General features: G+C 38.8%; 2 protein-coding genes and 1 long non-coding RNA gene across 4 annotated transcripts in view; 1 reads left to right on the forward strand and 2 right to left on the reverse strand.

Annotated features, from left to right (window-relative positions):
- Positions 1 to 28,642: 28,642 nt before the first annotated feature.
- On the reverse strand, positions 28,643 to 50,231 carry Cpsf73 (cleavage and polyadenylation specificity factor 73). The gene is made up of 14 exons (XM_068369836.1): positions 49,859 to 50,231; positions 46,879 to 46,942; positions 45,800 to 46,026; positions 45,326 to 45,503; positions 43,699 to 43,939; positions 40,794 to 40,969; positions 40,462 to 40,591; positions 39,996 to 40,171; positions 36,958 to 37,110; positions 36,371 to 36,479; positions 35,902 to 36,101; positions 34,680 to 34,817; positions 30,246 to 30,368; positions 28,643 to 28,794 (listed from the first exon to the last, which is right to left on the reverse strand). The coding sequence occupies exons 1-14, from the start codon at positions 49,921 to 49,923 to the stop codon at positions 28,696 to 28,698; spliced, it is 2,079 nt and encodes a 692-aa protein (XP_068225937.1). The 5' UTR covers positions 49,924 to 50,231; the 3' UTR covers positions 28,643 to 28,695.
- A 2,592-nt stretch (positions 50,232 to 52,823) lies between these two features.
- LOC137637679 (uncharacterized) lies at positions 52,824 to 57,394 on the forward strand. Its single transcript, XR_011043752.1, has 3 exons — positions 52,824 to 52,987; positions 56,942 to 57,095; positions 57,286 to 57,394. It is a non-coding gene; the product is annotated as an uncharacterized lncRNA (long non-coding RNA).
- A 4,032-nt stretch (positions 57,395 to 61,426) lies between these two features.
- The window catches only part of LOC137637677 (AP-4 complex subunit epsilon-1-like), a 10,709-nt gene continuing 46 nt past the window's right edge, over positions 61,427 to 72,089 (reverse strand). The window contains exons 1-11 of one of the 2 annotated variants that reach the window (XM_068369831.1): positions 71,662 to 71,786; positions 69,224 to 69,440; positions 68,845 to 69,040; positions 68,237 to 68,433; positions 66,558 to 66,728; positions 65,581 to 65,726; positions 65,197 to 65,391; positions 64,016 to 64,211; positions 62,685 to 62,889; positions 61,886 to 62,552; positions 61,427 to 61,757 (exon numbers count right to left, since the gene is read on the reverse strand). In XM_068369831.1, the coding sequence (XP_068225932.1) occupies positions 61,475 to 61,757; positions 61,886 to 62,552; positions 62,685 to 62,889; positions 64,016 to 64,211; positions 65,197 to 65,391; positions 65,581 to 65,726; positions 66,558 to 66,728; positions 68,237 to 68,433; positions 68,845 to 69,040; positions 69,224 to 69,400 (2,433 nt within the window). In that variant the 5' untranslated portion in view covers positions 69,401 to 69,440; positions 71,662 to 71,786 and the 3' untranslated portion in view covers positions 61,427 to 61,474. Of the gene's footprint in view, positions 61,758 to 61,885; positions 62,553 to 62,684; positions 62,890 to 64,015; positions 64,212 to 65,196; positions 65,392 to 65,580; positions 65,727 to 66,557; positions 66,729 to 68,236; positions 68,434 to 68,844; positions 69,041 to 69,223; positions 69,441 to 71,661; positions 71,787 to 72,089 lie in introns of those variants that run through there. The other variant, XM_068369832.1, reaches the window with a different exon arrangement.

Below are 72,089 nucleotides of genomic sequence, written 5' to 3' on the forward strand. Positions count from 1 at the left end.
TTGAGGTCTCAAAAGACCTAGGGAGGTCCTGTAGATCTTTGTTGGTGGAAAGATCCAAGCCTCTGTGGCGGAAAACCGCTGCCAACATACTTCTGTAACCCTTGATCGTAGGAGCTGAAAGGGATCTTACTTTCCTTAGATGTAACAGGAAGTCAGCAATCTGGGTTACAGTGGTACTGGTTGAGGAAACTGCATTGGTCTTGTACCAGCTACGGAAGACTTCCCTTGAGACTGATAGATTCTGAGAGTGGATGTTCTCCTTGCTCTGGCAAACGCTCTGGCTGCCTCCTTCGAAAAGCCCCTAGCTCTTGAGAGTCTTTCGAAAGTCTGAAGGCAGTCAGACGAAGAGCGTGGAGGTTTGGGTGTACCTTCTTTACGTGAGGTTGACGTAGAAGGTTCACTCCTAGAGGAAGAGTCCTGGGAATGTCGACCAGCCATTGCAGTACCTCTATGAACCATTCTCTCGCGGGCCAGAGCGGAGCCAATCCACGTCAGCCGTGTCCCTTTGTGAGAGGAGAACTTCTGAAGTACCCTGTTGACAATCTAAAACGGCGGGAATGCATACAGGTCGAGATGGGACCAATCCAGCAGAAAAGCATCCACGTGAACTGCTGCTGGGTCTGGAATCGGAGAACAATACAACAGGAGTCTCTAGGTTATCGAGGTAGCGAACAGATCTAAGGTTGGCTGACCCCACAGGGCCCAAAGTCTGCTGCAAACACTCTTGTGAAGGGTCCACTCTGTGGGGATGACCTGACCCTTCCGGCTGAGGCGATCTGCCATGACATTCATACCGCCCTGAATGAACCTCGTTACCAGCGTGAGCTTTCGATCTTTTGACCAGATGAGGAGGTCCCTTGCGATCTAGAACAACTTCCACGAAAGAGTCCCTCCCTGCTTGAAGATGTAAGCCAGGGCTGTGGTGTTGTCAGAGTCCACCTCCACCACCTTGTTAAGCTGGAGGGACTTGAAGTTTATCAAGGCCAGAAGAACCGCCAACAACTCCTTGCAATTGATGTGAAGTGTCCTTTGCTCCTGATTCCATGTTCCCGAGCATTCCTGTCCGTCCAAAGTCGCACCCCAGCCCGTGTCTGATGCGTCCGAGAGGAGACGGCGGTCGGGTTTCTGAACAGCCAAAAGTAGACTTCCTTGAGAAGAAAGCTGTTCTTACACCACGCGAGAGAAGACCTCCTCTCTTCGGAAACAAGAACTGAGACCGTCTCTAGCGTCATGTCCTTTATCCAGTGAGCAGCTAGATGATACTGAAGGGGGGGGGAGGTGGAGTCTCCCTAACACGATGAACAGGGCCAGCGATGAAAGTGTCCCTGTTAGACTCATCCACTACCTGACTGAGCATCGGTTCCTTCTCAGCATGCTCTGGATGCATTCTAGGGCTTGGAAGATCCTTGGGGCCGACGGAAAAGCCCGAAAAGCTCGACTCTGAAGATCCATACCCAGGTAGACAATGGTCTGGGATGGGACGAGCTGAGACTCCTCAAAATTGACCAGGAGGCCCAGTTCCTTGGTCAGATCCATAATCCATCTGAGAATCTCCAGACAGCGACGACTTGTGGGAGCTCTTAAAAGCCAGTCGTCTGACGGAGCCGGACACAAGATCATGGTACTGCTGCACAGTCTGTGAACTGTCAACCATGGGGAAGCGAGGAAGTACAGTGACAACCCGAAGCTGTCTAGACTGTCTGGGTCGTATAGACAACTCCTTATCGGGTTGCTGAGGTTGTCGCATTGCGTCACAACAAGTCACTTCTGCTGGTTGTTGAACGTCTTCCCATTGACACACTGACTCCGTAAACAAAAAATCCTCTAACAAGGACTAAGCTTGGACTGCATGTCTTGCAACACAGCTCAAGGTCTATGGGAGCAGGTGTGGTAACAGACGGGGTTAGCGACTGAAGTGGAACCATTACCTTCCCTGGAAGCATGTTATGCTTAAATAAAAGTCCATAGGAGGCTACGCAGCAAAAGGCTCCTCTCCAAATGACGGAGTCCTCAAGGGAATATCAGAAGGAGGGAGAAAAGCACTTTCTCATCTACAGGGACCATATCCGAGAAAAGCTAAGTTCTCTCAGTGAGGGTTTCACTGGTGCAAAAGCAGCAGACTAGAAGGCAACGTTATGAAACTGCTTGACAGTCTAGTGAGTTGGCAACAACCAAAGATGTGTGACTGAGAAGCATGCGGTAAGGTATGCAGAGCATGCTGTATGTAGAGCATGCTGTATGCAGAGCATGCTGTATGTAGAGCATGCTGTAAGAGAAGCAGAGCATGTTGCATGGCGTGTAACATTTCTCAGAAATTCCATGACCAGTGCTAGATTGAGTAATATCGCATTACTGTCCAGAAAGTGCACTTGCCGAGGGAATTGATTTAGACTGTTTTGTTGATGAATTTGATAGCAGGCATGATAATCGTAGAATTAAGCTGCACTAAATATACGATCTATAATCTACTTCACCTCAGGACAGGGAAACTCGCCCTGTTGGCAACACTGCATTACTTCATGCATGCTTGCATGGGGTTTTAATATCAACATAATATTTACATTACATTCATAACTCATGATTCATTTTTGTTATGAAGATATTTTGCTATATTTGCGATTTGTTAAAAATATATTGCAAGGAATACATATATATTTTTTTATATAAGTAATACGAATAACCTCCATTATCATAATGTTTGTGTAGGCATACATGTATATGATTACAAATGCAAGTTATGAAAGTAATGAGGTGTTATTATTGTCATTTGTTATTTCAAAATTGAATGGGAAAGGCTCAAGTTGAGGAGAAAGTGGCAGATGCATGCGTTGAGGTGGCTGACTCCTAGCATGAGTTACTTGTCTCAAGAGTTGCGCTTGCTGTAAGGGTAGCGGATGCGCAGTAGCAGGTTCCTGAGGAACGAGTTGAGGTTCCTGAGGTGTGAGCTGCGAGAGTTGAGGTAGCGGCTGCGCAGAACGCAGTTCTTGTCTCGCGAGTTGAGGTTCCTGAGGTGCTAGCCTAAGGAGTTGAGGCTCTCGCCTTGAGGAGGGTTGAGGTCGCTGCAGCGAGTGCTGAGGTGGCTGCCTCATGGATGGAAGAGGTTGTCGTACCTCAAGAGATTGATGCCTCGCTGGTGGAACCGCAGGCGGAAGCGGAGGAAGTAAGGTATAAGACTCCTGCTCCCATTGCTGAGGTTGCCTTAAGGAAGGCGGAGGTTGCTGCACACCGCTGGTAACTGGCAACTCAGTACGCGGTAAGGTATCCTGAGGAACCTCAACTTCGTACGCCTGGCAGACTGGACTGCGGTGAGGCGGAGCGATCGCAGGAGGAGGTGTAACCTTCTCAGCCTGACACTCACGCATTAAGACCGCAAGCTGTGACTGCATGGACTGCAGCAAAGTCATCTTGGGGTCGACAGACGCTAAGGTCTGCTGAGGCAAAGCCTTAACAGAAGATGAGGTCTGTTGCGGCATCACCTTACCTCTCTTAGGAGGTGTGCAGTCACCTGATGACTGCGGAGAGTCAGAGCTAATCCAATGACTGCAACCAGGTTGTAGAACTCTTGAGGTCTGGACTTTGCGTTTGAGAGGTCTTGAGACCTGAGTCCAGCGTTTTCTCCCTGACATTTCTTCTGCAGACGAGTAAAAGACGGGCTCAATCGTCTGCGGGTGGGAGTGACGGTCTCTGTAAGACACGCCCGCAACCACCGAGGATACTTCTGTGCGCCGATCAAGGCCTGCCGAACCCTTTTGCCCTTCGACATTGCTTCTCCCCTGGGCTTGGGAGCTTGCAAGAGGTCCCGGACTGGGAGGACGACTGGCACGCACAGAAGTACCCTCACGCACAACACTGACACACTTTGCGCTAATCACTTTTGATTTTCTGTTTGCACTTATTTCACTGAACTCGAAACTTTAAGTGGTTTGTACCTGAAACACGCAATTCTATCCTTCCTTAAAAGTTAGTAATTGCGAAAACAGAATTACAATGTAACAGAAAAATCTAATGAAAGATAAATAATTCAGTGGCTGGAAAGAGACTAAACACTAGATCAAATAAACTACGTTTAAAATCTCTCACCGCATAAAGCTTGAGAACAAGAATAAAACTCATGAAACGTTTACCTTCTTCCCCTAAAGAGACTAGGGAGAAGAGCAAAAACGATAACAACGTTACTCGCTTGAACGAAACGTTTATCCAGCTCTCTCTCCCTCCGTCTCTATCTCTCTCTCTCTCTCTCTCTTGACTTAGAACCTGAGAGAAGAGCCCAATCATATATATCGTTAAAACATATTATTGTTAAAGGGAAAAAACTGAAATATTTCCCAAATAAAAAGTTCCTTTATTAGAATTAAAACCATTAAGCTAAGAAGGAATGAACAAAACGTTAGAAACGGTTACTCTTACTGCAACGTGACACCGTGAAAATTCTCTCTCTATCGTAACGATAGAGCGCAAGTTGAACGTTCTGAACGTCAACAACTGCAGAGACAAAACAAAACGTTAGTTCAACTTTGAAAACAGTACGAGACTATCAAAGAAATTCTTTCAAAAACATTAAAATAGCATAATATGTTAACAGGTAAAACCGAAATGACGGGCTCAATGTTAATTAACTTCGGTACCAAGAAAAGACCGCCTACTATTAGGAAAGGTCGAATATAAACAAATATAAAAATTAATTTTAATAAGTTTATAATAAAAGGAAGTTAATCGAAGAGGCCTATAAAAGGCGGAGAGATAAAAAAAAAATCTATAACTTTTGTTAAGCAAAATTAAGAAAGAGAGTCTATACTCTCTTAGACACCAACACTTCCGTCTACGGGAAGGGTCGGCCATTTAAAGGTGAAAGAGAGTTCATACTCTCTTCGTCACCATAATTAATCAAATTAATTCCAAAAGCTAGCTAAGCTAATAATAAAACTTCCTGAATAGCGAAAGCTGAAATCTTAGAGCAATACTTCACCAAAAACCGTGAACAAGACTCCAAAATTATAAGCGTATCCATGAACGTCTTGCCGGAAGCACGACAGAGGAAAAATTGAAGTGGTGTCAACAAGAAGTACTGCAGTACCTGGCCACAGGTGGCGCTTGTGAGTACACCCCCCCTCTTGTATAGCGATCGCTGGCGTATCCCTTCCGTAGAATTCTGTCGGGCAACGGAGTTGACAGCTACATGATTATCGGGTAAGTTTAATATTGAAAACAGGGCCTTAGGATCCCTCCTAGGAGGGAAACAGGACCCAAGCGATGAAGGACGCAAGGCTTCGCCCCCTTCGCACGATAGGACCCTCAGGAAGAGGCGGGGATTCTCCCAATGGAGTGAAGGGGGAGAGGACCGGATCTTCCGACCCTCCTGGGATGGGTAGTGCTCATCCGCAGGGGAGGGGAGATTAAGTCCGAGGAGCGCTCATCGCCTGTGTAAGGACTCGCGAAGGGACAGGATAGTCCTTGGGGGAGATACCATGCCAGAGACTCGTCTCACCCCCTTCAGGGGGAGAGGAAGCTGCTACTGATTAGTGATCCCAGTCAGAAGGCACAGGCTCATCGCCTGCTTGAACGTTCTGACGACGGCATCCCACCAGGGATGCCGACCAACCCTCGGGCTGACAGGGAGTCCCTCTGGAGGGAAGAGGATTGTTCGATCCTCTGGGGGAGATGACACATGAGGGTTCGCCAATAGAGAACCTGCAAAGAAGGGAGAAGAGACCTTTGACCTATCAGGAAACCTCCCCCCTCCGGAGAGGGCGCTGCGCTGCTCTGCGCTGCGGGGGAGGGAAACGCGGAGGTGGCCTGACCGCCATAAGCCCTGATGTGAACAGGGCGCGGTCGCGTCGGATTGATTGATTGATTGAAAGTTTTCTGGCATCCTGACATCTAAGGTCATTGACGCCGATACCATTTACTGTATATGAAAATTAAAAGATAATTCGATTAAAACCATAAAAATTAAGAAGTCATTACAATAGTTAAATAGTTTTCAGAAGACCTGCTTCTGAAATCAATCTAAAAATTCCGCTCGCATAGTAAGACACATCATGTCCAAGAATCTTGGCAAGGATAAACCTGCCATCCTCACCTCGAGCCTCAAACAGATATCTATTTCTTAAGTTAGTAAAATTAGGGCATTCGGTCAACAAATGCCTCACTGTTAAAGGTACTAAACAGTCCTCGCAATACGGTTGGTGTTGGCCCTTCAGCAGAAACTTGTGTGTCAACCGTGTGTGACCAATACGGAGACGACAAAGAGTCGTCTCCCATTTTCGGGGTATCATGTTATACCGCCAAGGAGATATGATATTTTATTGCCATCTTCACTATCCCAGTGCTGTTGCCATTTATCACAAACCAATTTCTTGATGTAAGGTAGGATATCGTTACACGGAATGGGATACCTCCTTGGTAGCAACTCGGATGGCGCATTCTTCGCCAGTAAATCTGCCTTCTCATTCCCAGACACACCTACATGTGCTGGAACCCAACAAAATCGAACTGTTATAACTTTCTGTCCAATAATAAAAAGCCATTCTAAAATCTTTAAAACTAGAGGGTTACTAGAATTAAAAACTTCTAAAGCTTGAAGAACACTCCTTGCATCACTAAAAATTGTAAAATTACCCTCCTTTTCCAAAGCTATTTTCTCAAAAGCGGTTAATCTGCCATACAGTTCGGCAGTAAATATGGAAGCTGTTAGAGGAAGTGCACCTCTACAATTAAAATCATTACTATGTACTCCAAATCCAACGCCAGCATCAGATTTGGGGCCATCAGTATATATAAAAGTCGATCCTCTATGTTCTTCAACATGTTCCATAAAAAGAGACCTGGATTCTAAGTCAGTCATATTCTTCTAAACTCCAATAAAGTATCTACAAAAAGATATGTCAGGTAATTTCCATGGAGGCGTTGATGATACCTTGAATGGAAGCACCTTATTTCTAATTATATCCAGATTGTTTGATAATTGTTTAACCCGAAAACCAAAAGGTTGAGGAGATTTTGGGTGCAACTCCAAGTAGGTTGAGTGCCTTACAAGGCTTGCAGTCTGAAAGGATGAAGAATTAGGGAGTCTTTGCAATCTAAACCAATACCGAATAATAGAGGACATTCGGTAAAGGTCCAGAGGCAACTCCCCAGCATCAACAAGGAGACTTGTGATAGGGGAGGTTCTAAAGGCTCCTGTGGACAATCTAATGCTAGCATGATGTATTGAATCTAGTATTTTTAACCGGCTTGGGGTTGCTGAGGAGTATATTTCGCATCCATAACTAATTTTGGAAAATATCAAGGCCTTGTATAATTTTAAAATTGTATTGCGGTCTGCCCCCATGATGTATGGGACAATACTTTTAAAAGATTCATAGCTTCAACACATTTAGCTTTTAATGCTTTTAAGTGAGAAACCCATGTAAGCCTACAATCAAATATCAACCCTAAAAATTTAGCTTCACTTGCACATGGGATCCGTTGACCTTTGATGTATATATCCGGGTCTGGATGTACTCCCCGTATACGACAGAAATGGACAATTGTAGTTTTACTTGTTGAGAACTTAAATCCATTCATATCGGCCCAATGGATAATTTTATCAATAGAGAGTTGGATTTTTCTCTCAACCATTGCCATATGGAGAGATCATCCACAAATAATGTTGCGAGAACATCCCGGGGAATGACTGAGGATATCCCATTAATTGCTAGTGCAAAAAGGGTTACACTCAGCACGCTCCCCTGAGGAACTCCTTCTTCCTGGCATTTACTCTGTGATAGAGCTTCCCCAACTCTCACTTGGAAAACTCTATGTGAAAGAAATGACTGGATGAATAGTGGTAGCTTACCTCTCAATCCGCACTCATGGATTCTTTTAAGTATACCGTATCTCCATGTGGTATCATATGCCTTTTCAAGATCAAAAAAGACTGTCACATGGTGCTGTTTGGAAGCAAAGGCTTCACAAATGGAGGACTCAAGTTGTATCAGCACATCAGTCGTTGAGTGCATTTTCCTGAATCCACATTGAATGGGTGATAAAATATTCTTCTTTTCAAGGTACCAAATCAGTCTTGCATTGACCATCTTCTCCATGATTTTACATAAACAAGATGTCAATGCAATAGGTCGGTAGTTTGCTGCTAAAAGCTTGTCCTTACCGGGTTTTAAAAAGGCTAAAATAATGGCTAGTTCCCAAACACTTGGATAACTATGATCATGCCATATTCTATTAAAAATGCTTAAAATAAATAACTTTATATTAAAAGGTACATGTTTAATCATTGCATATGGAATTCCATCGGGTCCAGGGGCTGTATCGTTACAAGTAGCAAGAGCAGAATCAAATTCTCTTTCAGTAAAAGGAGAATTGTATGACTCTTGCTTTCTTGTTGCGAAGTTTAAAACTTTCTTTTCTTCAATGCTCCTATACTGGTGATCAGGAGCTGCTTCACACTTGCACAATACATTTGAGAAATGGTCAGCCAGGGCATTGCTAACTTCGGTTGCTCCAGTCATATACTGGCCATTTATCTTTAACACTGGTGGCGGGTTGGGGGTGAATTTGCCTGCTATCTTTTTTACTTTCCTCCACACAGATGATGTTGGTGTTCTACTGTTAATGGAGGAAACAAATGACATCCAAGACTGGCGCCTAGCTTCTTTCATGGCACGGCGGAACTGTGCTCTACATTTCTTGTATATGACTAAATTCTCCTCATTACGGCGCATGCGCAATCGAGTTAAAGACTTTCTTGTGGCTCTGTGCAGGGCAGTTAGTTCTGATGACCACCAGGGGACTGGTAGTCGTCTGAATATCCCAGTTGTTTGGTGAATGGATTTCACTCCTGCTGTGTGAAGAGTTCCATTAAGTAAGTCTATGGCATCATCAACACTTTCAAACTGTTCTGCATTTCCTTCAATTTCACTTAACTCCCGAAATCTATTCCAGTCCGCCTTATCAAGATTCCATCGAGGCGATCTTTGTAAAGGTGGACCATTGTTGGTGTTTATAATGATTGGTGCATGATCACTAGTATGCCAATCCTCTAATGTTCTCCAATTAAAATCGAGAAGACAGTTAGAGCTTGCAACTGATAGGTCAATGCAGGACAAGGTACCTGTCTGTACATGAAAATGTGTGGGCTCTCCTGTATTGAGGAGTCCGACATCTTCATTCTCCAAAATTGACGATATAATATTACCCCTTGCATTTGCTAAAACATGTTATTTTCATTAATAAAATAAATTTTTGAATATACTTACCCGGTGATCATATAGACTGCAACTCTGTTGCTCGACAGAAAAACTTACGGACAAAATACGCCAGCGATCGCTATGCAGGTGGGGGTGTACATCAACAGCGCCATCTGTCGAGCAGGTACTTAGTACTCCAAGTCAACAAAGAACCAATTTTCTCCTCTGTAAACTGGGTCTCTATTGGGGAGGAAGGGAGGGTCCTTTAATATATGATCACCGGGTAAGTATATTCAAAAATTTATTTTATTAATGAAAATAACATTTTTCAATATTAAACTTAGCCGGTGATCATATAGGCTGATTCACACCCAGGGGGGTGGGTAGAGACCAGCATTACATGTTGACATTATTATGAGCTAAGTATTTTGTATTTCATTTTAGCAGTTATTCAAAATAACAAACATAAAATAAATAAGTACCTGGTAAGGAAGTCGACTTGAACAATACTCTGCCTTTTTAAGTACGTCTTCCTTACGGAGCCTCGCGATCCTCTTAGGATGCTGAGCGACCCCTAGGATCTGAAGTATCAAGGGTTGCAACCCATACAACAGGACCTCATCAAAACCTCTAATCTAGGCGCTTCTCAAGAAAAGACTTTGACCACCCGCCAAATCAAGTAGGATGCGAAAGGCTTCTTAGCCTTCCGGACAACCCAAAAAACAATAATAAAACATTTCAAGAGAAAGATTAAAAAGGTTATGGAATTAGGGAATTGTAGTGGTTGAGCCCTCACCCACTACTGCACTCGTTGCTACGAATGGTCCCAGAGTGTAGCAGCTCTCGTAAAGAGACTGGACATTCTTAAGATAAAAAGACGCGAACACTGATTTGCTTTTCCAATAGGTTGCGTCGATTATACTTTGCCGAGATCTATTTTGTTTAAAGGCCACGGAAGTTGCGACAGCTCTAACTTCGTGTGTCCTTACCTTCAGCAAAGCTTGGTCTTCCTCATTCAGATGGAAATGAGCTTCTCGTATTAACAGTCTGAAAAAATAGGATAAAGCATTCTTTGACATAGGCAAAGATGGATTCTTAACTGAACACCATAAAGCTTCAGACGGGCCTCGTAAAGGTTTTTAAATAGAACTTAAGAGCTCTTACAGGACATAAGACTCTTTCTAGTTCATTTCCAACCATACGATAAGTTTGGAAAATCGAACGATATTGGTCAAGGCCGAGAAGGCAGCTCGTGTTTGGCTAGAGAACCAAGTTGTAGAACAAGTAGCCGTTTCGGATGAGAATCCGATGTTCTTGCTGAAGGCATGAATCTCACTGACTCTTTTAGCTGTGGCTGAGCATAACAGGAAAAGAGTCTTTAAGGTGAGATCTTTCAGGGAGGCTGATTGTAGCGGTTCGAACCTGTCTGACATAAGGAATCTTAGTACCACGTCTAAATTCCAACCAGGTGTAACCAAACGACGCTCCTTCGTGGTCTCAAAAGACTTAAGGAGGTCCTGTAGATCTTTATTGTTGGAAAGATCTAAGCCTCTGTGACGGAAGACTGATGCCAACATGCTTCTGTAACCCTTGATAGTGGGAGCTGAAAGAGATCGTTCTTTCCTCAGATATAAGAGAAAGACAGCTATTTGAGTTACAGAGGTACTGGTCGAGGATACGGATACTGACTAGCACCAGTTTCGGAAGATTTCCCACTTCGAATGGTAGACTCTAAGGGTGGATGTTCTCCTTGCTCTAGCAATCGCTCTGGCTGCCTCCTTCGAAAAGCCTCTAGCTCTCGAGAGTCTTTCGATAGTCTGAAGGCAGTCAGACGAAGAGCGTGGAGGCCTTGGTGTACCTTCTTTACGTGTGGCTGACGTAGAAGGTCCACCCTTAGGGGAAGTGTTCTGGGAACGTTTACTAGCCATCGAAGTACCTCGGTGAGCCATTCTCTCGCGGGCCAGAGGGAAGCAACTAGCGTCAACCTTGTCCCTTCGTGAGAGGCGAACTTCTGCAGTACCTTGTTGACAATCTTGAACGGAGGGAATGCATATAGATCTAGATGTGACCAATCTAGTAGAAAGGCATCTATATGAACTGCTGCTGGGTCCGGGATTGGTGAGCAAAATATTGGGAGCCTCTTGGTCATCGAGGTTGCGAAGAGATCTATGGTTGGCTGGCCCCAGGTGGCCCAAAGTCTCTTGCATACATCCTTGTGGAGGGTCCATTCTGTTGGAATTATTTGTCCCTTCCGACTGAGACAATCTGCCATGACATTCAAGTTGCCTTGGATGAACCTCGTTACTAGTGATATGTCTAGACCTTTTGACCAGGTGAGGAGGTCCCTTGCGATCTCGTACAATGTCAGAGAGTAGGTCCCTCCTTGCTTGGAGATGTACGCCAAAGCCGTGGTGTTGTCCGAGTTCACCTCCACCACTTTGCCTTGAAGGAGAGAACTGAAGCTTTTCCAGGTCAGACGTACTGCCAGTAGCTCCTTGCAGTTGAAATGCATTGTCCTTTGATTCGAGTTCCATAATCCCGAGCATCTCTACCGTCTAATGTCGCACCCCAGCCTACGTCCGATGCGTCCGAGAAGAGAACGTGGTTGGGAGTCTGAACAGTCAGGGGAAGACCCTCTCTAAGGTTGATATAGTCCTTTCACCAAGTCAGACAAGACTTTATCTTTCCGGAAACCGGGATCGAGACCGCTTCTAGCGTCTTGTCCTTTTCCCCGTGAAAAGCTAGATGGTATAGAAGAGGACGGAGGTGTAGTCTTCCTAGTGACACAAATTGATCCACGGATGACAGTGTCCCTACCAGACTCATCCACAGCCTGACTGGGCAGCGTTCCTTCTTCAGCATCTTCTGGATGGATAGCAGGGCTGGGGGCTGATCGTCTTGTTCAGCAACGTCCTCATCAGAGGGTTCCTCATCCGAAACTGATGAGGAAACGTCAACGGAGTGGGCAACGTCTGACTCGCTGAATCCGGTCGCACTGGTGGATGCGTGACGGAGCCGGACGCAATATCATGGCACTGCTGCACAGTCTGTGAACTGTCAACAACCATGGGTGCGCGAGGAAATACAGCGTCAACCCGAAACTGTCTAGACTGTCTGGGTTGTGCAGTCAACACCCTACCGGGTTACTGAGGTTGACGCACTGCGTCACAACAAGTCACCTCTGCTGGTTGTTGAACGTCCTGAACGTCAACAACCACCTCCGAGCGTCGCTTAACGTCAACGTGCGACTGGCAACCCACACTGGGTCGCATCGGTGGAGGAACCACCTCAACTGGCAGACGCGAGTAGGTTACCTCAGCGGCAACAGGGCGCACAACCGACCGGTTGGAAGGTTGTTGGCCAGGAGGAACCACCTCAACTGGCAGACGCGAGTAGGTTACCTCAGCGTCAACAGGGCGCACAACCAACCGGTTGGAAGGTTGTTGGCCAGAAGGTTCTTCTCCGCATTTAAGTCCTCTATCAAGGACGCAAGCTTGGACTGCATGTCTTGCAGCAAAGACCATTTAGGGTCTACGGGAGCAGGTGTGGCAACAGACGGGGTTAGCGACTGCGGCGGAACCATTTACCATCCCTGAAAGCCTTGTTATGTGTGACATAATAGTACAGCAAAACTTCAAAGGCTCGACAAAAGTGAGAAGTTGACCTGTAAACAACTTGGAGCGTCTCCTGGCTAGGCGCCAGGGCGAGTTTACCAGAATTGAGAAGTCTATCTGGGCAGAGGCATGAACTCCCAAGCCGAGAACTTCTCTCGTGTCCTATCAGACTCTAGCTCAATAAGCCAGTTTAAAAGAAGGGAAATCAAAGGCTGAATCCCTAAAACTCCTCCTGGTGCAAAAACCAGTCGCCTAGCCAACATAACGCTCTAGGAGAGCGAGAGGGCACTAGCTTAAAAACAACGGCTTCGAAGTAGCTAGGCCTAGTGTAAGGGCTGACGTTTAGGCGAACGAGGAGCAGCAGTTACAAGATCCGGACGAAGATCCTTAAAAAAAATCATCATGATTTAATTAAAGTCCATAGGAGGCTAAGCAGCTTAAGGCTCCTCTCCAAATGACAGAGTCCTCAAGGGAATATCAGTAGGAGGGAGAACAGCACTTCTCATCTACAGGAGCCTTGTCCGATAAAAGCTAGGTTATCTCATTGAGTCTCTCACTGGTGCATTAGCAGCAGACCAGAAGGAAACGTCATGTAACTGCTTGACAGTCTGTGAACTGTCAACAACTGAACTGTCAACCACAACAGGTGCGTGAGGACATACAGCACTGGTGGACATACAGTGTTCACTCGAGACCGCTTTGACTGTCTATACTGAGCAGTCAAAACAACTCTAGAATGCGGAGGTTGACGCACCGCGTCAAAACACGGCAACTTAACTCCACCCTCCTGTTGTTGTGGTAACACGCGAACGTCAACGGAGGGTTCCGTGCGTCGGTGAACGTCAACATGCGTCTGGCAGGGTCGACTGCGCATGGGTGGTGGAACTCTCACAGCTGGAGTGCGGGAGCAGGTAGCCTCAGCGTCTACTGGACGCACAACCGTGGTTGGTTGTAGGCTAACGGGTGCAGCGTCAACCTTCTCCGCACGATACTCCTGCATAAAAGAAGCTAACTGTGTCTGCATAGACTGTAGCAAAGACCACTTAGGGTCTACAGCAGCAGGTGCGGCAACAGACGGTGTTACTGCCTGTTGCGGTACCACTTTGCCTCTCTTAGGAGGTGTGCAGTCGTCGGAAGACTGCAGCGAGTCCGAACTGACCCAGTGGCTACAACTGGGCCGTTGGACTTGTGCGGAAGGGACCGACTTGCACTTAATAAGCTGCGAGACCTTGGTCCATGGTTTCTTACGAGAAACCTCTTCCGCAGACGAGAAATAAATGGGCTCTCTCGTCTTTGTGTGGGTGGGGCGATCTTGGGTAGATACGCCCGAAACCACGGAGGGAAAAACGTCTGTTCGTTGATCAAGGCCTGTGGAACCCATAAGTCGTTCGACATTACTTCTCCCCTGGGCTTGGGAACTTGCAAGAGGTCCCGGACTAGGTGAACGACAGGCACGAACAGACGAACCCTCGGACGCAACACTGTAACACTTGCGCATATCACTTTATCACTTCGATTTTCTGTTTTGCACTTATTTCACTGAAATCGAAACTTTTACTGATTTCTACCAGAAACACGCAATTCTACCCTTCATTAAAAGGTAGTAATTGCGAAATCAGTCGTATAATGCAGCACATTAATACTAGCAAAAAACAGAAAACATATATAAAGATAAAAAATTCAGTGGCTGGGAAAGAGACTAAACACTAGTTCAAATAAACTACGTTTACAATCTCTCACCGCACATAGCCTGGGGACAAGAATAAAACCCTAGAAACGTTTTACCTTCTCCCCCGTACAGCGACTAGGGAGGAGAGTAACACGAGAACAACGTTACCCGCTCGAACGGAACGTTTTCTCTCCTCTCTCTCCCTCTGTCTCTATCTCTCTCTCTCTTTCTCTCTTGATTTCGCACCTAAGAGAACAGCCCAATTATATATCGTCAAAAAAACTTTTCTCTCCTCTCTCAAAGTTATTTGACTAAAAGGAACAAACTGAAAGGTTTTCCAAATAAAAAGTTCCTTTAATTTAGAATTTAAAACATTTAAGTTAAGAAAGAATGAACGAAACGTCAGAAACGATTTACTCTTACTGCAAAGTGAAACCGTGATACTCTCTCTCTATCGTAAAGATAGAGCGCATGTTGAACGTCCTGAACGTCAATAACTGCGTAGTCTAAAAAACTAAACGTTAGTTCATCTTTGAAAACAGTACGAAGACTATCAAAGAAATTCTTTCATAAAACATTAAATTTAAAAAATTTTAAATTCTTTAAATACAATATAACGGGCTCAACGTTGATTAACTTCGGTTCCAAGTTAGGGCCGCCTACTATCAGGAAAGGTCGCATATAAACAAAACATAAAAATTTATTTTTATAGGTTTATAAATGGAAAGTTAATCGAAGAGGCCTAATAATGGCGGAGAGATATAAAATATATAGATCTATAACGTGTTAAGCAAAATTACTAAAAACCTAAACACACTTCCGTCTAAGGGAAGGGTCGGCCATTTAAAAGTGAAAGAGAGTCCATACTCTCTTTGTCACCATAATTAAATCTATCCAAAACGAGTTCAAGTTTTGAGATGAGATAAAACCCCTGCATAGCGAAAGCTCAAAACTAGAATAGTGTACTTCACCAAATAGTTGTGAAAACAAATCCAGTTAGTAACAGCGTATTAGTAGGTCTTGCCGGTAGCCCGACAGAGAGAAAATTGGTTCTTTGTTGACTTGGAGTACTAAGTACCTGCTCGACAGATGGCGCTGTTGATGTACACCCCCACCTGCATAGCGATCGCTGGCGTATTTTGTCCGTAGGTTTTTCTGTCGAGCAACAGAGTTGCAGCCTATATGATCACCGGCTAAGTTTAATATTGAAAAATCACCCCATAAAGGATGTCTACTATTAAGATCTCCTAGTAAGAGAAAGGGTTGTGGGAGTTGTTTAATCACCTCTACTATATTATCATATGAGATGTTATCATTTGGAGGCAAATAAAGAGAACAGATTGTGTATTTTCTCCCTATATCAATCTGTACAGCCACTGCCTGCAGAGGGGTAAAGATAGACAAAGATATTTGGGGAACATCTCGACGAACGTATATAAGACTTCCCCCATGGCTCCCTGCTCGTTGATCATATGGTGTCCTATAGCTAACATACTCTCTGGGACAAGGAGTATTAGCATCGAGCTTGCTTTCTTGTAGACATACTGTTATAGGGGAGTGCTCACGTATGAGGAGCTTAAGTTGTTCATATTTTGCCCTTAAACCCTGGCAATTCCATTGCAGAATGGAGGAAAAAACTATGGTTTATTTTTTGGAAGACACCTTAGATGAAGTCTTCCCATTGGCAATATTTGATCTAACAATATTTCCCGGAGGTAACTCTAGAGAGGATCTTGATATAGTGGGTTTTGTGTTTCTCTTTTTCTTTGTGTCCTTTTGATCTAATTGTTGAGGAGGATGGTGGACCTCAACTTGAATTTCTGATTGGTTCAATTTACCTTCTAGTTGTTCAGAAACATCAGCAGACAAGATATCATATTTATTGGAAGTCGTGACTTTAATGTTTCTTATGGTAGGAGGCGAGAGGGAGGGAGGTCTCTCTCTTTTTCAATTAAAAGGTTGTGATCTGTCAGGTTTTTGCACCTTCCCCACTACGGGTTCACCAGGTAAATTGGTTTCAAGTGCAACCTCCATCAGATCAGGCAAGGAAACGGCCTGTGAGAGGTTTGTACTATTGTTTAAAATCGGAGTAGTTGGCTTTTGAATAATTTTCAGATCTTTAAGTATCCGTTTTGATTTTTCTACAATTTCTGGATATAGATTTTCGATGGGACTTTCAACCTCTTTAACTACTTTCATTTGTTTCTTTATCTTAGAAGTAGAGATATAATTTTCGTCTGTGTAGTTTGGCAAGTTTTTCTTCAGAACCATTGAAAAAGGTTGCCCTGGTCTTATTTGCTTTTCAAGAGCTCTTTTACGAGCCTCTTTAAAAGTAACCCTTTCCATGGTCCTAATGGCCTGAATTTCTTTTTCAAAAATAAACTTTACACAGCTTTTAGATGTAGCTGGGTGTGCTTCCCCACAATGTATGCAATTAGGGCTTTCTATGCATACTCCATGACTACTTTTTCCACAGTTGGCACAAACAGCTGGCTTATTGTTTAGTTTTTATTTACATTTCTGGCTTAAATGGCCATACATTTGGCAATAACAACATCGCAATGGTGACGGGATATATGGTTTTACCTTCAAAGATAGCCAACCAGCCTTAATAACATTTGGTAATCTATATTGATCAAATGTTATAATCAGAGTAGCAAGAGGGATACGTTGTTCTCCAACTCTCTTTCTCATTCTGACTACTTTAACTACTCCTTGATTTTTCAGTTCATCCTCTATTTCTTTTTCCTCTATATCCAACAATTCTGGAGCATATATCACACCTCTACTCTGGTTGAAAGTAGGGTGCGAAACGCATTTTACGCTATGACCATTCAATGTTGTAAGTGTTTTTAACCTTTCACCTTGTAATGGGGACAGTGTCTCTATCAAGAGACTTCCATTTCCCTGGGGTAAAATTTTTGGCTGCCCTCCACATAAAGTAACTATTTCCCTATTAGCTTTAAAAACATTTATACGCTCATTTCTTCCGTTTTCAAATTCCAGGATAAAAATTTTTTCATAATTCACTACTTCATAGTGACCAGGTAATACTTCTACTTTTCTATATCTTTCTGTACTGTCATCATTTTTCACTCTCTCTCTCTTCTTCTCTAGCGTTTTATTATTCACATGACGCGAATAAGGTTCTAACGTTACAATGTTAGAACCCGAGTTGGAGCTGTCTGTACCGAGGTCCATGTTTGTATTTTCCAGGTCATCAACAGAGGGGTGCGTTTTTTTGTTGTGAGCAAGCCGGGTTATCCACCTCTTATCGGAGGATGTCAGTCCTCCTATCCCATGTGGCCCAACACGAGAAGAGGCTTCAGCGGGGACCAGTCCTCTATTAGAGAGGGGCTGCCTCTCTTAAGGTGGGCGTACACTGGTCAGTGGGGGTAATTAGCCCCTCCCACCGTCGACTCCAATGCCTGGAGTCACCCATTACCTGCAAATATGGGTGACTTAAAACCGGATAACTGGAGCCCGATTCTTAACAGACTTGGTCTGCACCCAATGGGGTCTGCCAGAGGGTGATGGCGTCTAAATTGGCACAGGTTGAGATGGAATGCAGTCCATCCCACACTCTGCCAAATCCAAAGCAGCATCCAAAGTAAAATCGAACATGCCAAAGTCGTCAACAATATCGAGCCCAAAAGGAAGAGATGGGAGAAAAAAGAAATAATCAAAAGTAAAAGAGAAAGTGCTGACTGATTTAGTTGGATAGACAGCTGGGCACCGAGGTCCAATGGGAAGTAGTTCCCACTGTTCATTAGAGCCCAGCTGCTAATCCCTAAGCCCCCCATCCTCATCAAGGCTTCAGCATCTGGGGGGCGGTTGCGTCGGAGAACGGTGCGCCGATCACGCTGACGATCGCGCGAAAAGCACAGATCTGGGTAGCGCTTGAATAAAGCATGCGTAGCAGTATAACCGCGCCCGCATGCCCGCGTGAGCGTGGGCGTATCAGTGTCCGCGTGAACGATCCCCGCTCGTATGCAGATCATTGGCGCTTGCACGTGAAAGATCGTGGGCGATAGTGAAGGAAACCATCCCACGCTCGAACGATCTCGGCGAATAAAGATCGCCGGTGCTAGCGCCGTAGGCGATTGCGTATGGGAAACCATCCCACGCGCGGAAGAATAATGCTGACGATCTTCGGCGCTTACGCGAGTACAAAGATCGTCGGCGTTAGCGCGAGAGAAGACCGTAGGACAGTGAGCGGGAAACCATGGTGCCCGCGTGCGTATAATCTCCAACTATAAAATACGATCGTCGGCGATTCGCGCGTGCACAGACGATCTTCGATGCTCACGCGTGCGCGAAGATTGTCGGCGCTCGCGCGCCAGAGAAGATAGTCGGCGATCACGAGCGGGAAAACCTCTGTGCCCGTGCAATGGATGCGTGAGCCTCAATGGTCGCGCGCGGGAAACCATCCCACGAACGGAACGATCTCCGGCGCTTACGTGAACTGTGAAGATCGTCGGCACTCGCGCGCCTAGCGCCGAATCCGAAGATCGGCGGCTAACGGCCGTCGACGATCGCGTGCGGAGAACCGCGCGAGGATGGCCTCGTTGCCGTGCGCAGGAAACCATCCTGCGCACAGAACGATCATCGGAGCTTATGTATACTAAGAAGAATGTCGGTGCTTGCGCACTTAGCGCTGGATCCGAAGATCGCCGGCTAACGGCCATCGATGATCGCGTGCGGAGAACCGCGCGAGGATGGCCTCGTTGTCACGCGCGGGAAACCATCCTGCGCACAGACCGATCCTCGGCGCGTACGCGCACTAAGAAGATCGTCAGCGCTTGCGCGCCTAGCGCTGGATCCGAAGATCGCCGGCTAACGATCTTCGACGATCGCGCGCGGAAAAACCGCGAGCGGAAGGGCCTTGGAGATTGAGCGCGGGAAACCATCCTGTGCGCGGGCGATCTACAGCATTTACGCGTTGGCGCGTAACAGAAGATCGTCGGTTAACGATGCTAGACGATCGTGAAATCGCGTGCGGGCGATCATCAACGCTTACGCGTTAGCGCGTATCAGAAGATCGTCGGCTAACGATCCTCGACGATCGCGGGAAATAATCCCGCACGCGGACGGTCTTCAGCGCTTATGCGCGAGTGAAGAACATAGGCCCCTGTGTAACAGAAGATCGTCGGAAATGGTTGAAAGATCGGCTAACTCGTAGATCAGGAACTGGGATGTGTCCCTAAAAGGGATGGCATCCCCTGAAGAGGACCAGGAGGTCTACTTCAGTGCCGACGATCAACTGAGGGACTGCTAAATACTCCGAGGAGTGGTCTCTGTGAGGTACCTTTCCCGCGAACAGGAGAGTTGTCCTTCGTAGAAAAGACTTAGAGACACCGTAGGCTGAAACGCTGGTGAGCGCCAGTGCGCTATCTCAGGAACCCCAACGATGTGCGCAAATGCGAAGGGAACGTTGGTAGCAGCCTAACTGAATACTGGAACAGGGTGTCTCTGAAGGGAGACTCAGGAACAGCAGTCGAGCACTAGCGCGTAAGGGAACGTTGGCGCGCAGGTAATACCTGGCACTTAAGGGACTTACTCAAGGTGTGAGAAAGTCTCTCCTGCCCCGAAGGGAGGAGCCCGTTAGATAACGGGAGCGTGGGCGCCCAAGGCGCGTCTGCAGTCAGGAACGGATACAGCAGGCAACAAGTACACTGAGGGACGAGAGACCAAGGGTCTAACGTCGCCTGAGTAGCGAGGCCCCGAGGGGATTAGTTGCAAGACCCCGAAGGGTCAACGCAACGAGAAACCAAGGTTTCTCCGTCACTAAACACCGAAGTGTAGAAGTGACTAAAGTTACGAGAGCCCGAAGGAACTGCGTAACTAAAGCTCCGAGACCCCGAAGGGTCAGGGAAAAAGAGAAACCGAAGTTTCCCTGTCACTAAACACCGAAGTGCTAGTGACTGAACAGCAAGCTGTTGACAACAGGAACAAACCTCCGAAGAGGAGTCTCTATGAGTGGCCTCTCTCGCGAACGAGAGAGGTGAGCACTTCATAGAAGAGACTGGTGATGGAGCCCGGAAAGGCCATGAGATCAGCAGACGAAAACAGGAACAATCCTCCGAGGAGGAGTCTCTGTGAGTGTCCTCTCACGCGAACGGGAGGGGACACTTCGTAGAAGAGACAAAAGGAGCAATCCTCCGAGGAGGAGCTCTTAGTGCGGCCTCCCTCGCGAACGAGAGAGGGCCAGACTGATCCTGCAGCTGCTCACCTCCTTGAGCATAGCTACAGAAGCGACTGCTCAGCCCCAAGAGCATAGTCGCTAGTACCATGGTCTAGTCTTGCAACCGCTCAGCCCCTTGAGCAAGTCACAAGGGCGGCCGCTCAGCCCCGAGAGCATAACCGCCAAAGGACCAAGGAAAAGTAAAAAAGGAAGTTAACTAACTACCCTGGAGGCGAACCTCCTTATCGTTCTAAGATGCAATGAAGAGCTGGCAGTAGTCACGGGGGAACTTCTAAGAGAAGGGAACGCCCCTGACGAACGCCTTGAGAGACGGCGACGAAGCCGACTCCCCAGGAAAAACAGGACAGCTCTGCTTCGAAGGCACACAACAGGCACGAAGAAACAGCATCGCAAACTGGAAAATAAAACAGAATAATTATTTAACAGAAATTCCCCCGGGTGAAACTCCGAAGAGAAACCCCGAGGGAAAGAACATAAGAACGAAAGAAGGTATGCGCCCCCCCTCCCCCACCCAGCATGCACAGGTGAGGGGGGGGGGGACAAAGGTTAACAAAACAGAATTATAACATTATAATTATGCAACTGACTTTAAATGTTCCAAGGATCACCGACCCCCGAAGGGACGTGAACCCTGAGCAGAAAAGTTAAAACACAATTATATTCATAGAAAATAATTTAGACAAATAAAACGAAATAACGACTCGGTCCAGAGAGGCTATCGTAGGCGTAGTACGGAGTAAGAGGTGAACGACCTCAAGAGAAGGGACGGTCTCCACGAAGGCAACCATGGTGGCCTAGGAGTGAAAGGCCGTGATCAAGAAAAGATCGTAGTGGCCTGCAAAGCCGGCGATCACTCTCGTAGACGTATACAACACACCGCACAACACCGAAAGCAAAGGAAACTTACTATTTTCTATACACAAAAATATTACATAAACATCAATAATGTTTAAAAAAATTAAGTATAAGAAAAGGTAAGTTAAAAGACAAAACAATAATGGCCGTCAAGTGAGGATAGGAGCGGAGACATCCGATCGCTATCCGAGCCAAAAGTAAAGTGGAGTATTCTCCGGTGTGTGTGAGGGGGAGGGGTAGCTAGCTACCCCTCCCTACACCCCGCTAACTAGCGGAGGGGTAGGAAACCCTCGTTAAAGCTTTTATGGCTCGTCGTTTCAGCTACGCCGAAGTAATTACCCCATGTAAATAGCGTGGTTTGTATTTCAGTTACGGAACAAACAAAAATTAATGGCAGTCCAAAATAGGCGAGGAGTTAGAGCGGTAACAACAGATCACCGTTCGAGCCAAAAGTAAAGTGAGCTAAATCACAGATGTGTGAGTGGGAGTGGTAGCAATCTACCCCCTATCCCCCCGCTAACTAGCAGGATGGGTAGATAGCCCAAAAATGAAATTTTAATGGCTCGTCCTTTAAGGTTCACCGAAAGTAATACCCCTAATAAATAGCGTAGGTTTGTATTCCGGTTGCGGAACAAACAAGGATTTTGACCGTAAAAACTCTGGGAATCATGGTGACTAGGTTATAAATACCTATTAACATTTTGGGACTGGTTTTTTCCTGAAAATGGCTATTAGTGGACGTTTTGGGGAAAAAATTTAGGCTACAGATAAAAGCATATCTGGGATAGTCCTGACAGAACTCTTAAGGGTTATCAGAAAAGACAGGCAAAACATAAAAAATCTGATCATCTAAGAACACCTGTACAATTATTGTGAAAGACTAATCTCAACTTGAACTTTTACGAGCATATTTAACAAGTCTAGCACACTGAAAACATAAGCATTTCATAATTTAATATTTGGCCTAGTTTAGCCTCTATGGAAACAACAGAAATTAATTACTTACCAGTACTGTACCCTGGCACCAGGAAACATTGAGACTTCCTGTTCAACCCATATATCAGGATGGCCTGACATATGATCGGACGTTGTATTCTTATTCACCATTCATAGAAGTATCTCTTAATGGTCAAGGTTGTTTAAAAGAGATATGCACCTGGGCTGTCGTATGCTTAGCCTAAGCTAAGTCTAGCACATACTACTGTATAATTAGGCGTAACATATCCTAAGCCCAAGCCCAGCTTATCCTAAAATCTAGGTCTAGCAAACCAAAAGTGCCACTTTCCAGATTTGTAAATGAATAGAATTCATTCCGTATAAATCAACCTTAATTAAGTAGGGGCAACGACAAATGAATTTAAAGGATTCACGTTTTCCATAGAACGGTAGGCCTGGTAATCAAATGACCTTCACATCTAATTATGCTAGGCTTAGGCTTAAGATATGGTTTGCATAGCTTATGGTAGATAAAAAATTGGTAACTGAACTACCTACATACTACCATTAGCATATCATAAGCATAGGCCTAAGCCTGGCATATCCACGCCATACACTCGCCCTACATACTACCCTAAGCATACCATAAGCATAGGCCTAGGCCTGGTATATCAACTACATACACTTGCCCTACATCTACCCTAAGCATATCATAAGCATAGGCCTAAGCCTGGCATATCCACACCATAAACTTACCCTCCATACTACCCTTAGCATAAGCATAGGCCTAGGCCTGGTACATCCTTACCTTAAACTTACCTGTATATTACCCTTGGTATTAGCATAGGCCTAGGCATGGTATATCCACGGCATACACTTGCCCTACATACTACCCTTAGCATACCATCAGCATAGGCCTAGGCATGGTATATCCACGGTATACACTTGCCGCACATACTGCCCTTAGTATAGGCCTAGGCCTAGCATATTCCCGCCCTACACTTAAAATATTCATCATAGGTCAGTAAAACTAGTACTTACGCACTTACCTTTCTTTACGCGGACTCGTGTAATGGACAATCAGTAGGAGAACTTTATGCTTCATCCAATATAGGCCGAAATGGTTTACGCCATGTTCAGGTTAAGCCGCTATCCCACTTCCCAAGTGGATTGGACTTTACGGTGGACATTACCTACTGCATGCGATGTCATTGATGCCATTCTGAATTCTTTAGCGTTTCCTTCCTATTAATGGTGATTTTAAACGTCTTAATCACATTCGGTTACGAATTAAAACACTTTATAATGAAAACTCGGGTTTGTGACGGTTCGCGCGACGCGGACACTGAGGCAGGGTTGCCAGATATGGGGATTTATCTCTAGATTTGGGGACTTATCCCTACCATTGGGAATTTATCCTTAGATTTGGGGATTTTGGATGACTGGTGACGATACTCTGTACACATATCTATGAAGAAGAAATAGAGATGAGTAAACCTTTAGATTGTTGCAATTAGTTTATTTACAATTACATGAAGCATAGTGAGTAATTTCCCTATTAGAAGAAAATATATTTTTGGAAATGGAGATTTTTGGGTGGTTTTGGGGATTTTTTATCACGAGTTTTAGGGATTTTTACACTAACCCACCTGGCAACACTGCACTGAAGCTAAACTAAAGTAATCAGTAACTATGTTCTGTTTAGTTCGTCTTTCCATCGGCCCCTCCTAAGCATTCTTTTATTATTCTAATTCTATTATTTTCTTTTCTCTTTTTTTCCACATCTGATTTATATATATTCATTTCTTCTCTCTGTTTTTTTTTAAAGAAGGTTCAGTTTAGTTGTTGGTAGTAGTTCACTTTACCATCAGCATCTCCTTAATATTCTTTTATTATTCTAATTCTATTATTTCCTTCTTTCTTTTTTTCCACATCTGATATATATATTCTTTTATTTTCTCTATTCCTTTTTTTTTTCTTAAACAGAATGTTCAGCTCAGTCAAGTTGTTGGGAGGAGCAGTTCACTTTTCCATCAGCATCTCCTTAATATTCTTTTTTTATTCTAATTCTTTTGTTATTTTCTTTCCTTTTTTCCAAATCTGATAGATATATTATTTTCTTTTCTCTATTCCTTTTATCTTAAACAGAACGTTCAGTTCAGTTGTTGGAAGGAGATTCACTTTTCCATCAGCACCTCTTTAATATTCTTTATTTTAATTCTTTTATTACCTTCTTTCTTTTTTTCCATATCTGATATATATATATATATATTCTTTTATTTTCTCTATTCCTTTTTTTCTTAAACAGAACGTTCAGTTCAGTTCAGTTGTTGGTAGGAGAGATTCACTTTTCCATCAGCTTCTTAATATTCTTTTTTATTCTAATTCTTTTATTATCTTCTTTCTTTTCTTCCAAATCTGATATACATAATCTTTACTTTTCTCTATTCCTTCTTTCTTAAACATAACAACAACACAAAGTACAAACCTCTTATTCTTCATCTATTTAAACTCGTAGAAACCCTTATGCTATGAGAAGAAAATGCCAATATATGGAGCATTCATATATATGAAGTAAAGGTGATTTGATTAAAGATTTTTATTTAATCATTGTGATGGAAATGATAGAGAAGCAACAAGAATTCCACTCAAGAAAACTGTAATTTAAGATAATATTAAGTCAAATAATCATAAACCAGGACTATATTCTAAATACCTAAATACCCCCCCCCCAAAAAAAAAAAATAAATAAATAAAATTACACGTGCACTACAGTCAGGGTTTAAACTTTTGTGGCAATTACCTTAGTTTGAAATAATTTGCTTCAAATTCAAGGAAATTGGAAAAGTTTTAAGGTAATCTAATGTAAAAATCAACAGCATCTAAGGTATTGGCCACATGCTTCAAGTTTTATACCCTGACTACAGTCAATAGCATTTATTAAAACTTAGCAAATAATTATCCTAATTGAAATTGAATTCGTACTCTGCAATGTTTAATGTTCCCCCATATATCTCAAAATCTCTGATTTCTTGGACTACATTCAACACCATTTCACATACTCGACTTTAAGGGTCTTTTTCCCTAGTCCTTTCACATAAGGATATTCTGTGCCCTGCAGGACTTCCAACTTTACAAGTTTTTATTGTAATAGTCCTATACATTCTTAGGTATTTAGAATATCACATGGCCTATTCAGTTTTAATTGTTAAATCCACATTCTGGATATTATGGAAGAAATTTCAACATCAATACATCCAAGATGGTATAGCATAGTCATACAAACAACTATATATATATATATATATATATATATATATATATATATATATATATATATATATATATATATATATATATATATATATATATATATATATACATACATACATATACCAAGGCACTTCCCCCAATTTTGGGGGGTAGCCGACATCAACAAATGAAACGAAAACAAAAAGGGGACCTCTACTCTCTACGTTCCTCCAGCCTAACAAGGGACTCAACCGAGTTCAGCTGGTACTGCTAGGGTGCCACAGCCCAACCTCCCACATTATCCACCACAGATGAAGCTTCATAATGCTGAATCCCCTACTGCTGCTACCTCCGCGGTCATCTATGGCATCGGAGGAAGCAGCAGGGCCTACCAAAACTGCGTCACAATCGCTCGCCATTCATTCCTATTTCTAGCACACTCTCTTGCCTCTCTCACATCTATCCTCCTATCACCCAGAGCTTCCTTCACTCCATCCATCCACCCAAACCTTGGCCTTCCTCTTGTACTTCTCCCATCAACTCTTGCATTCATCACCTTCTTTAGAAGACAGCCATTTTCTATTCTCTCAACATCGCCAAACCACCTCAACACATTCATATCCACTCTAGCTGCTAACTCATTTCTTACACCCGTTCTCACTCTCACCACTTCGTTCCTAACCCTATCTACTCGAGATACACCAGCCATACTCCTCAGACACTTCATCTCAAACACATTCAATTTCTGTCTCTCCGTCACTTTCATTCCCCACAACTCCGATCCATACATCACAGTTGGTACAATCACTTTCTCATATAGAACTCTTTACATTCATGCCCAACCCTCTATTTTTTACTACTACCTTAACTGCCCCCAACACTTTGCAACCTTCATTCACTCTCTGACGTACATCTGCTTCCACTCCATCATTTGCTGCAACAACAGACCCCAAGTACTTAAACTGATCCACCTCCTCAAGTAACTCCATTCAACATGACATTCAACCTTGCCCCACCTTCCCTTCTCGTACATCTCATAACCTTACTCTTACCCACATTAACAGGTGTATCAAAATGACTAGGCTATGCTATACTTTATGCCGATGTATCATAATTAGAAAAAGTATCTAAATTTATCTAATTTTGTAAAGTCGTATTTCCATCTCCTATGATGAACAAAAGCTTTACAATAAAATAAAAACACAAAAATTGCATATAAACAAAATCATGCTTATTGCTATATGCATACTTTACCTGCTGAATTATGGATATCACTCATGTACCAGGAAAAACTTGAAAATATCCATGCATAGTCGACTGGAAAAAGGTGGCAGTTCTTCCATGCTGTGTTAAATTTGATGAAAGCTCAAGGCAATAAAATGCAATGGTTTTTCACCCACAGCCATTTTCACTGGCTTTTTCCACATTGGTCTTTAGGGCCACGTCATCCCAACTACACATCTTGTTCAGCCCCCCACAAACTCAAGCTGTCCAAGAACTTGTAGCCATCTTTTAAATCCCACAGCACCAACATTTAAAACATGTCTTGTGAGAAGCTGGGTACTCATTCCCAATATACACTGATAATACCTTAGCCTGAAATAGTTCATTCTTTGCGTCTCTTTCATCATTCAACCTTGCCAAAATTGTAAAATGTAAAATAAAACAAAGAGTACTTTTCCATTTTTAGAAATTATTCAAACTACTTGCAGATGACACACAATTTTACTTCATAAATGATATAGACGACACTACTGAAACTCTAAAATAAATCCTTGATAGTGTTGGAGAATGGATGACAATTAAACAACTAAAATTAAATGAACAAAACTGAGTTTATGGTGGTGAGAAAGAGAAACAGTAAATACCCCCGAATAAACATCATAAAAGAACTGTGGAAGTCCTGTAGAGTAGGGTTCCCTTGCTGTACAGGACCAGATAAGCAGCCCTTAAAGTAAAGTAAGTAAAGTACATAAGTTTTCATGAACTTTTTAATTTCTCTACTCTTCTTTGAGATTTGGTATTTTGTATTTCATGAAATTACACTCATGTTTTGTTTATGTAGGGTTCAATGAAGAAATATAGCAGTGAAGTCTGTAACATGTGGTTGCCAATCTATGCAATCACCTGAAATTGCATCTTCTTTCGGTTATATGATCTCATCACTTCTATCTTCTCTTTAATTATTCTAATCCAAAAATTCCCTTGTAATAAATGAATGTGCATTTACTCCCAACAAGAATTTGCATCAATTTTTTTATATGGTCATTGCCCTATGCTGGTGCTTGAAAACATTATCTTGGGTACTGTTCTTGAAATTATTTTGAATATCGACTCTGGCAACCGAACAAGTACTCTTACTCTTAGGGAAGTTAAAAACTCCATTCAGTTTATTCATTCTTTCCTACTTTTCTTTTTTTCAATTAAGTTGAATATTCCAACTCTTACTGCATCTTCTTAATACTTTATCATGAATATTCCTAATTTTTCTGCATCTTGTTAACAACATGAATATTCTAACTTTTTCTGCATCTTAATAACTTGAATGTTCCAAAATTTTCTGCATATTCTTAATAACTTGAATATTCCAACTTTTCTAAATCGTCTTAATAACTTTAGTGCTATATTCCACCTTTGACTACATCTTCTTAACAACTTGAATATTCCAAATTTTCTTTACCTTCTCAACAACTTAAATATTCTAACTTTTTCTGCATCTTCTTAATTATTTGAATATTCCAACTTTTTCGGCATCTTGCCTTCCTTCTTTGGAATGGTGTGTTTACTAATAGTTAAGAAGTCACATCATTACCAGAGAGGTAGAGCATATTTGAGGCAGCTATGACTCTATCTCTTCATTATAAACAAAAATTTAATACTGTATTTCAAGCAATTATTACTCATTGAGGAACATGAAAAGTACAGAAACAACATTATCAAAGAATATATTTCCAAAAATTAGAATTTTCACGTACAAATTTATTTGGAGTTGACGGTCACAGGACACAAAGATTCGTATAATTTGGACACTGCCGTCTGAACCGCCCTCTGAAGCTTTTCATTTTCACACGTGACACTCTGAAATAAAGGAAGAGCTCAATCAAACTCCTGAGCTTTTGAAATCCTAAAAGATCAATATTCGGGCAAAGTTTGGGAGACACAGGTAGATGACTAGCAACTAAGGGTTTAAATATGCCTTTCATCTCTCTGCCTTTGCTTATGTTTATCAATATAGGGGTAAACAGGGGGGATTCCATATTACAAACATTGTATTCTATAAATATCACTACAATGGCACCAATCAAGGATTCAAACCAATGTTCTTTATTAATATTGATCAACGGAAGATAAGAGAATCTGGTTTTTCCATTTCAAAGACCTGCCATTGTTGTACAGTCCTACAGACTCCTAACTGTTATCTGTATCACCTAAAAAGTTCTTTGCTAAATCTGTTTTAAAGATGAATTTTTCCATAACTCTCTCTACCTTATATTGCTGCATCTTCTCGAGTAGTAATATGTTTAATAACTGTAACTTAAGCCATAGTCCAAAACTACAATATATAGTCAACTTAAGAACATTAATTTTGGTGTTCTAGAGAAAACGCCCTTTCTACCTTGAATACATTGAGGCATTCTGAAAAATGCACACTACAAACAAACCTTACAAGTCATGAACTAGAGTCACACTATATAGGACATTCTAAACTTCTTACCACAATATATTTTGCTCTCACTTTTATAAGAGATGATACCCTATTTTTTAAAAGCATTCAAGGACTCATTATCTGAAGTCCATCTACTTGTCCATAACCACACACTTCTGAGTGCAAGTCAGTACTCTTGCATACCCACACTGAATAGGGAAAGTATAAATATGAGCAGACCTAGTGAGGATCAACAAGGGGATTTTTGGTGTTTTGGTGTCCTGTTTGATAAAATTATTACTGTAACATTGTTGTTTTTAATACACCCTTCAAAGAAATATACTTATTATATATTTATATTCTATGCATAAGGGTTACCTTGGTATATATATTTGCATAGCCTAGCTATTGTTTAGACCAATATTTTAGGGTAACCTGGGCTACGCATGTTAGGTTACTCACTGATATACACACTAGGCCATATTGGCATCACTCTTGGGGTCATCAGTGCAAATACAGAATGAATGATTGTACATTATGTTTTGATTTAGGTGGCTTTTAGAAGATATTTTGGTTATATTGCCTTGGAACTGATTATTTTCTATCATGCAATGACTTCTGTGTGTATTACTGTATTTGTGTTCAATGGTTACATTCTTTGCTTATTTCATAAAAAGCTTCAGTTTTTAACAGCAATGATATACTTACTCAGAATTTGTTGATATATTTTCTTTCACGAATAAGGGTATAAACAAATCTATTTCAAGTGATACCTTATGGTCTGCTACCAAAACATGTGACACACGCATTATAAAATAAACCCAAACTATAATTGCATGAATGAAGAAGTCAATACTATACTACACAGTAAATAAATACATACCATATTTGTGAGATCAATATTAGCTTTGAGCTTGTTGACTGTTACGTATAATCTCTCTCCTTTGAAAATCCTGGGGATTGAATCTTCTCCAAATAATTCCTGAAGCAACTCAATTAAGCATTCCTGAAAATAAAAATTTTGATTGAGAAACAATATTACCTTCAGAATTCATACCAAAAGGTGAACTCATCTACTACTGCTTATGGGTTAGAACACCACGCTGCTATACCATAACCCTAATAAGCATCTATATAAAGAGTACAGCAACTAGTCAAAACATCCCATTGGTAACTTGAACAAAATGACCCACACTTAAAATGAATAAAACTACTAAAATACAAATAGAAGACATGTAAAATATACATGCATGCACGCTTACACACGAGAGAGAGAGAGAGAGAGAGAGAGAGAGAGAGAGAGAGAGAGAGAGAGAGAGAGAGAGAGAGAGAGTTAATATAGGAAATATTTATTTTAATGTTGTTATTGCTCTTAATATATTTTATTTTTCCTTGTTTCCTTTCCTCACTGGGATATTTTCCCTGTTGGGGCCCCTGGGCTTATATCCTCCTGCTTTCCCAACTAGGGTTGTAGCTTGAGAGAGAGAGAGAGAGAGAGAGAGAGAGAGAGAGAGAGAGAGAGAGAGAGAGAGAGAGAGAGAGAGAGAGAGAGAGAGGATATTAATATTAATACAGTACAATGCTTCATCATTTTCATACATTGATTATTACTGCTTCTTTAAGCATGAAATTTGGTTAAGTATCCGAAGAGTTCAGGGTTGCCCAATACCCATGGAATTTACGGGATAGCAGTTGGGAACCTAATGTCCACGAATAAGGAGGGAGCACTATATAATGTCTTAAGGAAAAAATATATTAGCAAAGCTTTGCCATACAAATTTTAGTCTCCTCTGGTAATCAAAATCTTAATTTATTCTATGTACAGTACAGTATACTTTTTAAACCTTGAGAGAAAATAACAATGAAATAACCTGAAAGATATATAGCTGTTTCTGCTAGAGGTAGTGATTGCGTAATTGTAAGTGTCTAATATTTCTATTGCAATATTTCATAGCGTGAGTATATTTTCTGGGTAGCTTACATTGTTGCTTCATTGGTATCGTATTTTAAAAGATATATCCAAAAAAACAATTATTTTTTATCCATCTTCTACAGACTTTTTTAACTATATACACGAAAAATTAATGACACGTGTAGTAAAAGAGATTTTCATCACATTTGTAATGGATGAGATCAAATAAATCTTATTGGGCTACATCTATTATCTATAGAAATATTGATATCAATGCAATAGAGCTCATCAACTTAGAAACAAAAGATTATGTTGAGAAAATCTTCTGGGAATCTTAGGTGTTTATACAGTGGTACCTCTACATACGAATTTAATCCGTTCCAGAACCAACTTCGGATGTAGAAAATGTTCGGATGTAGAAACGAATTTTCCCATAAGAATACATGGTAATTCATTTAATTCGTTCCTCAGCCTAAAAACCCCATAATCAATCCTTAATAAATGGCTACACAGAATTACACATAACAATAACATTACTGCATAATATGTAAGAAGCATGTAAAAAAGATAATTATAAAGAAATAATAAATAAAAAATGTGTTTTGTTGCCACTTTACCTTAGAGACAGGCCAACGCAGGTGTAGGATTTGCTACGCCGGAGACGGACGATCGGCGAGAAGGTAGACATGGTGTTAACATGTTCTTTAAATAAATACTCTCTCTCTCTCTCTCTCTCTCTCTCTCTCTCTCTCTCTCTCTCTCTCTCTCTCTCTCGTTCTTCTTCACTGTTAGTGTTAGAGACGTCTATTAATTTTTTCTGAGAGAGAGAGAGAGAGAGAGAGAGAGAGAGAGAGAGAGAGAGAGAGAGAGAGAGAGAGCGAGAGAGAGAGAGAGATTAAACAAAATGAGAGATTAAACAAAAATGTGTTGTGTACATATGATTTTTAACAGCGTTAACGAGTTGAAAGACAGTTAAATGTAACTAAAAAAACAATATCAGCGAATCTGAATTCCTTTATTAACTAAAACAAATATTGATACAAACACACTCGTGTGCGTATGCGCAAACACACACACACGCACGAGGAGACACGATCGGCGAGGAGGTAGAGATGGTGACCGATAACATACCGTAACTTACACTACGGAAATTTTAATCTAACTTAGCTTATTTATTTTTTTTTATTTTTATATTTCATATTTTTTACATTTTTTTTCTTTTGATTTTTTATTTTCATCACTTTCAGTGACGAGTTACGGTGTGTTATCGCAGTCACCATCTTTACCTCCTCCCCGACCGTCTCTCTTACTGCGTAGCAATTCCTGTTTAGTTAATAAAGGAATTCAGATTAGCTGTTATTACTTTCTTAGTTACATTTAATTGTTTTTCAACTCGTTGACGCTGTTAAAAATCATATGTACTCTAAACACATTTTTGTTTAATCTCTCTCTCTCTCTCTCTCTCTCTCTCTCTCTCTCTCTCTCTCTCTCTCTCTCTCTCTCTCTCGGAAAAAAAATAATAGACATATCTAACACTATAACAGTGAAGAAGAGAGAGAGAGAGAGATTTTATTTAAAGAAAATGTTAATGCTATGTTTAGAGAGAAACAGAAAAAGAGAGAAGTCTTATTTAAAAGAGCTTGTTACTGCTATCATGGTTTTCTTTGCTTCACTTTTTTCTTTCTTTCTGTTCATCACGCTGGCCCTTCTCACAAATGATCGTTGCCAACAATCTCTTTGTCCTATATCCCTATCAACAAAAGGCGTTCTCTCTCTTCCAGGGTATTGCTAAGATGTCTTGTAATAATGGTGATCCCCTTCGATGGTTATTTTCTTTAATGGCTGCCTTCAGCTTGATGATCCTCGAGATATTAGGCCTATTCCGGCCATATTGTTTAGCCATACAGTATCACTCACATGCACACTGCTCAAATGTTTTTCTATAATTTCTTGCTTCAATTCTAATGAAAGAATTGCCTTCTTCCTGTACTGAAACTTAGCTTCTTAGGCACCATGATTATAGGTAAAATCAAAAAGTAAATGTGAGAAAAGGAAGAAAATAAGCACTGTTAATAACAGACCAAACAGAGGACAACCACACGATACACACAAGAATAGAGAACTGAGCACTCGACGCTCAATGGCGTAATGTTTACTTCGTGTGTCAAAATAAAATTCGGGTGTAGAGTCAAAAATTTGCTCGAATTTTACTTCGGATGTTGGAAAATTCGGATGTAGATACGTTCGTGTGTAGAGGTTCCACTGTACTTCAATATCAAAGTGGTTACCTTTAAATCTACTAAATCTTAAGGAAATCTTTGGTGTTCGTACTTCAAAATCAGAGTTGTTACCTTAAAATCTACTTATATCTTAAAGAAATCAATGCTATTTATACTTCAATATCAGTGGTAACCTTAAAATCTTAAATCTTGAGGGATTCTTTGATGTTCATACTTTAAAAGTAAAGTGGTTACCTTATAATCTACATAAATCTTAAGGAATTCTTTGGTGTTCAAAATTCAAAACCAAAGTGGTTACCTTAAAATCTTAAATCTTAAGGAATTCTTTGATGTTCATACTTCAAAACCAAAGTGGGTACCTTAAAATATACTTAAGTCTTAAGGGATTCTTTGGTGTTCATACTTTAAAACCAAAGTGGTTACCTTAAAATATACTTAAGTCTTAAGGGATTCTTTGGTGTTCATACTTCAAAACCAAAGTGGTTACCTTAAAATCTTAAATCTTGAAGGATTCTTTGATGTTCATACTTCAAAACCAAAGTGCTTACCTTATAATCTACTTAAATCTTAAGGGATTCTTTGGTGTTCATACTTCAAAGGAAAAGTGGTAACCTCAAAATCTTAAATCTTAATGGAATCTTTGATGTTCATACTTTAAAAGTAAAGTGGTTATCTTATAATCTACTTAAATCTTAAGGGATTCTTTGGTGTTCAAAATTCAAAACCAAAGTGGCTACCTCAAAATCTTAAATCTTAAGGGATTCTTTGATGTTCATACTTTAAAAGTAAAGTGGTTATCTTATAATCTACTTAAATCTTAAGGGATTCTTTGGTGTTCATACTTCAAAACCAAAGTGGCTACCTTAAAATCTTAAATCTTAAGGGATTCTTTGATGTTAATACTTCAAAACCAAAGTGGTTACCTTAAAATCTACTTAAATCTTAAGGGATTCTTTGGTGTTCAAACTTCAAAACCAAAGTGGTTACCTTAAAATCTTAAATCTTAAGGGATTCTTTGATGTTCATACTTTAAAACTAAAGTGGTTACCTTAAAATCTACTTAAATCTTAAAGGAATCTTTGGTGTTCATACTTCAAAAGAATGGTTACTTTACAACTTATCTATAAAGTATAAATAGCTTTTTGCAATAAAGAAACCAAGTTACCTTAAAATGCATTCTGTCAAACCCTGTGGTGGGGAGGGTTGGAATGGTGATTTCGCTATTGTTCTCCAGGTCTTGCGCTTTAAGGATGACCTTCATTATAGCGTCGGCATACATGTCACTCGTCGGACTTGCAATCCACTGAAAAGATTAGTACACTTTCATTCATTTGCTTACAACAAATGTCTTAGGATCCTCATCAAAGCAGGTTACCTAAGAAATGTAGTTATTGTTCACCTGAACCTAAGAATTCTAAGATCTAGTGTAAAACATTAAAATTCAATTAAGACTGAATGCATATTCGCAAAGAATTAAGATATGAAATATACTATAGTAAAAGTACATTTCTTTCATTGATTACTTGTAAAACAAAATATGAAATATTAAAATCCTGAATGCATTTCAAATTAATTTTAGGAAGGGAATGAGTAGAAAAATATCACACTTTTCAAAAAGAACTTGTATTTTTCCTAACTATACAAATCAGATTCCTTTAATAGGAATAATATTTCAGCCTGGTAGGAACTTCGGTTATTAAACTCTATAAAAAGGTGCTGTTAGTTACTGGTGGGTGGCAGGGCAGTCCCGAACGCCAGTCAGTAAACTGAGCAGTCACTTTGCCCCTCACCTAGGGTTTGTGGGGTGGTTCAGGAGGAAAGTGAAACTTTAAGGACAAATACAAACCAAAGTCCTTTAATAGGAGACACACCTTTACGGGGGAGGATACATCAACACAGCAATGAAAACCCACACTGGAGGGAAAACCTCATCTCGGAGCAAGGAAAAAAGAGAGAGAGAGAGAGAGAGAGAGAGAGAGAGAGAGAGAGAGAGAGAGAGAGAGAGAGAGAGAGAGAGAGAGAGAGAGAGAGAGAGAGAGAATGTAACTTTATGCATACACACACACACACAAACGAAATATAGTCAGTATGGATGTGTGTATAAAATTAAATAGAAGTTCATATATAAAAAAGTTCATATATAAGGCAAGTAGCTTGCATAAAAAATATCTATATATTGAACAGCTGTTCACTAGGACCAACTGTATGTCAACTGTTTGCCTTCACATAGGAATGAATACAAGACAAATTTTCTATGTAAATCCCTGTAAAGATAGAATCTCCACCAATGTCAACTACAAACAACCCTCGAGTAATTCATAAATGCAATCTCAGTAATACACACTATAAAAAAAAAACCTTGAATTAAAATTAAGGGCTGCTTTTACCTCGATCACTACCACAGGTGGTTCCTGAATAATAGTCACAGCATCAAACACTCGTATGCTTTTGCTCTCTTCGGTATCTGTAAGAACCACCTCTACATTGCCGTACATGGAAGCTAGCAAATAATGGAGGAGTTGCCACGATCCTGAGTAGTGGATGCTTGTTCTCTGATTGATGAGAGACACAGAGAGGTCGCTGTACTCTGAAATGTTAATACAAAGTCAATGAGGAAAAATAAAACATTCCAAAGAAAAATAGAGTACTGTATCAAAAATATTTCCACATTTTCAAGGCTTTTCTTTTTAGAAAATAGCAGATAGGTATAAAACAACATAATGACCAAGAAATTCTCAGAACTATTCATTAAGCAACTAGTCTAGTATGCATGTAAAAATAGGTCATCAGTTATCATTATAATCATTATTATTATTATTATACAAAATCTATCTAGATGTATAATGTATAACTCACTGCCTAGTTCTTGAGGGGAAATAATATGACAGTTGAAGTTACGTTTCACAAGGACACCAGACACGACACCATTTTCCTTGGGCTTGTTGAGAGCCAAATCTCCCATAACCTGAAAATATCAACACTATAATAAATACAGTCATATAAACGTAATCAGAATCAATATCTTTCTTATAAACAAATTTTATAGATCCACAATTAGGGATAAATACCCTTTTTATTAAATAAGAAGTTAATCTAACAGGCTGTGTCCCATATCTGGTAATATGACCAAAGAAATAAGTATCATTTATCATCTAAGAGTGTATAAAAAAACAGAGTTCTAACACTGTTCCGCTTTAAGTTTACTTATATTCACTTTCCCCATACTCTAAAGTGTGCTGTTAAGGGTGAGTACAGATAGGGGAAGTAAGAATACGCGAGCGATTACAACAAAATCAACATATGATAACTTAACCTTCAGAATTACTATAATACAGTACACAGTACTGTACTTATATCTTTAGCTATCATAAACATATCAACAGAATAGAGACTAAACCAATGTGGTTATACCCTATAATGTCACTGCACTAAATCCACATTACCTTTGCCATTTTTTCACCCCGAAAGTGGAAGGTTACAGTCTCCAGGTTCTTGGGATTGTAGACGCTGACTGGGTCTTTCGTGATTCCCTCATATTCTCGCTCCACTGCGGATTTCAAGCGAGACATTTCTGTCATCTCTCCATGGACTAAAACCTTAAAAAAAGTAATCAAATGTTACGAGGTATAGCAGAAGGAGCAGCCATATAAAAACATATTCCTTACCACATATGGTTGAGAGATTATAAAAGCATGAAAAAAATTATTTCTTATTCTGGTCTTCAGCTACTGACTCTCTACTTCATTTGTTGGATAGAAACTTTTGGTCTCAAACTCCTTATTCATGATCTTAATATTAATCCCTGGCAATGTCATTCAGTTAGTTCTTTATGCATGTTGCATAAGATTTTTCATAATTCTGATCATCCATTGCAATCATATCTTCCGAGACTGCATCATCCTGTATGTAGTACTAAGTATGCGATTGATTCTAAGTCTTGCTTTCTCCATCATAAGGCGCAATACTACACAGTATTTTAGAAGTTTTATTCCAACTATGACCAGATTGAGGAACGATCTTCCTAATCTTGGAAAAGGTGAACTTCAGAAGTTAAAAATTTTTAAAATTCTTTTCTTTTGAACTGGTTATCAAGTCTTCATCCTATAGTTTATAAACAAAATGACTGATCTATCTTAACATTGTTATTGATCTTAAAATATTTTATATTTTCATTCATTAATTATATACTGTATAGTTTATTTGCTATTTCTTTTCCTCAATGGGCTGCTTTCCCTGTTGGAGCCCTTAGGTTTGTAGCATTTTACTTTTCCAACCAGGGTTGTAGCTTGGCTAGTAACAATAATAATAATTATTCTGCAATAAAAACTATAAGCAGTCAAATTTGTAAAAACAAAAGTGCCTTAGCATTTTGTACAATCAATATATTCCCAAACAAGGCACTTCTCAGTCATCATCTATTAATGCTAAAAAAAGGGACATTTTGGCCTTAAAATACCACTATGTCAAAAATTAAACCTCTAAACATTCCATGTTTTCCTGTTCCACCAAAATCTCAGATATCACGCAATATGTGGGTGATACACATATAACACTAATTCCTAAAGTTCCAGAATATTTTGAGACGCTACAGCACCTAGAACTATGTTGGCCACACGGTATAAGAATGAGAAATTTTGGCAAATATCAGGAATCCCCATAAGGAAAAAATCATGAAAGGCTACAATACCCATACAGAATAACACTTTGTATGGATTCTGCCGCAAATAAACAGCCAGAATATAGAAAGGAATAAAAATGTCAAAGAGGAGAATCGAAATGCTGGGCATTGGAGTACAGTTTGTAATATTGCTCAGGTACTATAGAATGGGAGAAGTACAAGAGGAAGGCCAAGGTTTGGGTGGATGGATGGTGTGAAGAAAGCTCTGGGTGATAGGCGGATAGATGTGAGAGAGGCAAGAGAGCGTGCTAGAAATAGGAATGAATGACGAGCGATTGTGACGCAGTTCCGGTAGGCCCTGCTGCTTCCTCCGGTGCCTTAGATGATCGCGGAGGTAGCAGCAGTAGGGGATTCAGCATTATGAAGCTTCATCTGTGGTGGATAATGTGGGAGGTTGGGCTGTGGCACCCTAGCAGTACCAGCTGAACCCGGCTGAGTCCCTGGTTAGGCCGGAGGAACGTAGAGAGTAGAGGTCCCCTTTTTTGTTTTGTTTCATTGTTGATGTCGGCTACCCCTCAAAATTGGGGAAATTGCCTTTGGTATATGTATGTATGTACTATAGAAAATTGCTCCCCCAATAAGCTATAAATTACTGGCCTGGCATAGAACATAACAGGTGAGAAGCACTATACAAGTTCAACCATATGAAGAAAAGATACAGAAAAGACACACTGGAAAGACATGTCAACTGCAAACACTATGAAACACATTTTCTGGGAAACCACATGGACCACACAGTTCCTTGTGATGACCTTCATCCCAACAGAGCTGCTACACTGTGCACAAGGTTTCTAAAACTAGCACCCTTCCAACTGGTGTTTTATTTTTTCACAATATGCCCAACTAGAAGTTTTATTCCAACTGTGACCAAGTTGTGGAATGATCTTCCTAATCGGGTAGTTGAATCAGTAGAGCTTCAAAAGTTCAAAGATGCAGCAAATGTTTTTATGTTGAACAGGCTAACATTAAGTCTTTTTATAGTTTATAAGATATATCTGTGTTGATGTTGTTACTGTTTGTAGAATGATTTATTGTTAATTGTTCTCATCATTTATTTATTTCCTTATTTCCTTTCCTCACTGGGCTATTTTTCCCTGTTGGAGCCCTTGGGCTTATAGCATCTTGCTTTTCCAACTAGGGTTGTAGCTTGGCTAGTAATAATAATAATAATAATAATAATAATAATAATAATAATAATAATAATAATAATAATAACTGTAATTAATAGTAATTTGAATTTTTTACTTTAAAATACCAGTAACCAAGAAAAAAAATAAACTACTGTATAATAGATAATGGATGCAGAATGCTCTTTTTCTTTTTATTCTTTTGTTCTAATCCCTTCCTTTAGCTATTTTCCTAAATTCTTGTAGGCTTGGGGATGACCAAATCTTCTACTGCTCTCATGTTATTTTTTAGATTGTTTCCATTTTTCAGCTTAACATTATAGTATAATCGACTAATTTATAACAATTTTCTTCATACAGAATCCTTCTGCCATATTTGCTCTCCATTTTGAGTTTTTAAAATTTTGAGAATTCTGAATATCTTCTATCTTTCATCAATTATCTTATTATCCTGGGTCTTTTACCTCTACCATTTTGATTACATTCTTCACAACTCCTACTTTTTGTATCTTCTACCAGTCTTTCCACCACTCTTCACTTTTTCTTGCATACACGTTTATCCTCCCCTCCTCTTCTATTACCCTTTGGATTGGATTTATGGACTTATGCTAAATAGACCCGTCCAAAATAATAGCATATGAAGCCAACTCAGCATAAACGAAATGAGTAAACTAACCACATTTGGAGGACGGATGGTTCGGATGAAATGCGACGTTTGCTCGTAGTCAGTGTGAGCTGAAAAAGATATGTACTCCACTGAACACTTCATGGGTAATCGCTGGCCGGACATCGTTGTAACTTCCTCTGGTTCTTTTAAAATTTCTTTTGCCAGTGTGCCTTCTACACAGTAACCTTGTAAGAGTAAAGATAATTCAATTCGCTTTCTAATGAAGTACAAAGAAATTAAAATCATTACAGAAAATCCAACTGTTTGCTACCCAAGAAAAATACAATATATTAAAACAGATTCTTGTAAATAATGAATGGTATACAGATTTCATCTATTAAATTACTATGAATATCCAACAAGATATTTTCAACCTAACTACAAAATTAAGCCTATTAGCAGCAAAACAAAGAAAAAAGTAGTATGTACAACTTTCCATTGAACCACAACCATTGGAAATAAAAAAAATACTAACCAGCAATAATAACACCATTCTTTGGATCTGGGCACCATATCTCAAAGAGTTCCCTCGACAGACCACTTTGCATCATACCCGGGGAGGCCATGATAACACAGGGACCAATATCTTCAAACTGGTCCATTCCCTATATAAAGAAAGTACCAGCAGATAAGTTATTTTTTCTTTAGTTTCATCTCTTGTCATTGCAAATAAAACAGTGTTCCCTATATAAAGAAAGTACCAGCAGATAAGTTATTTTTTCCTTTAGTTTCACCTCTTGTCATTGCAAATAAAACACAGTGTTATCTAAATATAAGTCGATGAAATATGTCGCTAAAAAACCTTACCTTTAGATTCGATATGTGTTTAAACTGGAACGGATTACTTATTGATATTTGGCGCTGAATTCTCTCATTCATAGCATGTGTGTATGTTTGGTAAACACTCATACATTTCTTAGCCAAAGCAGATGCATAGTATATTGGAATTTCGTGTAATTCAGGGTGTAATTGCCAGTATTCATCTGCAAGAAAGAAATAACAGAATAAACCTTATTTTCTGAAAAATGTTATTTTCATTAGTAAAATATATTTTTGAATATACTTACCCGATAATCATGTAGATGTCAACTCTGTTGCCCGACAGAAATCTACGGTCGGGATACGCCAGCGATCGCTATACAGGTGGGGGTGTACACAACAGCGCCATCTGTGGTCAGGTACTCCAGTACTTCTTGTCAACACCACCTCAATTTTTTCCTCGGTCCACTGGTTCTCTATGGGGAGGAAGGGTGGGTCAATTAAATCATGATTATCGGGTAAGTATATTCAAAAATTTATTTTACTAATGAAAATAACATTTTTCAATATTAATCTTACCCGATAATCATGTAGCTGATTCACACCCAGGGTGGTGGGTGGAGACCAGCATACATGTTAACAAAGAAGCTAAGTATCCCGTATTTTATTTTATTAGTTATTCAAAAATAACATAAAATAAATAAGTACCTGGTAAGGAAGACGACTTGAACCATTACTCTGCCTTTATTAAGTACGTCTTCCTTACTGAGCGTAGCGGTCCTCTTAGGATGCTGAACGACTCTTAGGTGCTGAAGTATAAAGGGCTGCAACCCATACTAAAGGACCTCATCACAACCTTTAACCTCGGCGCTTCTCAAGAAAGAATTGACCACCCGCCAAATCAACAAGGATGTGGAAGGCTTCTTAGCCGACCGTACAACCCATAAAAAGTATTCAAGAGAAAGGTTAAAAAGGTTATGGGATTATGGGAATGTAGTGGCTGAGCCCCCGCCTACTACTGCATTCGTTGCTACGAATGGTCCCAGGGTGTAGCAGTTCTCGTAAAGAGACTGGACATCTTTGAGATAGAATGATGCGAACACTGACTTGCTTCTCCAATAGGTTGCATCCATAACACTCTGCAGAGAACGGTTCTGTTTGAAGGCCACTGAAGTAGCCACAGCTCTCACTTCATGTGTCCTTACCTTCAGCAAAGCAAGGTCTTCTTCCTTCAGATGAGAATGTGCTTCCCTAATCAGGAGCCTGAATTAGTAAGAAACTGAGTTCTTAGACCTTGGAAGAGAAGGCTTCTTGATAGCACACCATAAGGCTTCTGATTGTCCTCGTAAAGGTTATGACCTTTTTAGATAGTACCTAAGAGCTCTAACTGGGCAAAGTACTCTCTCCAGTTCGTTCCCCACCAAGTTGGACAGGCTTGGGATCTCGAACGACTTAGGCCAAGGACGTGAAGGAAGCTCGTTTTAGCAAAAAACCGAGCTGCAAGGAACATGTAGCCGTTTCAGATGTGAAAACTATGTTCCTGCTGAAGGCGTGGATCTCACTTACTCTTTTAGCGGTTGTCAAGCACACGAGGAAAAGAGTTTTTAATGTGAGGTCCTTAAAAGAGGCTGATTGGAGAGGTTCAAATCTTGATGACATAAGGAACCTTAGGACCACGTCTAGATTCCAGCCTGGAGTGGACAACCGACGTTCCTTTGAGGTCTCAAAAGACCTAAGGAGGTCCTGTAGATCTTTGTTGGTGGAAAGATCCAAGCCTCTGTGGCGGAAAACCGCTGCCAACATACTTCTGTAACCCTTGATCGTAGGAGCTGAAAGGGATCTTACGTTCCTTAGATGTAACAGGAAGTCAGCAATCTGGGTTACAGTGGTACTGGTTGAGGAAACTGCATTGGCCTTGTACCAGCTTCGGAAGACTTCCCCTTTAGACTGATAGACTCTGAGAGTGGATGTCCTCCTTGCTCTGGCAATCGCTCTGGCTGCCTCCTTCGAAAAGCCCCTAGCCTACTATTAGGAAAGGTCGCATATAAACAAACATAAAAATTAATTTTAATAAGTTTATAATAAAAGGAAGTTAATCGAAGAGGCCTATAAAAGGCGGAGAGATATAAAATAAATCTATAACTTTGTTAAGCAAAATTAAGAAAGAGAGTCTATACTCTCTTCGACACCAACACTTCCGTCTAAGGGAAGGGTCGGCCATTTAAAAGTGAAAGAGAGTTCATACTCTCTTCGTCACCAAAATTAAATCAAATTAATTCCAAAAACTTGCTAAGCTAATGATAAAGCTTCCTGAATAGCGAAGGCTAAACTCTAGAGCAAATACATCACCAAATCGTGAACAATAACTCCAGAATCAACAGCGTATCCATGTAGGTCTAGCCGGAGGCACGACAGAGGAAAAATTGAGGTGGTGTTGACAAGAAGTACTGGAGTACCTGACCACAGATGGCGCTGTTGTGTACACCCCCACCTGTATAGCGATCGCTGGCGTATCCCGACCGTAGATTTCTGTCGGGCAACAGAGTTGACAGCTACATGATTATCGGGTAAGATTAATATTGAAAAATATAGGTTAATGAAATATGATTATTAATTATAATTATTAATTCCTACCTTTTCTAGTTGTTTCCAGGTATAAAAAATATCCATCTAAGATCCAAAACTAGTGCTTGATATTCAATGGCTATATCATAGACATTTGCTAAATGGATAAACCAGAAAAATAAAATTAAATAATGAAGTCTATCACCTTTTCTCACCAGCAGCACTAGTGTTCAATCAAAGGTCTTTCAGACAAATACTGGCCAGTTCTGTATGAGTCGAGCTTGACTCATTGGGCTGGTAAATCTCCTCCTTTCGATAATAATAATAAACAAATACAGTACACAAACAGGTGAATGGACATTGTATTTATGTAACAGTTAATACTTACCTAAAATTAAAAGGAGTTCCTGAGCACGACCCAAGGCAAATACTGGTATCAAGCACCGACCTCCTCTGCTGACGATTGTGTGCACTGTTGTTGTAAAACGAGATTCTCTGCTTTCTCTAGGTTCGTGGATGCTGACCCCGTATGTTGACTCAATCATCAAAACATCGGGTCGAATCTGAGGGATCTCTGCCATCATCAAATGACGATCTTCTTGCCTTGAAAAATCACCGGTGTACAATAGCTGTTGAAGAGAAATGAAGATGGATATGAAGTACAAAATCCTTTTAGCAGTTTTCAATTCCCTTTAACCCTTTTACCCCCAGGCTCTTTGGAATTTTCCAACCCTTAACCCCCAAGGGGTTATTTTTTCCCCAGCACATTTTGCAGTATATTTTTTTTTAAATTGCTCTAACAGCCTTAATTTTTGTCATAGAGAGGTCAGGTTGGTCTCATTCTCTTGGAGAATGCCTGAATTTTTTCAAAAAATTATCAAAAATATGAAAAAAAAAATTTTTATAGCATTTTTTTGCAAGGACGTACCGGTACGTCCATGGGGGTAAAGGGATGAGTTTTGTGAAACGTACCAGTACGTCCTTTGGGGGTAAAAGGGTTAATGTACAGTATAACCATTGGGATTCCATTGAATCAATATGTATGCAAGATGTTCTGATGGTTTGCTTTAGCATTAGATCTCCTCTTCATATATAAATCATAATTTCTAGGAAGCAACCTTGTATCTGCTAGTCATAGGCTGGTGTGGAGACAATGTGAGGAAATGGGAAATTCACTGAAGACACCTGTAATGACAAAATGTGCGATGTTTAACGTAACTCCAAGATTCTCTCGCTTTAGATTTCATTACAAGAGGACCTTTTAAAAAAAGGCAATGTGGGCACCTTGAAAAAGAAAAACACTAAACAAAGAAAGGTGAAATTTCTGGAAAGTTTTTTTTATTAAAAACACACAAAATCATAAGAAAATCAGTCCTGTATCTTGTTTTGATGAAAATTTTTCCACTCATTAAGTAATTAACAATGACGATAGAGCAGAAACATAATACTAAAGCATACCAAGAAACTTGCTGTTGTTTTCAAAAGCCACAGAAGTAAAAAAATTCTACAATCTTGAAAGTTTAGCCACTGTCCTCAGATAGAATTCTCTTGCTTAAGTGTACACTCGGGCCCATTATTCAATCTTGCTTCTCTTCCTCTTATTCTTTTTTTTATACTGTAGTTTATATATGAAAGATCTATCTTAAAGTTATTACTGTTCTTAAAATATTTCATCATAATTGTTCATCAATTTTCTTGAAATTTATTTCTTTCCCTATTTCCTTTCCTCACTTGGCTATTTTTCCCTGTTGGAGCCCTTGGGCTTATAGCATCCTGCTCTTCCAACTAGGGTTGTAGTTAAGCTAATAATAATAATAATAATAATAATAATAATAATAATAATAATAATAATAATAATAATACTGGCTGAACACCAAAATTGTAGCTAGTCACTACATTATCACTGTGCCAACCAACACGTGACTTTTAAAAGGGTCAGCATCTAGAGATAGTACAGTATAACAAAAGGTTAACTTATCATGTGCACCTTAAATTCAAAATAGCGTCATAAATACCTTCACACCCGCAATCTGAATCATGAACATTGCAGCACCGAGGACATGACCAGCATGGTAACACCAAAACTTGATGCCATTAACCTCTTTTTCTTCATGGAAGTTGATGACATTTATTTTATTCAACGAAGCATCGAGGTCACTCTCCGAGTACAGCATGTGTTCAGTTGCAATATTGCTGTGAAGAAAGATAGACTTTAATTACTACCAACCCAAGCTACATATAGTCAACAGCTTAACTTCTGAATTTCTGGCATTAACAACATCATTTTCATTGAAGTATAAAACTCTTATCTTGCTCTTGAAGTAGACCTGTAATCACTTCAAGGATTTTGAAAACGCTCAAAACATCGTAACTACTAATTAAATATTTTCCTACAATGCAGTTGATGGTATACAGTAATCCAGTATTGTACACATATAGAAATAAAATGAAGGGAGGATATCATAATTGACACAAGCCTTGCAACTAACCTAACTTTAATATAATCAGATAAAAGCCACTTGTAAATTGCTTTCGTCGGGTGAGTCATGTAACAGCGACCTCTAAAACGAGTTCTCATGAGGAACCAGGGCAGCCCACCAGCATGATCCAGATGAAAATGAGACACGAGAATCAAATCGATCTGTTCTGGATCTATGTGATCTACGAAAGGCAAAGCGCTCATCCCAGTCAGTGCAGGATGAATACCGAAGTCCAGCTGAAAGTAAATGAAATGTAGCAATTCATAGTAATATACCGTTATCATTATATGCAAGTCTCACTAAGACAAATGATTGGAACTACGTTCTTGATACAGGTAGTCGTCAACTTACGACCCAGATAGGGACTGAGAGGCATGTCGTAACTCAATCTGGACGTACATCAAACGTAAAAAGTGAAGTTTCTGTAGATGTATTATACTCTGTCATGGCACTATAATCATCTACATCATATTCTATCAATATTCACTTTCTGCATATAATTATTTTATTTTCTTGGTTTGTAGGATATAATATGCCTTAATAAAGCATTTTTGTATCTTACTTTTCAATTTTTGAAGCATTTTAACAATCAACATTTAGACTTTTTTTTTACCTTTGGTTGTAATCAGCTGGTCTCAAGGTCCTGATACTGTATCAAAAGAATGCACACATGCAAATAACAAGGCATATCATTTATACAATTTCTCAACATATTCGAAATATCTTCCAAGATGAATATTAAATCAGCATCAATATGTTACAGGATATCATAGTTTTCATACAGTTCGTTTACAGCCATTATTATTAGTTATCATATGAATACGTTATCTCTCTCTCTCTTTGTGCGTGAAAAAATGGTCATAAAGTCGAACAGTAGTAAGTCGACGACTACCTGTCCTGTAATCTGGAAGCAAACTAATAATATTTTTTGCAAGTTTATTGGTTCATATTAAAAGATAGCAGTATCAAAATATATCAAAACCATTTATAATTATAAGTTTAAAAAAAAACTGAATGATCATTACAGTAATATTAGAAACAGCAAATAAAGTACAGGTACTGTAATATCGTATGGAAAAAACACTTACAAGAACTTTCTTGCCCTTGAATTCTAAAAAGTGACATGATCGACCAACTTCCTGACCAGAACCTCTGTAGAAAAGAAAAAAAATAACAGCATTTTATTACCTAAAGTTACAGACAATGATTGAGATTTTAGAATGAAAGAAAATTTTGAAAAAGAAAATATTTCCTGGCATTGGCCTTTGAAGTGACACTTAATGTATGAAACCATTGTTAATTTCCTGCTCTTTCAAACTAGAGCTGCATTATGGTTTCTAGAAATGACAAATTTTTAAAGTAATTTGTACTTTTCCTAACTATACAAACCTGATCCCTTTACTTATATATGATAACAGCGCAAGAAGGAATAGGGCAGTTACAAACTTTAACGAGGTGTAAACAACCGGCAGGTAGTTTACCTTTCTGTAGTAAGTAGTAGGTTGGCCAGGGCACAAGCCACCCGTTGAGATACTACCGCTAGAGAGTTATGGGATCCTTTGACTGGCCAAACAGTGCTAAATTGGATCCCTTTCTCTCGTTATGGTTCACTTTCCCTTTTCCTACACACACATCAAATAGTCTGGCCTATTCTTTTACATATTCTCCTCTGTCCTCGTACACCTGACAACACTGTGATTACCAAATCATTCTTCTTCAATCAAGGGGTTAACTACTGTACTGTAATTGTTCAGTGGATACTTTCCTCTAGGTAAGGGTATCTAATTTCTCTTCCTCTTATTTTGTTAAAGTTTTTATAATTTACATAGGATATATCAATTTCATTGTTGTTACTGTTCTTAAAATATTTCATTTTTCCTTGTTTCCTTTCCTCACTGGGCTATTTTCCCTGTTGGAGCCCTGGGCTTATAGCATCCTGCTTTTCCAACTAGGGTTGTAGCTTAGCAAGTAATAATAATAATAGCAGGGAGGCAACTGGTCCCCACCTACCCTTCAACAAGTTCACCGCTCTTCACTATGACTGCAGCAAAGACTTACTTGGGGGTTAGTGTTAAGGGAAAGTTTGAGTAATTGACTCAGGTTTGTATAGTTAGGATATATTACAAATTTTAAAGTAATTTGTACTTTTCCTAACAATACAAACCTTGAGCTATTTATCATGAATACCTGTATACATTCAGTGAAGCTGGAAGACTAGCCATAAGACATAGCGGGGTTGGAGGAGGCACCCAGCTCACACACACCGGTGTTGTCTCGTCACTTTTGATTGCCGGCAGGACTTACAGGGGGGCAGGTGATGACAGCCTAATTTGTATAAAGAGCTTAAGATTTATATCGTCAGGAAAAATAAAAATTACTTTCAAATTTGTCATTTGTTCCGACACTTAACACAAACCCTTTTGCTCTTTCTTAGGGATGACTCACCCTTTAGGAGGGTGGAAGTCCAAACACACTGGCTGGTTTTTGACACAGGGTTTTCCCTTACGTGCTCAGCTTATAACAGGGAAAAACCCTGACACCTTGCTAAATTCCATGCAACAAGGAAGCTGATTGAGAAGAGTCTGAAGAAAGAGTACCAGGGGTCAAAGACACTAAAAAATTATTTCTTCAAGGAAGATCCCTCGTTGACCTCTTTCTCCTCCTGCCATGTATCTCCCACTGAGAGGATGGATACTCCCAACACTCCACACAAGGTGATGCCTGAGTACATGCCTGCTCTCTCCAAGCAGGTCATGTCTGGTGAGGGTCTACAGCTACCGCAATCATGAAAGTACCCCAGGTCTTTGGTGGCACTCCAGGGCATTTCTGTATTTTGGAAGGCATCAGTAACTGCAACATAAACATTCAAAGTAAAATACGCTGGAAAGAGACAATGCAAAATTATTAAAGATTTTAACACTCCAAGCCTGAGAAAACATCTCCTCTCACTGATGGCTGATATCTATGAGTTATTAGTGACTCAGCAGTGGGGCATTTGCCTCCCCACTACCAATAGGCAACTACCCTGTCAGTTATTAACACCTTGTTTTATGTTTTTATTTGCCGTATTCACAGCTTCGCTATTCCTAGGTAAACGGCAATGGTTTGTATTTTGTGTAGAAACAAAAGTGATTTATATCAACAATAATGGTGGAACCTGTAGAATAGTGGGTAGCAGTATTCCATACTCAATCCATAGAAACCTAGCCTAATTTGGGAAAAGCACCCCTTACTTAACAGAGGGCTATGCACAGAGCATCTAATACCAATCCCAATTTATTACCTGATATCTGTCAATTCATACACAACAAAACCAGAGGAATACAATCTCCTCTATAGCAATAGATAAACAAATATGTCTAGAATATGAATTACAGGCGATAATACCGTAGCTACAACATCTTTACCTTTTCCATGATACCGGTAACTAATTTCAGAACAATAATATGACCATCATCAATATGGATAAATCATATGTACCAACTGTCATAATCCTACTTCTACATCATAGACATTTATCAACAAAATATACCTTTTAAATTTTCTCCATCAAAACTATATTAATACCAAATTAATGGCATCTTGGGTGAGTTTAAATAAGGGGGTGCAATCCACAATGATGCACGAAACGGTGTAATAAGCTAGGTTATATAGTAACTAATACTGGTTCATGGCTTTGGTATTACTAATGGGGTGTATGATAAAGGCCAACTGTATGTATTATTACGTCTAACTTAGAATACGGTATTGTAAGGGGGTCGCAGGGGGGAGTTAGCCACAACATTAGGTAAGCTATAAAGGACTCGGGTTGTAGGTTAGGTTAGGGGGGGAAATTTTAAGTTAGTTTATGTCCATTTTTATATCACGAGGGAGGAACTAGCCACAACATTAGGTAAGCTATAAAGGACTCAGGTTGTAGGTTAGGTTAGGTTAGGGGGGGAAATTTCAGGTTAGTTTATGTCCATTTTTATATCAAGAGGGAGGAACTGGCCACTGATAAACAAAGGCTCAGAAACCGAGACATCAACTAAAAGCAAATCGATACAACTAGGTAACAGGGTAACTTACAAAGGAGTGATCTTCAATTCATCGCTTTCTTCATCAGGCACATTCAGAACTTGCAAGCCCGCCATTATCCTCTGGGCATTGGTAGCGGGACTTTTCAAATAATATAAAATTCCCAATTATGTAACATCGATCTTTTATGTCCTATGATAGTTTAAATACGGCCAGTGCCCGAGAAATCCTAAAAAATACGTAATTAAGTATCGTTAAACTCAAACACACAACATGACACCGAATGCTTGTTTACAATCTTCAATTCCACCTATGAAAATTAGTGTTAATCTTGTTCTTGTTCTTGTTGTTGGGCACCTCCTTGGGTTTCTTCTTTATTCTAATTCTTTTATTTTCTTCTCTCTTTTTTTCCACATTTGATAGATATATTTTTTTCTTTTCTCTATTCCTTCTTTCTTGAACAGCACGTTTCCTATGCCGCTCATTTCTAGAAAAATACATCTTGAGAAGTAGAATTTATGTAAAGTAATGCTTCTGGGTTTCCCACTAATCAGACTCTCTCTCTCTCTCTCTCTCTCTCTCTCTCTCTCTCTCTCTCTCTCTCTCTCTCTCTCTCTCTCTCTCTCTTATATATATATATATATATATATATATATATATATATATATATATATATATATGTATATATATATATATATATATATATATATATATATATATATATATATATATCTATAAATATATATATATATATATATATATATATATATATATATATATATATATGTATATATATATATATATATATATATATATATATATATATATATATATATATATATATATATATATATATCTATATATATATATATATATATATATATATATATATATATATCTATATACATATATATATATATATATGTGTGTGTGTGTGTGTGTGTGTGTATATGCATATATATATATATATATATATATATATATATATATATATATATATATATATATATATATATATATATATATATATTAAAACTGGTTGAACTAGCACAAAATGTCTGGTAGAATACTCTATAAATAAAGCTTGGAAAACATTATCACTATACTGTCACTAAAAGGGAGACACAAAAGACCTAAATATTATCACCCAATAAGTTTATTCTCAGTAATATATAAATACTTGTAATGATCATATAAAGCTGAATCGAAAGACCGCTAGATTTTATTTAACCAAAAGAGCAGAGATGCCTTATAGGCTGATATTCAACAATTGTCAATCATAAGATCAGACACGTCTTACAAGCGGATATTCAACAATTGGCTATATCCATGCAATTAATTTGCTAATATAAAAATCTACAGAGTATGACAAACCAATATGTATGGCATTTATAAACTATGAGAAAGGTTTTGATTCTGTTAAAACTTCAGCAGTAATGAAAGCCCTTCAAAGACAAGGAATAGTTGAAGTTTATGTTAGAACAATTGAAAATATCTATACGAGAAGTAGGCTACCTAAATTGTGATTGAAAAAGGAGGTAATCGGGGCTACTCAATCTCTACTAAATTATTCACAACATACCCAGTAGATATGTTTAAACATTTAGATTAAGAAAATGTAGGGATTAACATTAATGGAGTTAACCTTAACAACTTAAGATTTGATGATGACATAATTTTGTTTAGTGAATCATGGGGGAATTACAAAAGATGATAGAAGATTTGAATAGTAAAATCAGAAAAGTAGAGCTGAAAATGAATATGAGTAAAACTAAGATAAAGTTCAATGAAAATGCATAGAGAAAATCTTGTTTCCTTTCCTCACTGGGCTATTTTCCCTGTTGGAGCCCCTGGGCTTATAGCATTGTGCTTTTCCAACTGGGGTTGTAGCTTAATAATAGTAATAATAATAATAATAATAATAATAATAATAATGATAATAATAATAATAATAATAATAATAATAATAATAATAATAATAATAATAATAGGTTGAGTTGAATACTTATTATTATTATTATTATTATAATTTATTGGTAAGAGATCCTCCTTCAAACAGGTGCAGTTGAATACTATGGCTGCATCGACAGAATTCAATTTCTTGTCCAATTTCTCAATTCTACGGACAATTCTCTTTTCAGGGTTGCTACATTCAGCTAGCAAGGTGGCGAAGGTCATCAGGTGGGTGAAGGATACAATTCAGGTTAAGGCTGGATGTAATTAATACAAGTACAAGTAATACTCGAAAATTACAACAGGTAAAGTCAGGAGTGGATTCCGACGCATATAGGTCGCTAGAGATTGCAAAAAGAGGGAAAATATGAGAAAACGATGGGTTGACGGACAATGGAAATTTACTGGTTATACATTAGAATATAAAGATCATTAACAGACGTGAGTGGAAGAACAAATCTGAGGCCTTTAATCTGTAGTGTACTTGTTACTGTTGATGATGATGAGGATGATATATATATATATATATATATATATATATATATATATATATATATATATATATATATATATGCGTGTGTCTGTGTTCAAATATGCATAAAATGACGAGGTTGAGCTTCAAGAGCCCTCCATATTGGCTAAAAGTTAGGGATATCACGACACTGAAATACCTCAGTTGTAAATCATAAGCTCAAGTTATTATATTACGAATATTGAAAATCTAAATAAGATTATTTATTTTAAAAACATTTTTATTTTCCCTAAATATTAATATTTCGTTTTGATTCCCTATTGTTAATTATTTGTGGGTAAATATTTACCAATTGACATTTTATTTTAAACAGAGAATGGGGTCGAGGTTGCAGCCAGGGTTGCCAGGTTTTCTAAACGAGAAAAGACCAACTTATAATCAATCACAGCTTTAAAAGTCCAACCCATTATTAGAAAAAGGCCAAAAATATAGTAGTTAAAGCCCACATTTTTTCATGATATTACTAAAGGCCAACTAATTTTTAAAAAGCCGAAATTTGAGATTTTTTGGCCTGAAAAAAGGGCAAGCTGGCAACCCTGTCGAGGCTGCAGCCGACTGTCTGGGAAAGAGTGGGAACTGGGAAGTCGCGATTCTTAGGAACGAACGCAAAAAGTCGAAAGCAAAATGTCGCTTGTCGAGAAAGTCCTCTCCAAACTACCAGTTGGACCCAGACACATACAGATGGTAAAAGCTTGGTAAGTTACGTTAAAGTATTAAAACGTAGGTGCAAAAAATATAAGGAATTAGAGACCGAATATTGCCTGGTCGAGATTTCGTCATTGCATATTTGGCTAAGTTTGCAAGACCGGAGATCAGCTGATCGAGGTTTTTGTTTATAAGCTTCGCAATTTTTGGATAATCTGATCGAAAATAGATAATATATTTCTATAAATTGATTTTAATCATCAAAACTTATTACCTTCTAGAATTTCGGGATTGTAGTGGAATTAGGGTCCAATGAAACCGAATTTTCTGGAAGAAAAAGTAGTTTTTTTTACTAGGTTACATTGCCCTGTAATACACTACGATAATATCTATATTTTAATTACTTGTGAGACAAATTTCTATAGTAAATGGACGACTGCTGCTCATTTGGTATTTTTCTCTATGGTTAATGGGGTTAGGCTGTAGCCACTGTAGGATTGATTGATTGATTGATTTGAGTTTTTTTGGCGTCCACCACTGTAGGAAGTAATCACTGGTCATGAAAGTAAGAAAAATTCAAGTTTGCACGAATTATAATTTTTGCCGTACATTACAATATCAATGAACTTAATACTCGTCTCATTGGATGCTGAATGACATACTACGCAATATGCAAACTGCTCATGAAAGAAACGCTCTTGTATTTGCCTTTAGGGTAAAAGGGGTGTATGTATGATACCGACCACCTGTATGTATTATTATGGTTAACAGAATACGTCGGTGTAATGGGAGACGCAGGGGGCGTTAGCCCCCTACCCTGTTAGGTAAGTAGGTAAGGACACGGCTTGTAGGTTAGGTTAAGGGGAAAAGTTTAGGTTGATATCCATTTTTAATCAACGCATGAGGAACTTGGCCTTGATATATAAAGGCTCCTGGTAAAATTATATTTAACGGATGGAACCACATTCCCAGGTCATAGACCTAGATGTAAACAAAAGATTGAAATATATATTTCAGGGGAATAGGATGCCGATATTTTGTGTAATTTTGTTTATTTATTATGGGTCCCAGAGAATAGTGTATAGAGAGGAAAATTTTAAGTTTTACCATTTTATATCGATTCGCTAGTAAATTTTTCTCACCAAAATCCCCGGTTCCCACTGCATGGCCCCCATTTACCGTATTATTATTATTATTATTATTATTACTTACTAAGCTACAACCCTAGTTGGAAAAGCAGTATGCTATAAGCCCAGGGGCTCCAACAGGGAAAATAGCTCAGTGCGGAAAGGAAAAAAGGGAAATAAAATATTCTAAGAAGAGTAACAACAATAAATATCTCCTATATAAACTATAAAAACTTTAACAAAACAAGAGGAAGAGAAATAAGATAGGAGAGTGTGCTCGAGTGTACCCTCAAGCAAGAGAACTCTAACCCAAGACAGTGAAAGGCCATGGTACAGAGGCTATGGCACTACCCAAGACTAGAGAACAGTGGTTTGATTTTGGAGTGTCCTTCTCCTAGAAGAGCTGCTTACCATAGCTAAAGAGTCTCTTCTACCCTTACCAAGAGGAAAGTGGCACTGAACAATTACAGTGCAGTAACCCCTTGGGTGATGAAGAATTGTTTGGTAATCTGTGTTGTCAGGTGTATGATGATAGAGGAGAATATGTAAAGAATATGCCAGACTATTCAGTGTGTATGTAGGCAAAGGGAAAATGAACCGTAACCAGAGAGGAGGATCCAATGTAGTACTGTCTGGCCAGTCAAAAGACCCCATAACTCTCTAGCGGTAGTACTGTACAGTATCTCAACGGGTGGCTGGTGCCCTGGCCAACCTACTACCTATACCTAGGATATATTAGGGTATATCTTATTACCTAATTTGCGTTAGAAATGTAGGTCAGGTTTTCTACATAAAACTTGTATTTGTTTACAAGGCTACGCTCTCCATATACTGTACTGTACTGCCAAATTATGCAAAGCTTTTGTTTTCGTCTATTACTTTTTTTAGGATTTATAACGATTTGCCACATGGGGAAACAAGTTAAAATTATAAAAGACTAGACTGGTTTCCTCACTAAACGACCTGGAACTGACATGGTCAATATAGTCAACCGAACAGAAGCTTGTGATGCCTGCGTACAGTTGGTATACAGTCAAAATATATATTAAATAAAAAGGTAAATGTATAGGAGAGGGCCACATGAAGATATCAGTGATATTCAATGTATTTTTACTAGAATGTGTAGGAATGTATGTAAATAGTGGTATACGAGCGAGATAATTTAGATGAAATTCAATAAAAGTCGAAATATCGACTATCAAACTCACGCTACTCTTGTCTTCCTCCCAGAATTTTTCTAAGTCTGTTGTTATTGTTGACCGTGTCTTGTTTTCAGCTCAAATGAGCCCTGTAACTACTACAATCCGCAGACAAATTAGTCCACTATGACGTCTTAAACATTTGGCCCCGAAAATCACTGTGGCCTGAAGGGAGGGCTTAGGTAGGGGTACAGGGCCCCTAGGTTAGGTTAGGTGGTTGTATTAGGTTCGGTAGTGCCCCGAAAATCACTTTTCTCTTCCTCCCCCCACCCAAAAACCCCGCTTCCCACTGGGGTCCCCCATAATTGTAGTAGTAGGTTTATGCTTACATTTTGTGTAAGAGTAAGTCTTAGTTTCTTTTTTATTCATTTCCTCATGTTTCTATGCGATGTGCAACACCAATCTGGTCGTTTTTCGTCATTAATACTTGAAAAACGGGTGCGGCCTTCTGGAACTTCTCAGCGAACTTCATGATCTTTCCTACAATGTTGCCCATTCAAGGAGATGGGGGGAGGTGACACTCTGCTTCATCCCCAAGTTTATTGCAGACTCAAAATCCATTGGTCACATCCTAGGTTTGGGGCCTTCCAGATCTTTTTTCTGTAACCGATAACTAAGATCAGCTGTTGTTATGCCAAGTGAGGAGTTTGAGATATCTTAAACGCATTGCAGCAGCTTGCCCCCACGTGTCAGCGCTTTTTGCTAGCATAGGGAGGGTGAAGAGGGGGATCACAAAGAACACTATCTCAGCCTGGATTCGTAAGGTTATAGACCTTGCATTGAATCTTGATCCTCCTCCTACTCGTTGACCTAGAGCTCATGTCGTTAAGGGCAGCACGGCCCTGGTGTTCAAACGCAACTACTGTGTTGCAGGTACTACAAGTGGGTGTGTGGAAACATCAAAACAGTTTCACTGCCCACTACCTGCAAGATGTGACCCATATGAGAATGGATACTTTTTCCATTGGTCCTGTGGTGGCTGCACAACAGGTTGTGTAGAATCCCTCAGGCTCGTTGCTGGACAAGTAGTAGATGGTTGAGGGCATTGGTTACCTGGGATTAGTCTATGAATGTTAAGAATGTACAGTATATTGTACATATGAAAGCAAGTTTTTATTCTTTAAACAACTTATTCCTGGCAATGATTAGCGTGTAGCCTACTTAAACTAGCCTGAATTAAGATTGATGTGGGAATTTAGTTTGTGGCAGTCTCCAAAATTTTGTGAGTGCATGTATACAACACTGTATAGTACTGCATATTTAAAGTGCAGTAAACTTTCATCCACAAGATTGTTCAGATATTTTCCTGTCACACAATTTCTGTATATTACAGTATCTTGTCTTTTAACTAGTTTCTCTGGAGACCTTAGCCTTGTATCTTTTTACTTTTCTAATTAGAGGCGAAGCTTGGTAAGCATGCAGTAATAACAACAAGGATTGATAGATCTTGAGTCCTTATTAATTAATGGCTGTCATCATATAATAATTAATTTTGATTGAATTACCAACATCCAGGCACTGGCAATTAAGGTTTGAATAAAAAATTTGATGGTAGGAGACCCTTTGGAACCATGAAATATAAAACTTTTCTTAATTCCAACTAATATTACTGTTCTCATGTTACATGGAGACAATTTAATTTTACATGTTGAAATTTATGATATTTTTTTGTTTTTAGGGTACCCTCTGCGTGCGTGTTTGGAATTGGAGCTGCCACCGGGGGTTTGTACCTGGTTGATTGGAAATTAGTAAACCAGTTTATTCCTTTCTATGGAGGGAAGTTCAAAGAGGAAGAATAAAATGGCCAGCTTGTTCTTCTTGTATGTATTTAGGTAAGTTTGGTAAGAATAAATTTGAGGTTTGTAATAAATTGAAAATATTAGTTATAGCTGTATAGAATTAAGTTTACTGTACATGTCTTGTATACAGTAGTGTTTTTGGTTAAAATAAAAGTAAACATACTGAACTGTACAGCAGTGTACCATAAGCATATTGCTGATGTGTGAATTTTTTATTTTCCAGGTGAACTCAATCAGTTTTAGGATGGCTTTTAAGTTATTACGTCAATATAGAAAATGTTCTTGTGTATAAATTGTACAAACTTTACTATTCCATTAAAGTAAATTTGGAACTTTGTGTATTTTTATACATCCGGAAAAGCACAGTATTTTGTCGGCACGTAGCTCAAAAATTTATACTTGGTGTTAACAGAAATGGCTTTGAAAAATATGTAATCTTGTCATCTTTAGAAACAGTAGAAGGTTAACAAAATGTTTATACAGAAAATAAACTTACTCAGCATATAATAAAAGAACAAAAGCCTTTTCTAACTAAGTCAGTAAATACTTTATGTAATTCCTTTTTGGCCTTCTATATTTTTCCATAATTGCCTTAGTGCAAACATTGTATCTGTTGTGCTTCTGCCTGGCATAAATTCAAACTGCTCTTCTCCAATCTCGTTCTTTTCCCTTATCTTACGCTCTATAACTCTTTCCCAAAGCTTCATAATATGTGGGTGGAGTTTGATTGCCTTATGATTATTAAAATTTTGTACATAACCCTTTTCTTTGAATATGGGCATTAAAAAGCTATTCCTCCTCATTCTGGGCTTCTTTTCTTTCCGGTGTATCTATTTCATCAGATCCCACAGCATATCCACTCCAAATTCCTGCAAGCATTTCCAGACTTCCACTGGGATCTCGTCAGGTCTTGTAGCTTTAACATTTTTCATCTTATTGAGGGCAACCTTCATTTCTTCTCTATCTATATCTCTTACCATTCCTAAATTTTAATTTTCATCTGCAATTATAGATCTTGGATTTTCTTCATTTAGCAATCTTATAAAATACTGCTTCCACCTTCCCTTTATATCACTTGAGCTTACACATTGCACAGTATATCATCTAGTATTATTATTATTATTGATGTTTTGAAAGTAGACACTAACATGCATGTTGTGTTGTGGACGGGAAAAAGACGCTGTGTGAAAGTGGCCTAAGAAAGTTTGTATATGTTTAATAGTGGTAGAGGTTAATAGGTGTTAAAAGTAGACTATACTCTCCACCATATAGTGATAAGTATGCTTATAATTATTTTTTTCTAGTAATAGTCTTAATGTAGAATAGTCTTCCTAATCATTGTTGTATTGATGGAAATTGGAGTGTTCGAAACAGGGTAAAAAAAATATTGGTCGAGCAGATAGGAAAGCAATATTTTCCATTGGTGGGGTCTAATGCCCTCGGTATAATTAAAGAAGTCCCTTTCTAACATCCCTTAGACCTTTCAGCATTAACTTTAAATCCTTCAGGTTCTAGTAACGTTCTTTAAACTCCAATAGCCCGTACCTATACTCCCTTATTAGACTTAACTTCAGTTGCTGTGTTCTGAGCTGCTTGCTTCCATCTTGCTGTTTTGCTTAACTTTTACATCATAGTAACACAGGGGGTAATAAATGGCTTGTGGCCCAAATATATTATCTAGAAACTAGGGCACTGAAAAGGTAAAGGGAAGAAATTTTGTGAAGAGGCAACCTTTGAATATTGATGTTATTCTTATAGTAAAGGGGGGAAATCCTTTTAAGAATAGAGAATTAGAAAAAATAGACACCCAAAGATGGAGATGGTTTGTACATCATGATAAGGAACAAGAAAGGTAACTCTTTACCTGCCACTACCATTGCCTCAATTGAAGATATGTTGAAAGCTGGGTAGGATATTGCCTAGAATCTTATTAAATTAGTGTTGTAGAGAGATGGTAATGCAATTTATTTTTTTGTCAATGATCCTGTGCATAGCAGGAACTTTTAAAATATCCTTTTGTCGTTCCATTTACACTGGTGATAGGATATCAGTGTTGTGGTCACATACAATTTTTTGGTCCGAGTGGCTTTACGTACTTTATGTATTGCAACATCATTTATTAATTACATGAAACTGATAGACAAAAATGATCATGAATGGGAGGTAAATCAGTTGTTTGCGGATGATACTGTACTGGTTGCAGACGCAGAAGAGAAGCTTGGCCGATTAGTGACAGAATTTGGAAGGGTATGTAAGAAAAGGAAATTGACTTAATGTGAGTATGAGTAAGGTTATGAGATGTACGAGAAGGGAAGGTGGTGCGAGGTTGAATGGAGAGTTACTTGAAGTGGATCAGTTTAAGTACTTGGGGTCTGTTGTTGCAGCAAATGGTGGAGTGGAAGCTGATGTACGTCAAGAGAGTGAGTGAAGGATGCAAAGTGTTGGGGGCAGTGAAGGGAGTGGTAAAGAAAAGAGGGTTGGGCATGAATGTAAAGAGTTCTGTATGAGAAAGTGATTGTACCAACTGTGATGTATGGATCGGAGTTGTGGGGAATGAAAGCGATGGAGAGACAGAAATTGAATGTGTTTGAGATGAAGTGTCTCAAGAGTATGGCTGGTGTATCTCAAGTAGTTAGGGTTAGGAACAAAGTAGTGAGGGTGAGAAAGGGTGTAAGAAATGAGTTAGCAGCTAGAGTGGATATGAATGTGTTGAGGTGGCCATGTTGAGAGAGTGGAAAATGGCTGTCTGCTAAAGAAGGTGATGAATGCAAGAGTTGATGGCAGAAGTGCAAGAGGAAGGCCAAGGTTTGGGTGGATGCATGGTGTGAAGAAAGCTCTGGGTGATAGGAGGATAGATGTGAGAGAGGCAAGAGAGCGTGCTAGAAATAGGAATGAATGGCGAGCGATTGTGACGCAGTTCCAGTAGGCCCTGCTGTTTACTCTGGTCGCCTTGGATGACCGCAGAGGTAGCAGCAGCAGGGGATTCAGCCTATGAAGCTTCATCTGTGGTGGATAACGAGGGAGGGTGGGCTGTGGCACCCTAGTAGTACCAGCCAAACTCGGTCGAGTCCTTTGTCAGGCTGGGAGGAACGTAGAGAGGAAAGGTCCCGCTTTTTTCATTTGTGTGATGTGGGCTGCCCCCCAAATTTGGGGGTTGGTGCCATGGTATATGTATATACAAATATATATCCAATAACTTGCCCAGGAAAATCTTGAGCGGTAATTTGCCATTGTTATTTTTAGAATCTCAATAGACATCAGGTTTGAGATGGAATTTTACATTTTATCTACACACAACCTGGAGCTGCATTTTAACGTTTGGATCCTTCCAAATAATTGAAGCCTCTTTCATCATGCAACATCTTGAAAACGACCAGAAAAGGTATATGTAGCAAGAGTCAAACTTAGCACAGCTATCCAGAAAAATAAAAAAATCTTTCTAATTACCCAAAGTACAAACTGATTTGGCTAAATGCAAATGGGTAACTTTTTATGATGGTCACATCTCTTGAAGGTATGGTAAAATTTACGGAAACTGAAGCGTGGAAAGAAAGCTAAACTTAGATTCATAGCCTGCAGATGCTGGAAAGACACCTAAGCGATGAGATATTGGAAGTGCATATGCTTTATGTTCAGTCAATTCTTAAGCTGTCCAAAGTACAAAATCAACTGGACACCTAATATATCATTGCAATGGTTTGTACTTAATATTAATATCAGTGATAAGAAAAACATGTTGCACGAGCTGCCCATCTTTACATATAATTTTGTGGGCAATGAAATTACCCAAATTTACATGAGAACCAACCAACTTTATTCACTGCAAGTGAAAACTTGTGCACAACTGTGATTAAAATCTTTCAACATTAAGCTGGTTCTAAAAAGATGAATATAAAAATCTGTAAAATACACCACAATAATACAGTATATGTACTAATAATAGTGTTTCAGGTAAAAAATATTTGATACTGCAAAATATCAAAACTTCTAATGATGGTAAATATTGCTAGAAAACCTTTACAAGTTAATCACTTGACAATAAACAAGTAAAAATAATACAATCCAACTGATGTTTTGTAAACATATAAAACATGTTCACACAAATTCTAGCAAATCGTTATAAAGTGACGATATGTTGTATTCAAAATTTTAAGCAAAATTTTCATAGTATAGTACATATAAAACGTTTTCCATTTATGATACTCGACTCTTACCACATGAACTTCAAAACCAGGGTACAAAATTTAAGCGAGACGTGACATGGCACACTTCACGTTACTGACAGTATCATTCTCCAATCCTCTGCCCCCAAAAATATACAACATATATACTACACCCAGTTTTCTATTAGGGATTTTTTTCCCCCATATCTTTTCAAAGCATTTCAAATTAAGGTATCACAATATGTTAAATTATTTAGTTCTGGTCATTCCTAGACCAGATAACAGCGCTTGTGTTAAATGCATTCTTTGACTGGCTGATGCATCCTTGTCTTCTTCAGCTTCATCTGCCATTTCCACACTACCTTCTGTCACTTCATCTTCATCATCCTCTGGCCCAAGAAGATTTCCTTGCTGTGCTACCGACTGAGAAGAATTTGAATTGACTCGAGACCGAGAGGAAGTTTCACCTTCTGACTTGAGATGTGCTCGACCCTCAGAGCTCCAGATTTTCTTGCTGGGGGCAATTGTGCTTCTGGCGAAAGATTGAGAAAAGCACTTAAGAAATCATATGTGTATCAAAGTTCATCAACATTACGTTCAAGTAATGCACATTTAAAAATATTTATGAACAATGGAATACTGTAAATAGATATCTCTCACCTTATCAGCATGTTATTGCTCTGACTAGTACCGCTGGTGAGATGTGTGCTTGTGGAGGGTGCAGAAGAATGTGCATCTTCCGATCCGGTAGGAGTACTCCACTGGGTTTCGTTTAAATAGGTCACAGCTTTATCCTCAAAACACGTATTTGCCATGACAACACTGAACGGCTTGAAAGGACTAGCACCACTTTCGAGGGATTCAATAACATAACTGTCTAGAAAACTAAGAGTAAGGTCGATTGACATTTCACCATTCAATATTTTGTCTTGGTTTCTGATTACTTTTAAACTAAGTTCGGAATTTGAAAGCCACGTACAGACCTCTTGTGCATTTTCTCGCAGCTTCAGGTCAGAATTCAGCGTATATGGTTGTAACAGTTTTACTATATCAGAACATACTGTTACATCATACAACCCAATGTTTTTAAGGCACTGCAAAATGGCACTATTATTTTCCTCCAAGTAATTCATGAATTTAATTCTCTCTACAAAGGTATCTGTAAAGTACTTAGACACTTGTTTTGGATCCTTCCCGTAATGTAAGTTGAGCGTACAAGCAATTAAGTTTATATAAGCCTTTGGTAATGGATTCAAGCTGAATATTTTTAGCAGCAATTCTTGAGATGCAGTCATGGTTTCATTAATGCTGTTTTCTCTGGCAAAACCTGTAAGTAGTAAATGATAAAATAGAAAAAATAATGTCTTTTTCTATTGTGAATCTTATTTGACTAGTTCCTCCTCCATCTTCTATTTATACAGTACTGCATAACTACAAGTAAAATCCATTTTATACCAACCTTTTTGAAATACAGTGACCAGAGAGTCTAACAAGCGACTGTCGGGGAGATTTTTATTCATGATCAGGGGTGATAGCAGCTCTATACACCATACCACATCTTCACAGTATTGAGATATAATTGAAGAGAGCTCTCCGTTTATAACTTTTTGTTTACTAGTGTCTTGTACTCTGCTAGAAAACTCCAGTAAAGTGGTAGAGACAGCCTGAAATATACCACAATACTGTATAAGTTAGTGGATCATAAAGTGACTTGGAAACTAGATACTGTGAAAGTATTTTTGTTTGTGGGGTACCAATTTTCGTGGTCCTCGTGGGTGGGCGAATCCACGAATTTAAAAATCCAACGAAAATTTTTATACACTGTCAGAATTTAGTATTGAACTTGGACACATTCGATTTGTGTTGGTGACCTACATTTTCTAAACCATTGTGGATTACCAATTATTTTGATTTGTTATTGTGAGTATGTTTTATTTTGTTGTGCACTATGATAATTATTGCATTGCAAATGAACACTTTATCATAATTGGGGTTTAACTAATAACCAAAAAGGTAAAAGTTCCAAAACGGAAATCCACGGATTTAAGAAACCATGAACCAACATTTTTTTATAAAAACGAAAATTGGTACCCACGAATAAAAATACATTGACAGTAAATGGTTTATCTTCAGTTATTGGATGTGAAAATAAGATAAACCCTATTTTGGATGTAGAATGTATAATTTTTACTTCTAATATATACCTCATATGCACTTCCGACAGAAAGTGCTTGTAAAATGACTTGAAGTAACACAAAATACAAGCTAGCTGAAGTTCTTTTATCAAGATGCCATCAACAAGCTTGAGGGTACACTCGGGTACACTATTCTATCTAATTTCTCTTCCTCTTGTTTTGTTAAATTATTTTAAGTTTAAATATGAAATATTTATTTTAATGTTGATACTGTTCTTAAAATATTTTATTTTTCCTTGTTTCCTTTCCTCACTGGGCTATTTTCCCTGTAGGGGCCTGTGGGCTTATAGCATCCTGCGTTTCCAATTAGGGTTGTAGCTTAGCAATTAATAATAATAATACCAAATCTAAAGGATAACTTTGTAGTAGCCCATTAGAAATGGCCATCACACAATCTGTTACATGAGAGTTTGAGCCTCGTTCAAACTTCACTGAATGCAAACTCCTATTAAAGAACAAAGGTTCGTATTTTTGTAGGAACAAATGTATAAAGTATATTGAACAAATGTATACAGTATATCCAACAGGACTGAACATCTTGAATGTCATGCAATACAGTATACTGTATTTCAAAAATAGACAACTAAGTACTTACCTGGTAATTATGAGGATTTGCCATAGCGCATAACAAGGACAGGGTCTTTGATTGGAGACTGGTATTAGAATGGTATAAGCAGTCAAGTACAGCCTCCAGGTGAGTGGGAGTTAATGCCTCTTCAAGGACAGAAAAGACGCTTGCTAAAGCCTTTAAGCCAACATACTTCAAATCAATATTGGTGCTTTTCAAAAAGCTGAAAACAAAAGAAAAAACACTTAAAAATTAATAGAAAAATAAAAGATACTGGAATGACAAAAAGCTATGACAAAAATGTAAATCATACACAAGCAAGTGTTACAGTAATTACATATAATATGTTATAAAATAACTCGATATATCACTGAGATACAAGTATCACAGAGGAATTTACATGAACTCTTCTAGCCGCAATGGATGTACTGGTACGTTTCACAAAACTCATCCCTTAACCCCCATGAACGTACCAGTACGTTGTTGGAAAAAGCTGCTATTTGAATTTTTTTTGCATATTTTTGATAACTTTATGAGAAACTTCAGGCATTTTCCAAAATAATGAGACCAACCTGACCCCTCTATGACAAAAATTAAGGCTGTCAGCGCAATCTAAAGAAAAAAATATTGCAAAACGTGCTTGAAAAAGAAAAACGCCGGGGGTTAAGGGTTGGAAAGTTCCAAATAGCATTGGAGGTAAAAGGGTTAAATTACATAGACTGATCATTATTCATATATTTTCCAAATAAATGAAAAGGATCCTTTGCATGTACAGTTCCTTCAACTAAGTTTCAGTGGTATTGTCATTATCTTGCAGAGAAGTACATTTAAACTGCAAAAAAATTTAACAATAGCATAAAAAACTTTATTCTTTATGCAATAAACCTACATTAATACCCTTTAATCTTCATAAAATCTCAGACAATTAGATATTTGCACTATACTGTATCATATAAACAAGTTTCAACAACTATGTGAGTTATGAGACAGTTTTTTCTCAGTCATATATTTCATTGTGTCAAAATTATTTCTTTTTAAAGAAAAATATCACATTATTACATTTACATGTTGCATACTTGTCACGAAGAAATGTCTAAAAGCATAAACTGCACATGCTTTTTTCATGAAATTTCATAAAAACATTCCAATGAATAAGGTCTACTAATAGATACATTATAGGATTTAAGTAACCGGTCGTATGTACCTACCCCAACACAACCTTGAGTGCACTGGTAATCAAACCATCATGATGTGGAAGAGCAGTTATTGTAAATACACATTCTAGAAGAACTGAATAGAGGGCTATTTCTTTGCCACCCCATGGCTGACCAACAACTGATTCTACGGCTTCTATAACTGATGCAGGGACTTGCCAATCTTTGCTGGATATTTGTTGGATTACTCTGGAATGATAAAGACACCTATTGGTAATCTGAATCCTTTCTGCTTCCAAGAAAGCTCACCTAGACACTTTAAACTGGATTACATACCAATCACACCAATTGTGGATTCATAAGTTAACTAATTATAAGCAGGTCATTTCATTAAAAACATCACAGTTCTCTGCTTATTAAAATCATAACGTAACTTGCCTTAACATCTGAATTTGAACAAAAGGGGCAGGAAGGGAATTTACTTGATAATCTTTGGGAAGTGCACCATTTAATGCTTGAGTTAATAAATGTGAAGCACTTTGTGCCACCTGCTCTCGAAGATCTGCCTTTTGCAATCCACAAATCTAAAAAGAGATAACATAAAAAGTCAGCGTGGGTTAAGCTATTATGCTGGAATGCTTCAAATGATACCGTTCAAGAGTACTTTATTTTTTATTTAAGACTGACAAAGGATAAGCAATCTCGCCTGATCTGATATCCCTTCATCTACTTAATCCAAATAAGAGACAATATTGATGATGTTATTGCCATTTCCATGGTATGATATTACAGTGCAATAATTTCTATTTTTGTTCATTTAATACGTACATAAAATCTTTACAGTACAGTATATATACAGTAGATACATTACTGTATGCTGAGTGGAAGGGGTTTGAATGCCCATAGATAACAGGGACACACTGTATTCATAATAATAAAGGAACAGCTCAAAATATTGCACCACACTTTTGACCCATTCAATAACTGTAATACCAGCATGTAAAATTGAACACTTCAAAATTCTATAAAAAGTTTAATTCTTTTATTACAGATGAAAGTTTTCCTTTATTTTCTTTCCTCACGGGGCTACTTACCCTTCTGGATCCCTTAGACTTGTAGCATCCTGCTTTCCCTACTAGAGTTATAATAAAAAGATTTTGGGGCTAGATTCTTACCAAATTTACTAGAAATTATGGCAAAACAAAAATAAGTTTTGTCTATGATGGAAATCAAATATTACCTTTAACTTATGAAAAATATGAAGCTACAGGTATAGATAAAACTTTGCAAACAGCCAACAGTTTCTGACGTATATCCACAAAAGTACTTTATGAGTCCTAATCATATTTATTACCATGCTTCACTCCAACCCTCCATAATTAGGCTACAATGCTGAATGGAGAAATTTATCTTACTTTGTAAATTTTGCAAAGTGAATTGATTGAAGCAAGTGCAACACCAGGATCCTGGTCTGTAAGTAGGTGAAGTAAATGAGGTATCTGATCAGCAGCGTTGTCTTGTAACTGTTCTCCACATCTTGAAGCCACAACACCAACCATGGAAGCAGCTCGACGTCGAATATACACCTGAAGCATATTTTAGATAAATGACTAAATCATAGATGTTTTAAATATCGTCTAAAGTAATTGTTGTACACGGAAATAAGCACACTAAAATACTACAGGGATTCTCATTTCCTCGAATACACATTAAAAGGGAAGGGAAATAATTATACAATGAAATAAGCCATTCAAGGATCTCGGAAAAATCTAAATAATTTTGATCTAGGAAAAATATAAAAAACTTTGAATTCCTCTTTCCATATATGAATTGTTTATCTTCTAGGTAAAATGGCAGACCATCCAAAGCCAGTGTACTACAAAAACCAAATGGTTTCTCATAGCAGTGAATGGAATACAACATATGTAAGAACTAGGATTTATTCAATCAATTCTTTCTATCGATATCTATAGTGTCCATTCTTCAAGCTAATCTTTGAGTAACCATATAGGTCATATTGCTAAAGCTGCTTCTTAAACATTAAGTAATTTGGTTTGAGGTAAAGAATTTCTTCATACCCTTCCTGAGGCTTATACAGTATAGTATTAGCTTTAACCATCTGTGTTTGAAATATCACACTTATGTTAAAAGAGCTTACTATATCTAGTTGGCATTCACGAGATGAAATTTTTTTTTTTTATCCTAGTAAAATAAAATTTAATTTTATTTGCATTCCTAACAAAAATGATCAAATAGCAGTTTTTTTAAACAATGATCCTAACTTTACCTTTTCTCTCTATCCTCTTTATCTTAGAATTTTTTTTACAAGTCTTTTTTTGGTCACTACTCTATTCAGGCACCCACTCCCTACACTTAAATCATGGAGAAAATAATCAATTCTCCAAGTAGTGCTCAGTTAAGTCAGTTTTTTCCATTTACTACCAAAATTTTATCTTTTTCCTGTTGCATCCATTTTCCTTAATTCTTATGTTTAATATTTTGAAAACTGGTATATTTCTTCCCTTAGTGATAAAAATACATTTCTTCCTTTCTCTTAACAGTAATGAAATCTATAAGATGATGATGATGATTTTTTATGGATGGAGTTTTTGCCAACTGCTTGAGCAAGAGAGACCCTTCGCTGCAGTGCAACTCAGGTAAAACCCCAACAGTTTCACAATCAACTTATGATTAGTAAAGGTTACACAGCAAGATAGAAGATAGGAAATGAGAACCGAGAAAGTCTATGGCTAAAAAGTTGGAGCAGCTCGATGCCGAGACACTGCAAAGACCCCTCAGTAATGCTTACAGCTTATCGTGTGCACTAGCGGCACTGGCACCTCTGCAGAAGTACAATAATATCCTTAATGAAAGCTCTAGAAACAGGATTAACCTTCAAAGGCATAAGACTGGATTGGATTTAAGAATCTGGACCATTAGGCCTGGCACAGAGGCCTGAGAGGCCATTCAGCACTTATGTGAAAAAAACCCGCAGTCTTCATAGCCATAGTATCCTATCCCATTAAGAAACACTGAAGCTAAAATGCATTAATACAGAGACCTCTCGTAACTGATCGATTAGCAGAGCTTTTACCTGTTTATGAGCCAAGCAGTGAGTGAGAGAACAAATGAAAGACGGCGTGAGGTCTGGAGTAACAACCGTGGGAAAGGATGCCAACGCTGCAGCAACCTGTAGAGCATTTGGTGCAGCTAAGTCTCGCTGAATAGTGTTGACTAGCAATAACGTTAGTTCAGAGCCTGGCCCTAAGCTTTGGCTCACGTAGAGATATCCTGTAAGGAAATTTAAAAGTAAAATCAGTAAGGAAACTCAAATAAGACTGTTATGAATAATCTCTCGAAGGGAGGATTATTCTGTATGTCTTAAGATCTTGAAATCCTTATGATGTTATGAGTAGTAATAATATTCATATTCATTATCTTTTAAGTTCTTGTTATGTAATTGCTCAGTCTTAAAAATGTTAGTAACGTAAATGAATTGTGAATTCCGATGAATTGTGGCGTCAAAACTTTATGGAAAGATGGGGAAAATCATGCTTATGTGGAATTTAGAATGCAAGCAATTTATAAACAAAATAAGTATGTCTTTGCTTGTATAAGAGAGTTTGTGTTGTGCTAATAACTTAAAAATATAAATTTTTTTATTGTAAATTATCAATTACTTTCATTGACTAATTTTCTTACCTATTTTTTTGTGAAGAACAATAGGGCACTGAGTTAACTTGATAGCGTGAATATGAAGATTTGGAAGATTATACCCTCGCACGCTTGCAATCAGCGCTCGGCATAGTAAATCAGCAACGACTGAACTACTAATTCCGGGACTGGATAAAACCTTCACCCATTCTTTATTTTCATGCTCAATACACTCCTGTTCTTCCTGGAGGAATTAAGAATAGAAAAAAGCTTAAAATTCTTCTTGTCTGCTCACTCCTTTAGTATAGTAAAATATTGTATAAAATTACATGAAAAAGAAATTACTATGTGGTTGTACTTGTGCAAATATTACTTATAAAGTTATTAAGCTTACTAATTTCAACAATAAAATTACAGCTTATCAAACCTGTTTAGAAATTCTTCTTGCGCTCTGAATCTTCTCGACATAATTCACAAGACCAAAAGATACATTTTTAAGTCCCGAGGGATTTACGAATGTCTGGGAGACTGGGTTACTTGAATTAGTTCCTCCTAAGATGCTGTGCACCAGCCCACTCAACGTTTTTTCCAAGACACTGGACATCTTTTGCTGCGTCTAACCAGAATTTTGACTTGAAACATTACTGAAAGAGAAAGAAATAAATAGCATTAAATATATATGAGTGTGTGTGTGTTCCTTAAGTACAAACATCTTACTGTATAGTATATATAACCCTATTTATTAAGGCATTTGACAGCCAGCACTCAAAGTTAAAAAGGTTCAATTTACAAGGCATGATAATAAGTTGAAATTATCTGTGTTATTAAACGAAACTCACAGCCTCAGATGGAGAAAAAGAGCGTACAGTAGCCTTTCAACCCAAAGGAGGGAGAAAGGAGCTGGAGAGTTACTTGGGCATGCCCAAAACTGAGTCCAAAGAATCCCTCTTAGACTTCTTCCTCTTCTTAACGAACTCAGTCAACTGCACTGGAGGTTACTCCCTACACTCAGAAAATGATGTTTTAAACAAACAGTTATGCCCCCTGCAGTATCTACAAAGCCGATGATTGACAACTTCAGACTTACTCATGTACTGGCCACAAACCTTACCCAACTTGCCAGGACACAGCCTCATGGCTAACCAAGGAGCCGATATCACCAATCAAAGAATTAAAGCACACAATCGGGAAAGAGAAAGCAGACCGATTAAAAATTTCCAAGAGTACTTCTGTACTTTTTGGCAGCCGAAGTCAAAGTGAAGCTAGTGCTACTTGTCAGGTGGGCAGGTCTTCCCCACCATCCAACAGCCAGCTGTGTTTACCCCATTAAAAAGCTTAATAGGTTTTTCCAGTTTCGCTGAAGTCATACTCCTATGAACGGTCGAAGGTTTGTATTATGTATAAGAACAAGTTGTGCATATATATTATATCCTTAACACAAATACAGGAGGTGTATGTATGATAGCGGCCACCTGTATGTATTATTACGTCTAACTTAGAATACGGCAGTGAAAGAGGGTGCCACGCCCCCGTTAGGTAAGTAGGTAAAGACACGGCTTGTAGGTTAGGGTAGGGGGGGAAAGTTTATGTTAGTTGATGGCCATCTTTAATCCAAGCAGTAGGAAATGGCCCCTGATATACAAAGGCTCCCAAATACAGTACTGTACTAAGATTAATAAACAAAATACTCCGCCCCACCAATAGGTGTGCCAAGCAACTTTGACAATCACATTTCTTGGACAATAGGCTGACAATCTCGTTGATGCAGAGCTGCTTACTTTAAACACTTATTTCTTTATAGTATTTCCTGGCCCTTCCAACAATACACAGGATTTTGAAACTTTGAGGCCCATATAAAATTATGGATACAGAAGCTTGTCCCAACTGGTTGAAAAATTCCCCCTGGGTTATGCCATGCAAATAACAACCAACAGACGCGATTGAATCATGCGCATATTCTCCTTTAAGTGTACGATCTTGTGCAAACACCAATATTGTGCATATATCTGATGCATTTCACCAAAGGGGATACAAGCACCCGAGTCAGGGTAAGGCATCCTAGTCTGGGTTAAGGGAGAAGTGACGTTTCAATCTTTACTAATGATGTACACAAGTAGGAGCCTTTGTATATCAGCGGCCAGTTCCTCCCACTTGGATTAAAAATTGACATCAACTAACCTAAATTTCACCCCCCCCCCAACCTAACCCACAAGCCGTGTCCTTACCTACTTACCTAACGGGGTGGGAAGGGGGGCTAACGGCCCCTACTAACCCCCTTCTACTGTCGTATTCTAAGTTAGCCGTAATCATACATACAGGTAGCCTCTATCTTACATACACCCCCACAGGTAAATGTTTATCCTTTGTGTTTAACCTGTTTACTTCCAAAGTTAAATAGGATAAGTCTTCAACGCTATCATATTGGACCTATGATAGTCTACTTGGGTAGGGATTGAAACCACTTCACAGCCTCCTGGCTAGTACAGTGGTGACGTGTTTGCCTAGCATTCGCGTGGCAGCAGATCGATCCCCGCCCGGGACCGTGTGTTTAAGCTGTTTACTGGGGAGGCCACTGCTGTGGTAGGGCACCAACAGTGGGGGTTTGGGCCCCGCCTGACGTTCTGGTGAGCATCTATTCTGATGAAACTGGAACTGAATCCAGACACCCTTAACCTTTATCATATGAGATTCTAAGGTACGTAAGACTTTAGGCCCTATGATAACCTCAATGTTAAGGTTGCCTCCCTTAAATATATAAATTAAGGTAAAACTGCGGTATTATTGTACTGTATTACAGTTTAATCTTTACCAAAACCCCTTTAAAAATCATCCAGCATTATAATACTTGCTATATAAAATCTATACCTTAGTAAATTGTTGCAATGTCATGAAGGAATAGCTACGTTGCAAGGGATTGTCCATTTGGCGTATTGTCTTTTCACAATGTAAACAAACTAATTGCTAAGGAAAAGTTAGCACCTGTGGCTTTTAATAGCTATAATAGCACTTTGTATATTGTTTTTCACCATACAATGCATTATCTTTAATTATACAATTCCCCTATTACCCTTATTGATGATAATAATTATAAGATATAGATTTGTAATATGTCCTTCAAACAAAAATCTTTGGATTGATCAATTAAAGTGATTTGAGAATTCCAAATAACATTCTTCATATGGCAACAATGGAAATGAAAAATTGTGCGTATTACACTATGAATAAAATGGTTTTAATAGTATCAGTAAATAACAGCAGAAAATATATCCAAAATATCTGCAATCAATCATATT

This window comes from Palaemon carinicauda, unplaced genomic scaffold (genome assembly GCF_036898095.1).
Source record: "Palaemon carinicauda isolate YSFRI2023 unplaced genomic scaffold, ASM3689809v2 scaffold92, whole genome shotgun sequence".
Classification (NCBI taxonomy): Eukaryota; Metazoa; Arthropoda; class Malacostraca; order Decapoda; family Palaemonidae; genus Palaemon; species Palaemon carinicauda.

Bases quoted from the DNA above. Each gene is read 5' to 3' on its own strand.
- Cpsf73 (XM_068369836.1), bottom strand. From the start codon at position 49,923: ATGGCGGGCTTGCAAGTTCTGAATGTGCCTGATGAAGAAAGCGATGAA. The intron at 43,940-45,325 runs GTATTTATGACG...TCTCTTCAACAG, and splicing joins TTCAGATTGCGGGTGTGAAG to CTATTGTACACCGGTGATTT. The intron at 37,111-39,995 runs GTTAGTTTACTC...ACTTTTTTTAAG, and splicing joins CCATCCGTCCTCCAAATGTG to GTTTTAGTCCATGGAGAGAT.